This window comes from Notolepis coatsorum, assembly GCF_963971535.1.
Source record: "Notolepis coatsorum genome assembly, chromosome: 5".
Lineage (NCBI taxonomy): Eukaryota > Metazoa > Chordata > Actinopteri > Aulopiformes > Paralepididae > Notolepis > Notolepis coatsorum.
The window spans coordinates 104,528,311-104,600,399 of NC_140169.1; the positions used below are offsets into that span (position 1 = coordinate 104,528,311).

A 72,089-nucleotide genomic window follows, 5' to 3' on the forward strand; every position below is an offset into this window, starting at 1 on the left:
GTCATCTGCTGCCAGTGGTGACCTCAGGAAGCTCCAGGTGGTCCAGAACAGGGCAGCACGGTTGGTACTGGGCTGCTCACTAAGGTCTAATGTGAGCCGTATGCATGCCCGCCTCTCTTGGCTTAACGTTGGAAATAGATTGTCTTTTAATATACTTGTGCTGTTCAAGTTGGTCATGAGCAGTAAAACTCCTGTTTTATACATAATCAGATTGTTTTTAGTAATACTGTGCACAAGCATTACACTAGAGGTTCCAGTAGTGGGCAGCTTGAATTGCCAGGTTCTAGAACCAGCGCTTTGAGGAGATATTTTATTTTTAGAGCATTAACTCTTTGGAATGGCCTGCCTCGGAACCTCTGCTGCATTTACATTCACTTTCAAAAATAATCTTAAATTGTTTTTAACACTGTAAAGTAATTTTTTGTTTTTGTTTTACACTAATGTAATTTTAGCTATCTTAATTGTTACAGTAGGTTCATTATGCATTGTGTGTACTGACTTTTAATAATTTTGTTTTTGCAATAGTGATTGTTTTTGTATGTTTTTTTGTGTGTGGACCCCAGGAAGAAAATGTACAGTAGAATGGACAACCTGAGTCAGAGAAGGAAGATTACATCTAGTTGAGACTTTCTTTATTTAGACATCAAAGATATAATCTGTAATGCTGTCAAACAGCGACCTATAGGCAAATGATCCCAGCTTGGTATTGCACTTTATTCTTTGGTTTTGGTCTGATGTGTAGGTTGGGGTTGAGTGGGGATGGGCCGATGGGGGAACTAAGTGCTATGTCAAATGGGGCTCTTTTGCCTATAGGTCGCTGTTTGATGGGATTACGGATTCTACCTTTAAGCTTTGTATTATGTTTTGTGTATGTCAGATGTTAGCTTGGATAACTAAAATGTGTTCGATTAGTCTAAAAAGTGCCTATAAATGTAGAACATTTTGCATTTGTATTTTCCTCTTAATAAAGTTATTGAATATCTGTCGATATAGCACAGACACAGACACACACACAAAAACACACACAATTCTCATGACCTCAGGGCAACAGCCAGTAGACCAGAAGGTCACCGGTTCAAATCCCAGGACCGGCAAGGAAATCTAGGTGTGGAAAATGAATAATCGATACTCCCTCAACAGATTAGACAAGTGCCTTTAGCATAAATATTCCCCTCTGCATTTAACCCATGCTAACTATTTAGCATATATATATTCCCCTCTGCATTTAACCTATGCTAACTATTTAGCATATATATTCCCCTCTGCATTTAAGCCATGCTAACTATTTAGCATATATATATTCACCTCTGCATTTAACCCATGCTAACTATTTAGCATATATATATTCCCCTCTGCATTTAACCCATGCTACCTATTTAGCATAATATATATTCACCTCTGCATTTAACCCATGCTAACTATTTAGCATATATATATATTCCCCTCTGCATTTAACCCAGCAGTGGGCATCCATAGTTCAACATCTGGGGACCAACTATAATGCCAGTCCCTTAACCCTTTCACTGCCACACTACCAAAGGGTTAACCCTTTCACTGCGACAATAAAGAAGGTTAACCCTTTCACTACAGACGGGTAACCGTCTGTAATGTGGCAGTGAAGGGGTTAACGTTCTGTAGTTTGGTAGTGAAAGGGTTAATGAACTGAACTAGAACCTCTCATTTCTATGCACATTCATCAGCACTGAACTCAAACAGCCACAATGATCTTTTTCAAGTTTTAAATGCATGGATAAAACGGGTTGGGAACAAACCCTTTGCCTTGCAGCCTTCCCTGACGAGGGAGAGTGAGGGGGACGTCTTCAATCTGCGTACCATGAGATAAGATTCCTGCAGGCTCGCCTCCAGGTGCTTCTGTTATACAGATATAGTTCATATATAGTTCATAGATAATATGGCAACACAATGACTTATAAAGTAAATTGGGGAGAATGTGCGCTCCAGATGACTGATCACATTGATATAATTATCTTTCTGTTTATGTTTCCAGATGACCATGCTGCTAGACTCAAGGCAGAGAAGCACAACATTGTGTGTTTACATCGAGACATGTCAGTCTGCATGACTTCATGAACCTCAGACAACGTGTGCCCCTGCCTCTGAATGACATCATACAACAGATAGATACAATAGATGTCTGCTTTTCACTAATATATTACACATATATAGAAACAAATATACAATAATCATTGAAACCAATATGAACGTGTGAACGTTTTGTTATGTTTAGTATTTCTCACTTTCCATTTACAGCTGGCCACAGCATTTCAGGCACTGAAAACCATTGGTCTGATCCATACGGACTTGAAGCCTGATAATATAATTCTGTTTGACCGTGTGCAACAGCCCTTTTCGAGTGTAACTAATCGACTTTGGCCTGGCCACTCTGGCTTCTAAAGCTGAACGTGGCAAGAAACCTCAGCCCTTCTGCTGGATATAGGTTCTATAGAGACCTGGAAAGCTGCTCTCCTGCTGTGTTTTTTTTTGCACTTTACATTTCCAATGTTACCTGCTTGAACAAATATTATATTTCAGGCTTCATACTTGCTTAGTGCTGATGTTATTTGTCAGGGGTTTGGAAACACAAGTGATATTGTTGTCTGAAAACATGTGGTCACTAGGCTGTGTAATGGCTGGCTTGATTCTGGGTCACCGTGTTTACGATGTGGTCACAGTAAGCCTCTACACCTAAACCCTCTGCAACCTAATAACATGCTCCTACATTTCGTTATTACCACATACAAATCTCCAAAACATGAAGACGGCAAGTAAAGGATGGGTCTTGATGCGAGGTTTAGCGTAACGCAATGCCGTGTGTTCTGTCTCCAGATTCGCTACAACTGCCAAAGCACATGCTTAGAGTGGGATTAGACACACAGGCTTCTTCTTCTGGACAGATATGCAGGCATGTGGGACTGTCTGGAAGCTCAAGGGATTCATCACCACAGATCTGCTTTGGTAAAAAAAAAAAAAATCAAAAAAAAAATCAATTGAATGTATTTGTAACATGCTGATTCTACATCAATGGATGGGATGAATAAATAGATCATGCATATTCCTGGGCTACTGCGGTACCAGTAGGTGTAGACTCAGAGAGCTTATGGCAAAGCTATTTTGAAAAAAAAACACGATTTGAATGAATATTCCAGTGGCATTTGGAATACTCAACGTTCTGAGTCTTGTTGCATCGTCCGCACAGGAAAAACATTAGGGTTCCATGGCTGCCATCTTGAGTGTATGGAAGGACACTATACCATGTTACACTAGGAAAGGCCCATTCTTCCCATTCAAGCTCTGTATTCTGGATGTTTTCTTTAATTTTTTATAGACGCAGAAGAAGTATAAGCAGGAGACGGGGATCAGGCCCACAGTGGTTAAGACGAAAACCCATACCTCCCTGGATGTGGATGATCTGGAGATGGTAGGTCACGTAGGTGATCTTATTTAAACTGTTCAACTGAGTTCCTTTTACCCCATGTTCCACATGCTAGGAATCTGAGTTATCTGAGCTGCATTTGGATGTTACCCCCCCCCCCCCCAATACAGAATGGGAGTGATTGATTGATTGATTGAAAACTTTATTAACAGATTGCAGAATGGGTACAATACAGTACGGCTCAATACAAACAACTGCTAAGAGGATGCAGACCAGAAAAATACTTTCGTCTTGTTTACATAAGGGTCCTCCATTTTCAATTCATCAAGACATTTATGACATACAAATATACAGTACTGTTTAAGAAAAAGAGATCATAAAAGAAATATACATCCGAAGGGTGAAAAGGCACAGATGATTGATGCGTGGGACAGTGTAACCTGGTGAAGCACATGCTCACACTGGATCCAACAAGGTGAATTTCCCCCAGTGAAGTTCTAGACCATGCTTTAATCAAAAGGACCCAAGATTGCTTGTGGGTGTGTGTCAGGAATATAAGGGAGAGAGAGAGCGTGAGAGAGGTTACCTGTTCAACGAGTCTGTAGAGCTTTGGTTATATTTCATATCTGACATCGCGTCTCGCTCTGCCATATTGAGATATTATCTCCATGGACATATTGTGCATGTGAAAAAGTTTACACATGCACGTGACCACGCCTACTCCCGTGTGTTCCTACAAAACACAGGAAGTGGTCACGTTTACACCCTTCTTCGTCTTTTTCCAAGCGTGAGACTGTTCATATGCAATTTCAACCAGTGGAACGTTATTATGAAGCAAAGGGAGAAATTAAACAATGTTGGACTTTCGCCGGAGGTTCGGCGCGTCCAGATGGAATGGCGGCCCTATTCTGGTCTGTCCTCGATTCTTGGCAGTGGACCGATGGACTTCGCGCGGCGTTTGGCAGTCGAGCCACGCCGCGCACAGGTAGGGCCAACACCGGCAGGTTTTGGTACTAGCGTTTTCACTACTGCTCATTGTCCCGTGAGACGACCGGGCGGTGTGATGGCGCGGGGGGCTGTGTATTTGGGTGAATGTGGTCAACATGACACGTTGTTAAATGTTTTTCCAATTATCATGGCGCGCGCAGCTACTGCTAATGCTTATGCTTTCGGGACTCTGCTCCCATGCGTTTCGTGGGGACTGTGTCCAGTTTCCCCCCGCTTAACCATTACATTACTGAAGGTCAATCGGTGTCTAATGTTGGGGGTTTGGCTGAGGCTTATTTGCCCTTTACACGGGTGGACGGTCTGACGACGGGGCTCAGGACAGGTGTGCCAGGCTTAGAGAAGCAGGTGGCATCTGTCCTTTGCCCTGACATGGTAGAGCAATGTTCCGCCCGGAAGCCGACACCAAGGGGCGAGTCGGCCCGGCAGGTGGCTTAGTGGGCTGATGAGGCTTATACCGCCGCAGTACAGAATTTAGCAGCCACTAATAACATTGCTCAATTGGCTGCTTTTCTGTTGAAAATGGTGTTGGTGAGGGGGTCAAAACCATTGTGCAGGGTTTTGAGGTTATACAGCTTTTGACCCAGCCACAAGCTATAACCGCAGGGAGGGCTAGGATGCTGTCGACTCTTATTCACAGACATCTGTGGTTGGAGCAGTCTCCCCTGGAGGAGGAGAGGAGAAGTCTCCTCCTCAGGGCCCCTCTCTCCGTGGATGGACTTTTTGGTTTGTCAACAGAAGCGCGGGCAGCTTTTGACCTGGGCCCCATGCCGCCCCACACCGCGCAGCCAGGGATGAGAGCACGGTCCCGCCAGCGGCTGCTGTGAGACCCCCGACCAGCGGCCATGTGTCCCCTGCCTGGGATAACCTGGAAACAAAGAGAACAGGTTATCACGGTGCCGACAGCCTCGGCGGCCGAGGGATCGGCTGTATTAGATGGGCACGCCCTAAAAAAACGTTGCCATCTAGCTGTGTCTAGCACGCTCTCCGTTCACTCCCCCCCGCTACACTACGGGATTCAGGGCTCTGTTGTGTCCCCTCTGGCTGCGGGCCACGTTCTTCCAGTGAAGCGCAAGCGGCCCTACATGTCGCTTCTCATGACTAGGCCTGGGTCTGTCTATGAGAATGTTGTACTGTCAGGAGGCTCCCGCACCACACGTCCTGCGTGTGCGTTTGGTGAGCCTGGTGTTGTATGTGACGACGGAGCAGGGTTCCCTGTATCTAAAAGAATTGTCAGAGTGGGAACCCTAGGCCCAGGAGGTCGCAGCGCGGGTTCCCCCAGCCCCGCCCTCGCCAGGCCGGGTATTACGTTAGTGCCTCCCCCGGCCGGACTTCCGGCGGTGGTCAGTCAGGCACGCGTAATTTGGGTGGTAGTAATATCACTACAGGGCTACAGTGTGTAGGGACACACCCTATCGGGCAGTGTGGGGACCACACACCATGCATGTCCAGCCGCAGAGCAGGCTATCCCCAGCAAGTTACGGGAAGATGCTCAGCGGGGGAACTACCTCATTCACCGGGGGTGATGAGCGCTTCCCCCGTATCAGACCGCCCCCTTTCTGTCGGGGTCCCCCCTTGGGTGCGATTGCCTCGTTGGTAGAGTCAGGGTGCGATATCCCGACTCCGCAAGACACCTTGCTCGCACGGTTGGCAAAACCAGGGTTTGCAATGCACAGCGGGAGGGACCGGGTCACCTATCTACGATTTTTTGCGGACCAGCGCCAGTTGGCGGCGGGGGCGCTTTGGGATTTTTACCACGTATGGCTACAGAAGTGCCATATGTCGGCGTGGATGGAGAGAACGCTGAGGGCGGGGCTTGTGTTACAGTTTGCACACCCCCACCCTCCGTTTTTGGGTTTGGTACAGACTCTATTGTCAGAGTCCACAGCAGTGACAGCTCTGGTCGAAGAGATTGGTTCTCTGGTGGCGAAGCAGGCCATCGTCGTGGTCCCATGGGAGGACGCGATGAGTGGCGTTTACTCCCGATATTTTCTGGTGCCCAAGAAATCGGGAGGTGTCAGACCCATACTGGACCTGTCTGCGTTCAATCGGTTGATTGTGGCGAGAAGGTTCAGAATGTTGACCGTCAAACACCTGTTAAGCGCTGTCAGAGTGGGAGACTGGTTCACCTCCATAGACCTGAAGGATGCGTATTTTCACATCCCGATCTTCCCTCCTCACAGGAAATACCTACGCTTCCTGTTTCAGGGCATGGCGTACGAGTACCAGAGGCTGCCGTTCGGCTACGCTCTGGCTCCTCGCACCTTCACCAAGTGCGTGGAGACCGCGCTGGGGCCTCTGCGTCGTCAGGGGATTCGAATTTTATACTACCTAGACGACATTCTGGTCCTCAGCCGGTCAGAGGAGATCGCCAGGTCTCATACCAGGCAGGTGGTGGAATTCCTCACCAGCCTGGGTTTTGCTGTGAACTGGAAGAAGAGTACCCCTCTTCCCAGTCAACAGGTGGAGTACTTGGGCTTAATTCTAAGCTCAAGGTCTATGAGGGCAACCCTCTCAGAGAAGTGGCGAGAGGATATTCTCGGCACGCTCGGGAGGTTCCGTCCTGGCAGCCTATTCTTTATTCCCAGCGGAAGAGTGCTGCCAGTGGATGCCAGCGACGACATATCTTGTTATTTCATGCCCCCCGGTGAGTGCCGACGACACGATTTGTCATTTTATTTTTTTATTAGGGATCTGAATTCATATTTCATCAACCGAGTCTCCCGTTGGTACAGCAGCCCCTCCAGGAGCTCAGATGGGAAAAAAGCGCCCCCTATCGTTTATCCCTGTGTAACTGCAGGTCAGTCCATTAGACTGGGAGATCCCTGTGGGATCTGTAGAGGTGGAGCCAACTGGCTCCATTGTGCTGGCGATGGATGTGATGATGAGGGATCTGATCGCGAGACGGAAAGCAGCCTGGAATATATATTTACAGCAGCCAATAATCAATCAATAAACGCGATCGATATTTGGAATGGCGATCAGGAATTGGAATAATCTTTTTGGAGAACATCTGATCTAAGGTAAGGAGTCTATGTTACCAGTCTTGGGGTAATCGGAGCTGTATTCACTGAGATAACAGCGTGTCCCTATGTGTGTGTGTGTGCGTGATCTTGAGGAAACGAGAGAATAGATTTTTCAGCTCGCCTCTATAGTGTGCATAAGTACACATATACTATCGATAATCTAGCGTTTATTTGAAACCGATTCATAAATAGGCAGACAAATGACAACGTGTCTAGTGTATTCGAGAATATTCCAATAAATGCCGTTTATGACGGAATCTTTCAATTTTCCGAAAATTTTCGAGAGAACGATAGCTTTTCGAAATGCTATAAAAAGGATATGAACCGATTAAAAAACAATCCGTTTCGACAATGTTGACTGCAAACAAGTCATTGATAAGCGACGGGCAGATTAGACACATAGCCATAATTTAAAACATAGATTAGGCGTTTTTAACGCTAACATTGAAGTGGATGATGGCATTCAACGGGGTAAAAAGGTAAGCAAGGTCGGCACTGATAGTGTTAACACTTTCAGTGCCACCAGGGGGCGCACGACTTAGTGTTTGAATGCCACCATCCACTTCAATGTTAACGTTAATATCGCCTAATCTATGTTTTAAATTATGGCTATGTGTCTAATCTGCCCGTCGCTTATCAAATAATCATTTTCCAGTCAGTGCTGTCAAGGCAGATTGGTTTTTTATCACTTAATTTCCGTTTGAGAGCATTTTGAAAAGCACCCGTTTTGAGGTAAAAAACAGCCCATTCTGGGCCATTCTGTGATAATCGTCTTTTACTGGAATATTCCAGAACGTTGATATTTGTCGGCCTATTTATGAATCGTTTTCAAATAAACGCTAGATGAATATCAATATTATACGTATTCGAGCCGCGCGCTGATAATAGCCGTTTTCATTTCCTCATGGATTTTACAGTGAAACCGATAGAGCACATTTCACAAAACAGCTTATATCTTCATCAAAACGAGTCTGATTATCCTAACACTGATAACATAGATTCTTTACCTGACATCAGATGGTATCCAACTGGTATATTCCAATTCCTGATCACCATTTGAAAAAATCTATAAGTGTATAGATCTAACGTGTATACAGTAGAACTCATGATCCGCGGCGCTCAGAAGATCCATAATGAACTCTGGTAACCCCGGCTGCATCAGTGGACTGGAAAATGTGGAGTACAGGATTTTTTCCCCCATCCATTTTCATTGAGTCCATTCCAAAATCCCTGATGTCATCTGGGAGACGATAGGGGGGCGCTATTTTCCACATCTGATCGCCGGCGGCTCTTGAGTAGGCTAGGGTAGGCTCGCGTGATGCAATATGATTTCAGATCGCTAAATAAAAATAAAAAAATTCCGAGAAATCTCGTGAGTGGCATTCAACGTAACTATTATAAATCCGAGAAAACTCGTGAGTGGCAATCAAAGTGTTAAGCAAGTTAAATGGTATGAAAAAAGGGGGAAGAAGTCATTATTTAGTTTGACTGCATAGGGGGGGTCGCGAACAGGCATCTTTCTGTTTTTAAGGGGCATGAACCAAAATGATTGAGAACCACTGCAGTAGTGCACTGGTCTAGTGTGACATTAGCCCTGATACAGTGTGGTCTTCTCCCAAAGGGTCTGATAGTGTGGTCTTCTCCCAACGGGTCTGATAGTGTGGTCTTCTCCCAAAGGGTCCAGTGTGACATTAGCCCTGATACAGTGTGGTCTTCTCCCAAAGGGTCTAGTGTGACATTAGCCCTGATACAGTGTGGTCTTCTCCCAAAGGGTCCAGTGTGACATTAGCCCTGATACAGTGTGGTCTTCTCCCAAAGGGTCCAGTGTGACATTAGCCCTGATAGTGTGGTCTTCTCCCAAAGGGTCTAGTGTGACATTAGCCCTGATAGTCTGGTCTTCTCCCAAAGGGTCTAGTGCAGGGGTGGGCAATTATTTTTCCCGGGGGGCCGAATGAGCAACTGAAAATATGTTGGAGGGCCGGGCCAAAATTCCAAACTCAATTATGCATAATATACATTTTATTTCTATATAAAAATCAGTAAATGGCATTGTTTTGACCCCTGGTAAGAGTGTATGTTATTATTTGGCAATTAAAAGGTGAGGTTAGCTTTCAAAAATATAATTTATTCAAATAGAATTTATTTCCAAAATGATAAACAAAATGTGAAACATTAATAACAAAGGGCATGTATGAAAAAGTGCTATACAAATAAAGTTATTATTTTGAGTTTCATATACTATTGAAACAAGGATTTTCTTAGCTTTCTAAAGACATCACATCATCTTATAGCCAAAATAAACAAGACATGTCACTGAACTGTGTAAAGAAAAGTGTCCCAGTAGCCTTTTTTACTTTACATGCCTATATTAAACATTTAATGTTTTCAGAACTGTGCAAAAAAAAGAAAAAAAAAGATCAAGTGTCCCATTTCACTTGTTATATTTCCACATTTTAGTGTTCTTCAGCTTTTGCTTTTTTTTTCATTCAGTGTGATAAATCCAGTCTCTGTTGAGCTTTAACAAGTCCATCAAAGTCAGGTTGCATGTCTGAGGTGGAGATGCGAAGCACAGCTGCCAGATGTTCATCAGTGAGAGAGGATCTGTACCTGGACTTGGTAAACGTCATGACTGAGAATGTCTGTTCACATATAGGTGGATCCAAAGAGAACCAACATCTTCTGAGCATGTCTTCTCATGTTTGGAAAGTTCTCCTCCTTGAGAGCAGAGTAGAACTCTAGCAGTGATGCTGACTTAAAGTGCTCTTTCAGTAGTGAATCAGACTGCAGGTCAATGAGTTCAAGCTGAACATCAGTGGGTGAACTATCAACACTGCAGGTAAAGGGAGAGGAAACCAGCTGCATTTCATCCTCAACCTTTTTGAAATCTTGAAAACGCCTTGAAAATTCATCATGCAGTGCTCCCAACATGGATGAGTACCTGTGCCGGTGATCAGCTGATGGTTTGACTTCTTTCAGGGTTTTCATGTGTTTGAGATTGTTGCTGCCTAGTTGCCTTGAAATTAATTGCAACTTTGTCATGAAGGCTTTCACATGGCTATGCATTTCATGAGAAAAAATGCCCTTGCCCTGCGGTTGTGTGTTCAGTAGGGATGGGTACCGTTCACATTTGAACCGATACGGTACCGGTACCTGTGAATCGATACCGGTACCCAACGGTACCTTTTTTCTGTACTTTAGTCTCTAAAAATGTAATCTACCTACCTCAGTTGTGAAAAAAGAAATCCAAACTTCAAATAACCATACTTTCGACCGTTTTCGGCTTGCCCGGACTGCTTTGTTGTTGAATCAAGTCTAGGTAAGCGTATATTGTGCGTGTGAACGTTGACATGAAGAAAAAAAAGTACAAAAATAAAAATAAATATATATTAAAAAAAGAATTTTTTTTGTATTTTTTTTTGTATTATCATCTAATCTTTCGCGGGCCGGTCAGAATCATCCCTGGACCCTGGCCGTACAATGCCCAGGTCTGGTCTAGTGTGACATTAGCCCTGATAGTGTAGTCTTCTCCCCAAGGGTCCAGTGTGACATTAGCCCCGATAGTGTGGTCTTCTCCCCAAGGGTCCAGTGTGACATTAGCCCCGATAGTGTGGTCTTCTCCCAAAGGGTCCAGTGTGACATTAGCCCTGATAGTGTGGTCTTCTCCCAAAGGGTCCAGTGTGACATTAGCCCTGATACAGTGTGGTCTTCTCCCAAAGGGTCCAGTGTGACATTAGCCCTGATAGTGTGGTCTTCTCCCAAAGGGTCTAGTGTGACATTAGCCCTGATAGTCTGGTCTTCTCCCAAAGGGTCTAGTGCAGGGGTGGGCAATTATTTTTCCCGGGGGGCCGAATGAGCAACTGAAAATATGTTGGAGGGCCGGGCCAAAATTCCAAACTCAATTATGCATAATATACATTTTATTTCTATATAAAAATCAGTAAATGGCATTGTTTTGACCCCTGGTAAGAGTGTATGTTATTATTTGGCAATTAAAAGGTGAGGTTAGCTTTCAAAAATATAATTTATTCAAATAGAATTTATTTCCAAAATGATAAACAAAATGTGAAACATTAATAACAAAGGGCATGTATGAAAAAGTGCTATACAAATAAAGTTATTATTTTGAGTTTCATATACTATTGAAACAAGGATTTTCTTAGCTTTCTAAAGACATCACATCATCTTATAGCCAAAATAAACAAGACATGTCACTGAACTGTGTAAAGAAAAGTGTCCCAGTAGCCTTTTTTACTTTACATGCCTATATTAAACATTTAATGTTTTCAGAACTGTGCAAAAAAAAGAAAAAAAAAGATCAAGTGTCCCATTTCACTTGTTATATTTCCACATTTTAGTGTTCTTCAGCTTTTGCTTTTTTTTTCATTCAGTGTGATAAATCCAGTCTCTGTTGAGCTTTAACAAGTCCATCAAAGTCAGGTTGCATGTCTGAGGTGGAGATGCGAAGCACAGCTGCCAGATGTTCATCAGTGAGAGAGGATCTGTACCTGGACTTGGTAAACGTCATGACTGAGAATGTCTGTTCACATATAGGTGGATCCAAAGAGAACCAACATCTTCTGAGCATGTCTTCTCATGTTTGGAAAGTTCTCCTCCTTGAGAGCAGAGTAGAACTCTAGCAGTGATGCTGACTTAAAGTGCTCTTTCAGTAGTGAATCAGACTGCAGGTCAATGAGTTCAAGCTGAACATCAGTGGGTGAACTATCAACACTGCAGGTAAAGGGAGAGGAAACCAGCTGCATTTCATCCTCAACCTTTTTGAAATCTTGAAAACGCCTTGAAAATTCATCATGCAGTGCTCCCAACATGGATGAGTACCTGTGCCGGTGATCAGCTGATGGTTTGACTTCTTTCAGGGTTTTCATGTGTTTGAGATTGTTGCTGCCTAGTTGCCTTGAAATTAATTGCAACTTTGTCATGAAGGCTTTCACATGGCTATGCATTTCATGAGAAAAAATGCCCTTGCCCTGCGGTTGTGTGTTCAGTAGGGATGGGTACCGTTCACATTTGAACCGATACGGTACCGGTACCTGTGAATCGATACCGGTACCCAACGGTACCTTTTTTCTGTACTTTAGTCTCTAAAAATGTAATCTACCTACCTCAGTTGTGAAAAAAGAAATCCAAACTTCAAATAACCATACTTTCGACCGTTTTCGGCTTGCCCCGACTGCTTTGTTGTTGAATCAAGTCTAGGTAAGCGTATATTGTGCGTGTGAACGTTGACATGAAGAAAAAAAAGTACAAAAATAAAAATAAATATATATTAAAAAAAGAATTTTTTTTGTATTTTTTTTTGTATGATCATCTAATCTTTCGCGGGCCGGTCAGAATCATCCCTGGACCCTGGCCGTACAATGCCCAGGTCTGGTCTAGTGTGACATTAGCCCTGATAGTGTAGTCTTCTCCCCAAGGGTCCAGTGTGACATTAGCCCCGATAGTGTGGTCTTCTCCCCAAGGGTCCAGTGTGACATTAGCCCCGATAGTGTGGTCTTCTCCCAAAGGGTCCAGTGTGACATTAGCCCTGATAGTGTGGTCTTCTCCCAAAGGGTCCAGTGTGACATTAGCCCTGATAGTGTGGTCTTCTCCCAAAGGGTCCAGTGTGACATTAGCCCTGATAGTGTGGTCTTCTCCCAAAGGGTCCAGTGTGACATTAGCCCTGATAGTGTGGTCTTCTCCCAAAGGGTCTAGACACTTACATACATTGTGGGACAGGTGGCGAAATGTTAAATTTTATGTCACCTGGATTATTATGCACCAGTATGGTCCTCTGCATCCAAAGGTCAACTAAAGAAATTGCTAACTGCCCAGAACAGAGCTGCAAGGTTAGTCTTACATTGTTCCATGAGAACAAACACTATCAGTATGCACCGTCAACTCTCATGGTTAACACATTCCCTGCCACGCTTCTATCCATCAATGTAGGCTCACTGCCACTAGTCTACGCCTATGGAGATGTTCACCTTCTTTGCAGGGCTATAACTTTTTAAATTGTATTGCTAAATTGACATTACTATGGCCCATTCAACATCGATTATCTATCGTTCAGGATGTAGGAACGTTTTACTTTTTCATTCATAGATTCTTCCAAAAATACCTTCTAGAATATAAGTATGTTTTTATCGTTTTCTGCAGTAATTCATAGAACGTGAGTTATAGGCATAAACGCATATATAGATTATCAACTGCCGTTTATTGCCGATACACGCTATATTAAAAAATGCAACTGTACATGATCATATACGTTATGATTCATCATGCGCGGATGAAAGGGGGGGGGGGGGGGTCGTTTATAATTCCGTGATAGTCAGTAAATGCTTTATGTAGTATGGGTGATATATTGATCAGAGCGGTTTGCAGTGAAAAGAATAAACAATCAAGCTGAAAGTAACGTTACTGTCCTCTTACCGTTCGCCGATGAGACTCGAGGAAAAAGATACCACTTATTTGACGTCGATCTACTAGATCCATTTCCGGTTTGTATGGCGCAATAAACGCCCAAATCATATAGATTATTGAGTTATGGCAGCGATCCATATGCACGCCAGTGTTTGTCTGTAGTCCCGCAACGATATGTGACTGCCGGACGGATTTTCCAGATGCACCGATGGCCACTTCCGGTTGTAACTTGCCCGATCATCCACCAGGCGGCGGTATTGAGGCGTTGCACTATTGTGCAGGGTCCCACTGTATCACCAGAGGCTGGGTGGCGGAATTATGAATGCCATGGCAAAAAAATTAAATATGATCTCAATATCGCTGTACAGCGTGGTTTGGCAGAATTCGCATGGCCGGCAAACACGCTGTACAGCGGGATTGGCGGTGGATGTGTACTTAACGGTAGAGAATAGGCTGGTTTTTAACACAGTTAAATTTTTCAGGAACACTGTCTTTTCCTCTCAACCTGTTTTCTTATACAAACAAATTGTCAGATGCAGTCAGGTTCATTCTTATTTTACTAGGTAAGCTGATGATGGACAGATGATGTTACCATGTCCAAAATCAAATGCTTTAAAGAGGACGGTTTATCGTGCCATCAATCATTGGAATAACTGCCCACTGAACATAAGTAAATTGAATAGCAAAGTGTCTTTCAAATACCACCTGAGAATGCACTACTTAAATATGTGAGCAAAATATTCTGATGTTTATAATGATGTCTACAATGTTTTTAGATTATCATTGTTAATTAAGTGAATTGTGATTGTCATATGTATCTCATGTATTATGTTTTGTGTTGTCTTTCTGTGTGGACCCCAGGAAGACTAGCTCGCCACTTAGGTGGCAGCTAATGGGGATCCTTTTAAACAATAAACAACAACAATAAACTTGTGGGAGGCATCATTGGACTCTGCAGAGCTGTAAAGATGCTCTTACAAGTCTTACAAGTCTGTTAGGCTCAATGCTACTTTGAGAGCACCTACCTGTACATGAATTACGTGCCATTGTTTTTAGCTGCGACCAGCAGCTCTATAGCTCGCTCTGTCGGCTGGTCCACAAATGTGTCCCCACCCTCTAGCAGCCGCGGTTTTCATCTTAGGAGGCTGAATTGTGTGTCCCTTTTCTTGAGAGAAGATAATAAGCTATCCACCATGGCTGCAAATGTTGGCGACCCAAAGATTCCATTATGCCGTGACACAATATGTTTGCCGTTGGCGTCGAATGACACACAATGGGTGTTGCCAAGGAACCAATTTCCGGTTACCTCCTTGAATAAGAAACTCATTCATCTTGCTCGGTACACATTCAGAGCGCCAGACAAGAGGTGAGTGGAGAGCCATTATAAACCTGTCCCTGGAAATTAAATACTCTTCCATGTTTCCACAATGGTCCATGCCAGAATGCAGGCATGATGTTGTGGTGTTGAGTGATATGGGAGAACCTGGCTGCACAGATTGCTGTTGGAAGGATTTGTAAGGACACACCAGTTCTATAAGTTGGCATGCAAAAACAGAACAAGTTGGCATGCTTCTCGCCCCACTCTTCCTCTGCTTTAGTGAAGAAACAAAAGTGAATGCTGTGTCAGAGCGAATATTATTTCTAGTGGAAACTTAGATTTTTGTACACAGCCCAATGCATTATGCTACGTCACACTGGGACTAGTTCCAACATGAATCAAGCATATGAAATGCTTGAGGACTGCAGACCTGTGTTGATTAACACTTTGTCTTGCAACTCCATTTTCTGGCCCGTCGTGACCCTTCCATGTTCGCCTGGAACTGGGAGGCGGGCCAGAACTTGAGGTGGGAGACTCTTCCCAAAGTGTGGACTGAAATAAACACTCCACTGTTCTGCACCCAAACTACCTAGGTTTCAGGGTTTGCTGTACAGACTGGAGCATGGCCCCAGACTAGTAACTCGTAGGCAGGTAATATTCTGATCACATGTTCTAATCATAATACCCTCCCGTGGTCTTCTATGTCCAGGGCGACATTTGACAAGCAATCAAATATATTTAAAAAAGTGCTCATGCAATTTTTTTGTATTAAAAGTTATATGGTTCGTCTGAGGTACTAAATTACCAGGGTAGTGTATTAAAGATGAACTCTCTAGCAAGTGGAATATTGTCTTTGGATCGTTACCGTGATATAGAACAGTAAGAAGTAACCCTAAACATTGACCCATCTCAAACAGACCCTAAACTTTGTTTGTCCGAGGGAAGCAAGTTGTTTAATCGGAAAATCAAGGAAAGATAACAGGTTTGAGATAGGTCAATTGCATAACTAAGCCTGCTGTTAAGTATTCCAGGGCCTGGGACAAGTGTTAAGGGCCCTCTACGTAGGCCTACACATAACAGACCTATTTCAAGCCACACCCTCTTTTCTTGATCCTCCAATCACAACTGTTGCTTCTCACCACGGCTGTCATGATTGCAACCACTCCCCCACCCCGCCGGTAGCAGACCTGTAGGTGATCAATGAACAGACACCACTCCCCCACCCCGCCGGTGGCAGACCTGTAGGTGATCAATGAACAGAGACACCACTCCCCAACGCCCCTGGTGGCAGACCTGTAGGTGATCAATGAACAGAGACACCACTCCCCAACGCCCCTGGTGGCAGAGCTGTAGGTGATCAATGAACAGACACACCACTCAACGCCCCTGGTGGCAGACCTGTAGGTGATCAATGAACAGACACACCACTCCCCAACACCCCTGGTGGCAGACCTGTAGGTGATCAATGAACAGAGACACATTGGTTGTGCTCAATGGGCAGTGTCCATGGAGGTTTGGTCAATAAAGTAAGCACTCAAGCTCTAGTTCTACAGGCCACGTGTAGCTCAGACTCTAGGTCCATAAGAGTTCTGCCAATTCTGGTACATTTTGTGAGATCGCCGTGTGTCCCGTTTTAAAAATAGCGATACAATTAAAAAGTGTGAAGGACCTAAAACTCTATGGGTCTAGCAGTCTCTGGCTCAACATGCTCCTTCCATTAAAACTCTATGGGTCTCACACTCAATATGCTCGTTCCATCTTTTCACCCCAGCTTCTCCTGGCTTTGGTAAAAGAGCGCCAGTAAAACACTGGCCGACATGTTTCGATTGGCACACTAATGTGGAAAGCCATAATACAAAATCATTCCTATTGAACCAAACATAAATCATGGGAATAAAGTAAACCGCCTAGGCATGAGAGAGATGGTATTATACTTATTTTTTATTTAATAGTGCTGGGATGTGTTATGTTGTGTTTGATTGGTTTATGAGGAGGATGAGGGAAAATAAAACTGTCACCCTGCATAAATCATCGTTAATTGTAATTATGGAACCGGTTTTTGTTCTAATCAACACATAAATCTCCAAGAGCGTATTTCTGGCAGGAAAATGTCACTCCTCGTGCTTCGTAATTGATGGCTTCTCTGAATACATGTTGGGCATTTAATCATTATGTAAATAGAAGACATTATTCAGGATGTGATTAAAAAGGGGGGGGGGGGGTTGGGGAGGGGACTGATGTGTAAAATATAACAATTACACAACTAATAGACTCCCCGCAATGCGTTCTAGAAAGTTGAGAGGCACCAAAGCGCTCTCTGAAGGAGCTAATCAGTAGCAAATCTGCTTGGTTTTCTCAAGGCATAAATATCACATCCATTTGTTTACTGTGAGAAACACTGAGAGGCAGCTCAATTCCACTGTATATGAAATTTATTCCATTTGTCACTACTGTACAAGAAATATAGAGCTGGTTTACTGTGTATCCCCCACCGGTTACAAAGGTGGTATCATTTCAATAGGCTGTAAGTCACATAGGAGCTGGGAGTCGGGAATCAACTGTAGGAATGCTACACATTACATATGAAATTATCAAATATGGACCACAATATCGCTCACTCACACACACACACTAGTGGACTTAAATAAAACCGCAGGCTCTATATGACAAATGGGAGGTTGTGTGTGTGGGGAAAAAGGGAGTTATGGTAAATAAATCCCTGATAAGTTTTCTGTGGAGTTGGCTTGGAAATTAAATACACAATCAGTATATTTTCAGGGTGATTTCCCCCCCCCCCATATTTGCCATTACCGCATTCTACAGACCAAACCGGAAAAACATCACATTACAGGCAGGTCTTTCTGTGGCATAAGAAGCCATTTAATCAACATTCACAACATTTCTATCCGTTTAAAAATGTCCCTAACAAGCCCTGACTGGTGCTCAATAGAGACTACAATACAGAGAAGAAAAAGACTGAATAATAACAAAGTCCTGATAGGGGAAGGTCCGGTGTGTTTGTGTGTGAATGGTGTCGCTCCTTCACCGCGGGTCCTACAGAGCACCTCCCTGACCTCCCGGCCCTCCGGTTGCCCGCAGCGCTCACTCCTTTCTGCGCTTCTTGTCGTGGTAGTCGTCCTTGGAGCGGCCGCCGCCGGTGGCGGAGGGCCTCTTGGCGCCGCCGTGCTGCTTGGCCTCCTCCAAGAACTTGTCCAGACCGAAGGGGTCCTCCTCAAACTGCACCGGGGCCTCAGGCCTCTGCCCTCGGTCGCCGCCCGAGAACTCCTTGTCCGGAACAAACCTGGTGGGGGGAGGGGAGATTGGCTCTGTGAAACTTTCCTATGAGCGGCTGATGTCGTTTCATGTTGGTTTATTTTTCTTATTTGAATCAATCATGCCGGGTGAGGTAATTTCTTAAAGAATAAGCAGATTGCCGCCATCACAATGATAATCACAAATATGCTTTGGTCTTTAATAATAAACACTAGATCTGCAGGGTTGTACCAATTTGCAACAATAGCGCAGAAAACGCAATATTTATAGAACCCTCGTTAAAATCAGCGACTCCCAATTAGTTGACAAAAATCCTAGGACCATTAGTCATAGCAAGAATTCCTTCAGTTGAGGACAGCGCTCCATTCCTAGAGGACAATGCTGATTAAGTTAACATATGGGGCCGGCTATGCTCGGCTGGCACTGTGGTGCCAAGGGCTCCTGCTGTAACAACATGTGCCACGTGCCTGGTGTCTAGAGAAAGAGCTGTGACCTCAAAACAAATGGTCCTTTTCTGCGGAGTACCACGCTGTCAAACCAGCAGCTCAGGGGGTGCTACTAAATGCAAGATCAAGAAACACCGGGGGGCAGAGCTAGCAGTGCCCTCTCCGTTGTGACTGTCAAGAAATGTGTAGCTAAATCTGTAAACAGGGAAGCTAACTGGGGGTGAAAGTTCATCATGCCATTTTTTTTTAAACCCAAACGCAAACAAATATCTCAGATTCACAAAAGAATGAAAAATAACAAAGAACACGATTATAGGTAGAACCCGGGCCTCTTTCATGTTTGCTCACTGCCTCGTGTGCCAAACAAAGTAGGCGGCGTAACTGTGGCTTTATGCCAACGCTTCCACCAACTTGCACGGTTCTTGAATTAACAAAGGAAAAAGAAACGAGAACCCATCTCAGAACTTCCAGAAGTTCTCAAAAGGTCCCATTATTAGATAGTTCAAGTTTGGCAATGGAAAGGCAGCAAAAGTTTCACATCTTTAACCGATCTCGCGGCCAACCACGTATATATACGTTGTAAACTCGGTTTTTCTTTTATTCCATTTTAATATCCTACTCAATGTCACAGAGCTGTATTTTGGCTGGAAACGGCATATCGGGACTCCAAAAGTGCAGTACCGGCCAGATCCTGGCATTGGCGCTGTCTCGATAATGCAATAATAGCATCAGCCAATGGACATATCGATCTACCAGATGGCGATCAAATAACTGGGAAATTCTTTTTGGAATCCAACCGGCCACAGGTAAGAGCGATTTGACGTCAATTACAGTCTGATCGGGCCTTGTTCTCATAGCCATCCACCCGGTCAGCGTATGATGTTGCAATAACGAATGCCGTTATTGGTAATCAATAATCAGAAACAACCCCCCCCCCCCCCCCCCCACTTTCATGCATTCATGGTGGAACATGATACGGATCATATGCATTTAGATTTTTAACTCTAGCTTGTGTAGGGCCGAAACGCCAATCGATTTAACGTTATTAGCTTAGCACCCTATAACTAGCTTTGCAGGAATTACCCCAGACCATTGCGGTATATAGTTCATATTCACGACGCTATAAAACTGGAACGTATTGATGAACAATTTATTTCTTTATGGCATATTGAAGGGAAGGTTTATACTGTCAATTGACACATAGCAATAATATAAAATATAGATTTAGCTCTACAAACAACCTCACGCACAGTGAAAACTTGTAATGAAAAACTGGCCTCAGAGTGGGATTAGACGGGCCCCAATGGCCCCGAATGTGTTAAGAGTCTGCCTTTATTTGCCAGTCTCAAGCCCTGTCCCTTTTCTTGATCCTCCAATCACAACTGTTTAATCAGAAACATGTTGTTCTAAATGATCAGCCTGAGGGTATTAAAGTTTATAGCCTTCCTTAGGGGAGACTTACGGAGCATGCATGCTCTCTCCCCACCCTGCTTTACACACACAGTGCACCGGCCCATTGCAACCACATTATTCTACAGTTGGCCACTGAACAGCTCCACTGGAACTGTAAGGGTTCAGTGCCTTGCTCAAGGGAATTTTCCTGCTGGGTCGGTGATCGAACCTGCAATTCCGATCACAAGCCCATTTCTCTTAACTTTTAGGCTACTACTTCTTGACTAATCATGTATTTTTTACAGCAGTTGCAAATCCTAGGGTCTGCTGATATCCAGGAATAGTTTGATTGTACCCAGGAGGACTTCCAGAAACACAGCAAGCGTACTGAACAACATTTTTATAAATACAATTAGTAAAAAGTATATATATATTTATATAAATAATATTTATAAATGTGATAAAGAACTAAAAATAAATTACCCATTCATCTCATCTTACCTGTTGGTACCACCTGCCATGAGCGTGTCGAAGTCGTCTCCATACGTGTCCTTGTCCGTGCTCTTGCCGGGCCGGTAGATGTTCTGGGCCATGTCCCGGTTGCCGCGGAATGGCTGGTCATACACATTGTACATCTCATCCTCGCCACCCGCAAAGCCGCTGTCCATGCCCTGCAGAGAGACGGACAGAGAATGAGAGGAGTCAGCAACCGCTACGGCTGTCAATATGTTGAGTTTTAGCGTATATCGTCAGTCCTTTTGCAGGAGGGTTTCCATATAATAAAATCTTAATGCGCAATGCTTAATTCATCACTAATAAAAAACAAAGTAAAATTTCTGACAAAACTACGGTATTTCTAAAATGAGTCATACAATATTAAGAGCGTCAACTGAAAATTACAGTTTGATATCGCACTTGCCATTACAATACAACAGATATCAAATCGGATTAAAGTCTGGTATGCATCGGTATAATGCTCAGCCCTTCACAGGACCCTTCACTCAACTTTAAGAGGAACTGGTTGCTAGGAATCTACACAGAACTAAGATTATGGAGCGTGTTTCCACATGGGAATATGAGTATGATAAGTGGCAGCATGATAAGTGGCAGAGTAATAAAAATAAAGAGAAAGAAAAAACCATTAGGAGAGATTTATTGAAGTGTTTTTCAGAACCGCAACGGTTTGAAAATAGCACAACAACCTCGGCTGTCACAGAGTTGTTTGACGCCCACTGAGCAACAAAGTCTGCTGCCACAGGAGACAGGCCCCTCGCTTCAAACTGTGACGCAGCCTGCAAAGCAACAGTCACAGGAGACAGGCGCCTCGCTTCAAACTGTGACGCAGCCTGCAAAGCAACCACTTCACACCAGGGCTGAACTGTCTAGCGAGTTCATATTTATATCGCAATTACGAGAGAACGCAATATCCATTATGACTACAATATGACAAGTGTCAATTATTAGTAGCCTATACATACCTATATGCCAGCCTATATACACTTTAATTTCCCCCCACAATTCACAATTAAACAAGAGAAAGTGTGAGCTTCATTCACACAGAAATACCAGGTCCGTATAATACAAGGGAAATCCAGTAGCAGACAGATGAATGCCATACAGTTACACATATATAGCAGGTAAATGTTTCCCTCAATTGCCTGCATTGCATTTACAAATGATCCACAGGTAACTTTCAGGAACCATGATTCTTTTCTCCATCACACTGTTCCGATTTAAAATGAATCCAGCAAACTCTGGTTCACACAATTATTCATTACAGCGGTGCTTCTTACAGGACAAAGGATAGGATTTGCTGGAGATATTAGGATATTTGATGTTTTTCCACCAGGTATCGGAATAGAGATAACGTCAGGCGGTCAGGTGGCGTAGTGGAGATTGTGCTCGTCACCAATGCAAGAGGCCGCGGTCTCGACTCCCGGAGTCAGCATTGCCCTGCGGCTTGGGCCGGTCGTCATACTAACTCGTTTGGCTGAGTTAGGGGGAGGGAAGTCGTGGGTGGTAATATGGCGTCGTGGACAGCGACGCCTACAGGTCAGGTCTGGGCGCATGCTCAGCGAAAGGCAGAATGGTGAAGGCAGCGTGACCTCCCACGCGTTACGCTTCACCAATGAGAGTCCTCACTGCCAGGTGAAAAAGGAGCCACTGGCTGTCTCCACATGTGTCGGAGGAATCTTGTGGTGGACTTCAGGGTTCCCTTGTACCGACCAGTAGGAGGAACATGCGCACAACAACCAGGTAGGGGAGGGGGGGGGGAATTGGCATAACAACAAAAATTGGGATGGGGAGAAAAAATAGAAAAATCAGGCGGAGAAAAAGAGGATAAAAAAAATAAAGGAATTGAGATAACAATGGTCTTTTGACATGAAATCAAACTGAAGCTCAAGCAGGAGGTGAAATAATTTACAACATTGTGGGTAGGTGTCGTATGTAGTGTGTGTATGACGTTACCGTGCTCTGGTTGAAGAGTCTTTGGTCGTACTGGGCCTCGTTGGAGGGCCGGGGGTTGGGCATACCCAGAGCGATCAGCTCACTGATGTCTCTGTCCTGGTCCTTAAGCAGCTTGGACCTGGTGATACACGCAGTTTTGATTGATTGAGAACTTTATTAACAGATTTCAGAATGGGTACAGTACAGTACAGCTCAATACACACAATTGTTAAGGGGATGCAGACCAGAGAAAGACTTTCGTCTTGTTTACATCAGGGTCCCCCATTTTCAATTCATCATAACATATATGACATACAGATACAGTACTGCTACATCTATACATTTATGACATACCAGATTTGCAAATACAGTACTGTTTGTGATCACAAAGAGTCTAAAAAAGAGTATATACATTTGACGTAGAAACTGTACATTGGAGGAGGTTGGGTAGGTGGGGTGGGGGGGGGGGGAACTGTACATTGGAGGTGGTTGGGTGGGTGGGGGTTGGGTAGGCGGGGTGGGGGAAACTGTACAAGCAAAACTGTACATTGGAATATCGAGAAAACCATACTTGGTTCCAAGAGGAGGGTCTTGTGTATTCTTGGGTTAGGTCATTTACTGTACATTGGAGGGGGTTGGGTTAGGACATTTACAGGGGCCAGTTTCGAATTGCAGTCTCCCGTAGGGGTTCTTTGAGAGTAGTTTTGAAAGTGAGTACTGATTCAATTCCTTTACAGCTTTGGGTAGGGCGTTCCACATTGATGTGGCATAATTGCGAAAACGTGTTTAGTCCCTTGATTGAGCCGAATCTGGGTTTAACATGATTTGTAGAGCTAGGAGTTAGGGAAGGAGGGAAGAAAGACAGGCCACTGCTAAATCCACAGACAGGGTGACCATCAGTGTTGGGCAAGTTACTTTAAAAAGTAACTAGTTACAGTTACTAGTTACTTCTTCCCAAAAGTAACTAAATTACTTACTCAGTTACAAATTATAAAAGTAACTAGTTACTTCAGAAAGTAACTATTGCGTTACTTTCAAGTACATTTTCAACAAACAACGTACACAAATCTAAACTATTTTAATGTTGCTGTGGGACAAAGTGAGACTAGCCTCTAATCGAATGCCATGTATGTAGATATTATAATTATTATGTTTATATAGTGGATCATACAAATACAAACACAATAGATGTTTTGGAACTTTTTATATGTATTGCCCCGCAACAGGCTACAACTGGGCAACATTAAATTATGGTGGTTAAGCACTATACCAAAAATAAATAACAAATATATACTGATTGATTGACTAATTTTTATTAAGATTGCAGAATGGGTACAGTACAGTTCAATACACACAATTGTTAAGGGGAAGCAGACCAGAGAAAGACTTTCGTCTTGTTTACATCAGGGTCCCCCATTTTCAATTCATAATGACATCTAAACTAATCTAATCATGACAATTAAGACATACAGATATACACTCTTTGTAGTGCAAATAAAACAAAAAAACAGATGTGTTGCGTGTGTCTCTCACTCTCTTTCTGTATCTCTCTCTCCCTCTCTGAGCACCTGAAGACTGTGCTATTAAACCAGGAAGTGCAGCACTATGTTGATAAGGCTGTCAGCAGTAGAGCCTCCACTACTGTAGTGCCCTGAGCTGCAATACAACAAACACAAGACTAAGAGCGAACAAAAAACTCTCATGGACCCGTCTCTCATTGACTGACTCGCTTGTGTTGTTCGTTGGATTTGTTTTGGATTATTTAGGCTCGCCAAACAAACTATCAAAACGCTCATGGACCCGCGGTCTCTCATTGACTGACTCGCTTGTGTTTTCGTTGTGTGTCCGACTATGCGTGCTTTCGAACACCCGCCCAACTCTACCTCTGATTGGCTTACCATGAAATTGTACTCAACCTCAGCCAATCGTCAGCATGTATGCGCTTGTCTCGCGCACTGCCCACTAACCAAGGAAGAACAGTTAAAAAAAAGTATTGCCTCTTGGCACAGAGATCTAGTTGGTCTGATGAAAAAAACTGCTTCAATCATAGTAACGCGCCGCATTTTTTGGCAGTAACGGTAACAGCGTTATCAAGATTGGAAGAGTAGTCCGTTAGATTACTCGTTACTGAAAAAAGTAACGCCGTTAGTAACGCTGTTATTTATAACGCCGTTATTCCCATCACTGGTGACCATACACCAATTCTCAGGTCTCTACAGCATTGACATCCATCATAATAGGGTGTCTATAAACTCACAGAATTGCTATTAGTCTCATTTTCATTGAAAAACATTAACATGATCATGGTGCGATGTTTCTTTTTTGGTGGTGGGGGGTCTGTACCAAGAAAATATATTTTATTAAAAAGGAACACGCCATTATGGGAATTCTGTCTTAACACATCCCACGCCGGAAACGGCTTACGACGTGTTTCAAGTTCATGCGAATTCTGCTAATCCACGGCGTACGACGTTATTGAGATCATATTTAATTTTTTCGCCATGTTATTCATAATTCCCTCACAGAGCCTGGTATGATGCAGTGGGAGCATGCACAACTCTGCAACGCTTCAATACTGCCACCTGGTGGATGAATCGGCGAGTTGCCAAACCGGAAGTGGATCTCTTGTGATCCCGGTGCATCTGACAAATGCGTCCGGCACTCGCATATTGTTGCGGGACTGTATACACACGTCTGTGTGTAGCGATCGCTGCCATAACGCAATAATCTATACGATTTGGCCGTTTATTATGATTACACAAACCGGAAATGGATTTAGGGGATCGCCGTCAAATAAGTGGGATCTTTTTCCTCCAGTCTCATCGTCGAACGGTAAGAGGACGCCGACGTTACTTTCAGCCCGTTTGTTTATTATTATCCATGCAAACCGCTCTGATCAATATATCACCCATACTACATAAAGCATTTATCGACGATCACGGAATTATAAACGACCCCCCCCCCGTGCATGATCAGTCATAACGTTTAGGATCATGTACAGTTGAACATTTTAATATAGCGTGCATCGCCAACAAACGGCATTTGATAATCTATATATGCGTTTATGCCTATATCTCACGTTCTAGGAATTACTGCAGAAAACGATAAAAACATATTTATATTCTAGACGGTATTTTCGTATGAATATATGAATGAAAAAGTAAAACGTTCCTACATCCTGAACGATAATCGATGCTGAATGGGCCATAGTAATGTCAATTTAGCAATACAATTTAAAAAGGTATAGCCCTGCAAAGAAGGTGAACATCTCCATAGGCTTACAGTGCTGGCAGAGAGTGGTATAAGATGCTCAAATTGCGTGGCAGGGAATGTGTTAATATAGCTATGATAACGTTAACGAAGTGAGCGTAGGGAATTAGGGAAACGTTACTGTAGTGTAGCGGGGACGGTAGAGAGCGGCAGCACTTAATTTGCGTGTAACGTTAGTCAATAACATTAAGAATAGAGAGCTGCAAACGGAAATTAATGTCCAGTCCTTGAGAGAACAGTTTTCTGGTCTACTGTCACCACCTTACAGAGGGAATTACCCTGAAGTCCGGCTAGTTATAACAAGCAAGTTACATGACCGGCACTTCGGCCCGGCAGTGTTAGGAGAACGCTCCCCTGTACTCTACTTCAAGTTTCAAGTTACTACGGTTCAGATTAATACAGGAAAAGGTATACATTGGGGGCTCAAGTCCGAGATATGAAAATAAATCCTGATTTCATCTGTGAGTTGTAAACTGTATGGAAACGTGAAGTTAGCTCATGCTACTGGAAAACGGACACACGAGGCAATGTTCTCCATCCGCGGGTGCCTTGACACACCGCGGGATTGTGGTGATGCGGTTACCGCGACAGCCCTATGTTAAGTTGTTGCTCCATCCGCTTGTCATCAGAGCCTTTACAAGCATCAACGTTTTGTTTATCTGAATTTGGCAATACAAGCTTAATCCTTTCTCTGCCACGCTTATATCCATCCTTATACCATCCTCTGCCAGCTCTATTTGTCTATGGAGATGTTCCCCTTCTTTGCAGGGCTATAACTTTTTAAATTGTATTGCTAAATTGACATTACTATGGCCCATTCAACGTCAAGTATCTATCGTTTAGGATGTAGCAACGTTCTACTTTTTCATTCACATATTCATACTAAAATACGGTCTAAAGTATAAATATGTTTTTATCGTTTTCTGCAGCATTCTGCAGAACGTGAGTTATAGCCCTAAATACATATATTAGATCATCAAATGTAGTTTGATACCGATTGAAGTCAGATAAAAATTTTCAATTGTACAAGGTCCTACACGTCATGCCTCATCATCTGCTGGTGACCGGAGGGGGGGGGGGGGGTTATAAGTCCATGGCCGACGTTAAATCATTTATTTAGTATGGGTTATATATTGATCAGAGAAGTTTGTATCGAAAATATTAATCAAACACGCCGAAACTCACCGCAGCTTCCTCTGACCGTTGGGTGATCAGTGTGGAGCAGAAAGATCGCTATTATGGGATGTTGCTATATGCGATCCATTTCCAGGTTGTATAATACTATATACGTCCAAATCATGTTGTTTATCGAGTTATTGGCAACGGATCGCTATCCAGTGTATCAAGCTGGAGTCCCGCTAGCGATAGCGAGTGGCCGGACGAAATATGGGTGAGCACCACTTCCGGCGCGTCACTTCCGGTTTTGGCGATTCGCCGATCGGCCACCAGATGGCAGTCTTGAACCGTTGGAGAGTTGAGGAGATCAACAGCAAGTCTCAAGTCTCCGTGGGTGAAATATGATTGCCATGACAGATTTTTGAAATATTGATCTCAAAGACGCTGTACGTCGTCATTGGCAGATTAAGCATGGCGAGCAATGACGTCTAAAGTCGTCCTTGGCGATTAAAGGGTTAATATTCAATGTTAACACATTGGCCGCCAACAACGATTATATACGTGTTTGTCCGACAACCGTTGAACACCAACCACGTATATATACGTTATTTGATCGTTATTTCTATTCATTACAGGCCCACTGACTCTGGGTTAACATTGGGAATCGCATTGAGAATGCCTAGGTGTAATACCGGCCGCATCATGCTAGACGGCGGTATCGAGCACCCTTTCTAACATTGTATCCTGGGCTGTGGGATGGCCAAGGCTTTCGAGTAAAATGTTTCGTTGTCGGGCAAGATGAACGGTTCTGCCGGTTACATTGAAGCCCGTCAAATATGCCCGATCCATATGTTATGGTGGATTATGCCGTCGAGCAAATCGACATTGGATCTACCAGATGGTGATCAAGAAATTGGAATATTGTTTTTGGAATACTCCCGGTCGCAGGTAAGGACGATTTGACGTCAATTTTAGCTTGATCCTGCAAGGCTTTTGTACCGATCGGGCTGATAAGCGCTTTTAGTGTTGAATACGAATGCCGTTTCCAACAATCAAATAGTCAGAAACCTATAATGTGGATTTGATTCCGGAACAATAGCGGGTTCGGACAAGAAACGACAACGTCTACAATGGAATCGACGTATACTGCCATAACTAAGCATTTCATGAATTACCCTAGACCGCTCAAAAACTTATATTGACCACGGTATAACACAGGAATGTATGGATGGAAAAATTATCTCTTTTTTGCATCTTGACCGGAAGAAACTCAATGTCAAATGACTATAGTATTGTATCCATGGCGGCTATAATATAGATTTAGCTCTACAAACAAGGTGACTAACTCCCATCGTTTACAGCGTGGCAGTAGCTACCACAGGATAAGGCTAATCCCCGGCGGCCAATGAGTTAAAGATCAAAGTAAGCATACAGATATTGAGAATCTTTTTGTAAAATGTGCAACCCTAGTTCCACCTATTGTAGTCCCCTGAGACGTATTTAACCCTAGTTCCGCCTAGTGTCTATCACATTTAACCCTAGTTCCGCCTAGTGTCATATGGTCGTCGTCACTATATATTTATAGTATTTAAGTATGGGCGGTGCGTTTAAAAACCTCTTATCGGGAGCGGCTCTGGAGATGTTCCTGTCGTGCTGTCGCTCTTTCCTTCTGTCGTGGCGGATCTCGTCACGTTCCCTGACATCACCGTCCTCGCCAGCTGCTGTGAGGGGAGAGAGGGAGGTGCGCCAAATATAAAGAGTGAAGGAGGAAGTGAGAGGGAAAGATTAAGAGCGATAACGAGAAAGTGAATAAGGATGGACAAGCGAGAAAGAGAGGAGTGAGAAAGGATAGAACAGGTGAAATAACAGGAGAGAAAGGTGAGATGCTGAAAGCTGGGGCGGTTGGTATTATTAGAAATATATATATATTTTTAAATAAAAAATAACCTCTAAAGCCCGGTACCGGAATTAACCTCTTAAGCCATAGCCATATTGTCTGAAAATTCACCTAAAAATACATACCTTAGTAAATGGAAGATTCTACAATGGAAGATTCTACAAGGTCAATTAGCATGTTCCCGGTATCTAGGGTCATCTATGGATCTCAGGGAATGTATTCCAAGTCAGGAATATTGTGTCCGTTACTAGGCTTGAGTAAATTGTAATGAAGACGAGAATATAAATATTTTTCTTCTCATCTTTGACGGTTAATAACACCATGCTAACAATGACCAGATGTGAAGAATTGCCACTGAGCTCATTCAGCACCTTCTTGAGATCAAGTGTAAAAGAATTCGAAGCAAATGAATAAAAGGCAGATGATTTAGAGTTTTTTTTGTAGTGTATGATTAAATATGAATATAGAATATCAGGCCTATAAATTACCTTATTATGACCAAGTCACACATCTATAGATCAGGCCAAATCTCCTCTTTCCAATGGCAGAGTTCAATCTGGATTTAGTACCACCAGGCGCCCCTGACAGGGCAGCAAAGAAAACATGAATGAAATCTACTGCAAGTACAATTACCTTTTTGTAATGTAAATAGCGCCGCCATTTTTCATCCGATTGAGCAGTTTTTTTTTGTTGCTACATTTTAAAAAGAAACGCAACATTAATTAATACGGCCTGTATTAATCTATTTATGACGTGAAATGAATCTAGACCAGATACCGGGCTGGTTGGGCTTAACGTATAATAATCATAATAAGTCTAGGTAATGGTTGTGTTATTATCATCATCATCATTAGGACTGACCTTTATCCCCGTGACCTTTGATGCCGGCTCTGCGGTCTCGGGCCATCTGGGCCAGCTCCCTCAGCTTCTCTTCCTTCTTCTCCTTCTCCTTCTGGGCCATCTTCTTCTCCACCTGGGCACGCATCTCCACCGCCTCCCTGGCCTGCAGTCACAATCACCAAGCACGGAGACAAAGGGTCAGGGGTCAGCATCGTTACCAAGGCCCCATGTTCCACTTAATTCCTTTGCTTTAAATCTTTGAAACTTGATTGAACGATGTGAATCTGATGTGAAATTTTACTTATTTGAACCAACAATGAGGTGTTATCCGTCAACCCAAATTAAGCATAGTATTTACTTTACCCATTAAGCCTGGATAAACAGTGTTTTTCATAGAGTTACACTTTGTCACTAATTATACCAGTGAATACCAATATGTGTGGGTATGATGACAAGAGGGCAAACATAGCCGTTCTGAAAAACTAAAATGAGCCAAACAAATGTACCAAATTTGAGAAAGAAAAGGTAGAGAGATGTGTAAAATCTGGTGGAATCATTTCAATATCAACAACACAGTACAAAATAAAGATGCACAGAGCTAGCAACACAGCACCTTTCTGTCAGCGATGTAGAGGGCCTCGGCCAGCTTGGCAAAGTTTTCGTTGATGTGGACTGTCTGCAGACCCCTACCGTCGGCGGCCAAGCGCTTGTCGAGAGGAATGGTGTAGCCCTGGGAGTCAGAACAGAGAGAGAGAGGTTGTTTTTCAACGTTACTTGTTCCAATTCAACATCTGCTCAATTTTTAAACATGAAAACAGCTAAGGATCAGCTCATGTAATGCTAAATTACTGTACATTGTTAACTGTTTCAGGAGGGGGGGGGGGCTGAGGAAGAGCTTTAGCTTGAAAAGCAGCCATTTTGCTCTCATGTCATGCTCAGGTTGTTCCCAACAGGATGGAAAGGAACCCAACCTGAGCATGACATAGCCAGATGCCCACCATGTGAGTAAGGTAAAACTGTATTCTTGTGTACTTTCGCATTCGATTGGCTTCCCAGCTTTCATTTTTTGAGACAGTAACATCACCTTAATAAACAGGGAGTGCTTTTTCTATATCAATATCACGGCACACAATATGGACTTGCAAACAGTATGGAAAAATCACATTAAATAGGCGAATCCATTTGATGTTCATCACACTGAACTACATGGTAACGTAGAGTGTGATATCATACCAAAACATAAACATGTTCAAATTGAAATTAGATTTCAGATATCATTGTGTGTCCGGCAGCATGGCTACATGAGCAGAGCTCCGGCAGCGTGGCTACATGAGCAGAGCTCCGGCAGCGTGGCTACATGAGCAGAGCTCCAGCAGCGTGGCTACATGAGTAGAGCTCCGGCAGCGTGGCTACATGAGCAGAGCTCCAGCAGCGTGGCTACATGAGTAGAGCTCCGGCAGCGTGGCTACATGAGTAGAGCTCCGGCAGCGTGGCTACATGAGCAGAGCTCCAGCAGCGTGGCGACATGAGCAGAGCTCCAGCAGCGTGGCTACATGAGTAGAGCTCCGGCAGCGTGGCTACATGAGCAGAGCTCCGGCAGCGTGGCTACATGAGCAGAGCTCCGGCAGCGTGGCTACATGAGCAGAGCTCCAGCAGCGTGGCTACATGAGTAGAGCTCCGGCAGCGTGGCTACATGAGTAGAGCTCCGGCAGCGTGGCTACATGAGTAGAGCTCCGGCAGCGTGGCTACATGAGTAGAGCTCCGGCAGCGTGGCTACATGAGTAGAGCTCCGGCAGCATGGCTACATGAGCAGAGCTCCAGCAGCGTGGCTACATGAGTAGAGCTCCAGCAGCGTGGCTACATGAGTAGAGCTCCGGCAGCGTGGCTACATGAGCAGAGCTCCGGCAGCGTGGCTACATGAGCAGAGCTCCGGCAGCGTGGCTACATGAGCAGAGCTCCGGCAGCGTGGCTACATGAGTAGAGCTCCAGCAGCGTGGCTACATGAGTAGAGCTCCGGCAGCGTGGCTACATGAGCAGAGCTCCAGCAGCGTGGCTACATGAGCAGAGCTCCGGCAGCGTGGCTACATGAGTAGAGCTCCAGCAGCATGGCTACATGAGTAGAGCTCCGGCAGCGTGGCTACATGAGTAGAGCTCCGGCAGCATGGCTACATGAGTAGAGCTCCGGCAGCGTGGCTACATGAGTAGAGCTCCGGCAGCATGGCTACATGAGTAGAGCTCCAGCAGCGTGGCTACATGAGTAGAGCTCCAGCAGCGTGGCTACATGAGTAGAGCTCCGGCAGCGTGGCTACATGAGCAGAGCTCCGGCAGCGTGGCTACATGAGCAGAGCTCCAGCAGCGTGGCTACATGAGTAGAGCTCCGGCAGCGTGGCTACATGAGTAGAGCTCCAGCAGCGTGGCTACATGAGTAGAGCTCCGGCAGCGTGGCTACATGAGTAGAGCTCCGGCAGCGTGGCTACATGAGTAGAGCTCCGGCAGCGTGGCTACATGAGTAGAGCTCCGGCAGCATGGCTACATGAGTAGAGCTCCAGCAGCGTGGCTACATGAGTAGAGCTCCAGCAGCGTGGCTACATGAGTAGAGCTCCGGCAGCGTGGCTACATGAGCAGAGCTCCGGCAGCGTGGCTACATGAGCAGAGCAATTCATCCAGGAAGCCTCCGGGAGCCAGCTGGACCCTGTCTGATATTGCAACGCCTCAATACCGCCGCCTGGTGGATTTCGGGCGAGCTACACTCCACTCTAAACCAGAAGTGGCGCTCGGTGCTTGTTCAATCCGACATTACAAAAAACTAAAAAATCCATCAAACTGTGTTGTTGCTAATCATTGACACATGCCTAGCCTGTAATAATCCCCCCCAGAAAAATGTACTTTGCATTTGATATTGAAAATATTTTACCTTGTGTTTTTTTAACAATAATTTGTGATGCCATCACACAAACTGGCATTTAAAGGGTAAATCTTCAAAAATTCCTGCACCAGAATGCAAGAAATTAAGTCTTTGTAACAAAATAATCCCATGCCCTTAATTGGCTGATATCAAATCCCTGTATCCTGAGCCGTTCAGCCATTGTGTAGTGCAGGGGTGTCAAACTCATTTTCACAGAGGGCCACATCAGCATTATGGTTGCCCTCAAAGGGCCAAAGACCGTATAAATGTTAATGTAATGTAAAATAAATGTAGCTACACATTTACATATTGTTAAACATGGTGTTTCTGTATTTATTACTTATTAAAGTTATACATATTGCATATTCATTTGCATAAATGTAAAAATATATGTTAGCTTATGTTATTTTAACAAATAATTTTAGTTTATCAGAACCCCATATTACTTCACCAATCAATGATCAAACCATTCAAGTAAATAACAAAGAAGAATATCATCAAATACAAGCTATGACGTTAAGTTTGTTCAAAACCTTTTTGTCACAGTCAAGAGGGGCAGAACTAACAACTGTGCGCTGCAAAGAACACGTGGGACAGATGTAGCAGATGTTACAAAAACAAATGGCTGCACACAACCTTGCAGAGGCCATACATCCAACTAATGGAAGATAGTTTAATTAACTTTAATTAACAGATTGCAGAATGGGTACAGTACAGTACAGCTCAATACACACAATTGTTAAGGGGATGCAGACCAGAGAAAGACTTTCGACTTTTTACATCAGGGTCCCCCATTTTCAATTCGTAATGAAATTGCTATTATGTGTCTGCATGAACACACAACTGTAACTGTACTCAAAAATAACAAAATAAGGGTTGTCTCAGTTCACAACTATATTGGTCAAGTTTTGGGTGGGACTTGTTTGCGTCCCTACAGCTTCTTATTCAATTGAGCGAGATGCTCGGTTATGTCACACAGCCAGTTTGCATCCGACAGTTCAGACAATATTTCTTCAACCCTTTGTTACCTATTCCGCCTGGATCTTTTTTGTATTTTGGGCTGTAAAATTGTCAAAGAATGTCTGAGGAGTAGGTGCTTTTGGCTTTTTTCCTTTGTTACCTCAGATGTTCAACATACATGTATGTGTAAGAATGTGTAATAACTAAGGCTGTCAAAGTTAAAGCTTTATTAACGCATTAACCCACAATTATTTTAACACTGCTATTTTTTAACCCAATATTAATGTAAAAAAAAAGAAAAAAGAAAAAAAATCTTTTTTTACCTGAGCTCTTGGGGGGCCACATCAAATGACGTGGCGGGCCGGGTTTGGCCCGCGGGCCGTGAGTTTGACACCTATGGTGTAGTGTGATATGTGCCTGGTGCCAGTGTATGGCAGCCATTGAGCCTGTGTAGCCCAAGGTTGGGTGCTACCAGTGGTGGTGAAGGAGGCAATTTCCCTAACCCTACGTTGTGAAGCGTTTTGAGTCTGAGAAAAGCGCTATATAAATGTAATGAATTATTATTATCAATTTAAGGTTTATTTTTATCCACTCTCTTTTTTCAGTTTTCTCCCATCCCAATTTAGTCGTGCCAATTCCCCCCTCCCCTGTCTTGATCGTTGCTCGCATGTGCCCCCCACTGGTCGGTCGTAGGGAGGGTTGAAGAATCTATCGATGTCCCCTCCGATACATGCAGAGTCAGCCAGCCACTTCTTTTCACCTGCCAGCGCGGACTCTCATTGGCGAGGTGTAACATGTGGGAGGCTCACACTACCCTCGACATCTCCTGTCCTTGCTGTGCAGGCGCCCTGACCGACCTGTAGGAGTCACTGTTTACAACAACCAGATTACCACCCATCGACTCCCCTCCCGCTGACTGCCAATTGAGTCAGTATGACGGCCGGCCCAAGCCGGAGGCAACGCTGACAGCCGGATTCGATACCGATGTCTCACATGTTGGTGATGAGCGCTTAGACCGCTGCGCCACACAGGCGCACCAATTTAAGGTTTCTAATGATAATGTTGAATGAATTATGGCCCAGCCATAATCTCGTATAATATAAGATATATTTCTTAACACTAGCACAGCCGACAAGGGGTCACATGACCCCTAGGCATTTTCAATAAACGTATCCTCGTCACTCGGTCGAGCTCCAGCTCTTTCACGCAATGACTTTTCCTAAAAGCACCCGTTTTATCTGCCACGGCTTCTGCAATTTCAAAATGACTTCAGGAAAATGTAATTGGAACGCTATTCCACATATGGGCCGTTGGAACAGACGGAAGTCACAGCACTTTGCGAGTGTCTAGCGCAGGGGTGGCAAACCCGTGGCTCACGAGCCGCATGTGGCTCTTTGCCCATCAATGTGTGGCTCTTCCATCCAAAAAATAAATATATATATTTTTTATGTCACTCAAACCTACATTTCATTGTGGTAAACCTCATTTTTATATGCAGAGGTAATTATCTAGTTTACACTGTTTATTTTTCTCATACTGTCGGGTCGTCTGACCCGTTCCTGGCAAGAATTAGTGGCATTTTATAAAAAATAAAAAAAGGAACATTTTATAAATACAAGTAATAAGTCCCGGCCCCCCGTTAGTTACTGGCAAGATCAGTAGGCTTAGTGCCTTTAAAAAAATGACAGAAGAGAGAGTGTCACAGTACCTTAGCGTTCTTCCAGTTTGAGATGCAGGGAGGAATCTTCCACTCCTGTTGCTCTTTGACAGTCATCTGAAGGAAGGAACAAGGGGGGGGGGGGGTAGATATCCATTAACTTTTGTGTCAGGACCCGCAGGGCATTACCAGCCATTTACATCACCTGTCCATTTTAAACTACCGATAACAAATGGTGCTTAAAACTTGAAATGAAATAACATGCTTTGGTTCAGTTTAGAAAAGCAAAATATGATAAAACACATTTTAATTAATTTAGTCTTATTCACTTCACCACCATGGTTATTTACTTGGATCACTATGAGCGCATGTCAGTGAGCACTAGGTGCCTAATTAACTTCCATACATTTCAAAAACATGAACTACAGTGGTGAAAAACATTCTGAGTCAGGTAATCATGAATGTTACTTTAAGGAATTTAATCTGAATATTTACTATGAGTAATAGTAAAGGTGCAGGTGAGGGCCTGTTCTTGAAGTAACATTTTTATAGCAACCTTTTAACACTGGAGTGAGTGGACATTTCTGCAGCCGTACCCCACATTTCATCAAAGTCAACCAATATGGCAGCGAAGCGACTATCTGAGGCTACCAACCAAAAAAACAATACCTTTCTGCTAGGAGAGTGCATGACAGGTGCAGGAGGAGAGGGAGGACCACGGGGGATCTTCTTGTTGATCCTGAAATAACATTCAGACGTTCCATTTTAGTCTCATCATCGTCAAATGCAAATTAGGAAGAGGGGAGAAAAATAAAAAAGAAGCTGCGTCATGCTGTGAGAATCCATCTCATGAATAGTCAACAGACACCGGGGGAGAATTCAGTAGGTATAACAGTCATATTCACAAGTGATGTTGAACGTTAATTACAGGCGTCTCTAGCAGAGCAACGCATTGCTGTATGAAACATCCAACCGGACGAAAAGGGGATTACTTCCACAGAGGTATGGGTTGATATTGTCAACGGAACCCCAGTACCACCTTGTAACTACGGTTGGGCACAACGGAAGTCTATGGAGAAATGGGGGACAAGAAAAAGTAGCTGAAATTGCATGCAATTCAGTGTATCCCACTGTATTGTTATTTTTATCCTAACTAGTCTGTATATACATGACCACATCTTGCACAACCCTGGCCTATTTACATTTAATAGTGCTATTTAATTTAGTTTATATCCCATTTTATTCCACCTTTTTATTTTACAGTTGTACAGCCCAATTTTTGTTCCATCCAATGTGCTGGAGTACAGAGCCAAAACAACAAAAATGCTTCACTTGGCGTCTGGGTGGCGCAGTGGGCAAGGCACTCGCCACTAACGCAGGAGATGCTGGTATCGAGCCCAGCTCTCGGCGTTGCTACCGGCTTGGCCGGCCGTCATACTAACACAATTGGCAGTGTTAGAGGGTGGGAAAGCCGGTGGGTGGGGATTGGACGTTGTGCACAGCGACTCCTACAGGTCGGTTGGGTGACGCCGGTACAGCGGAAACAGGAAGTATCGGGGGCAGCGTGAGCCTCCCACGCGTTACTCCTCGCCACTGAGAGTTTGAGCTGTTGCGGTGAAAAGATGCAACAGGCTGCCTCCTCGTGTACCGGAGGGGACACGTGATGCAAGGCTTCTATCCTCACTACAACCGACCAGTGGGAGGCATAGTCTAGCAACGTTCAAGACAGGGGAGGGAAGAATTGGAAATACGAAATTGGGATGAGAGAAAAATAGAAAATAAGGAGAAAAAGTGGATCAAAAAAGAAATGCTTCACTTGACTCGGATTTAGATTAGATTAGATACATAGTTATTAGGGGTGGGGGGGAAAAGTCGATACAGCGATAATATTGCAATATGTTGCATGCAGATATATCAACACTGTCAAAATTAATGCTTTAACTCTGGAGTCATTTAAATTCTTTAAAGCGTTAACAAAAATGTATCTAGATTAATCTATGGAGTGAAAAATGTTCAATATAATATAAGAAAGTGGTCTAGCTGAGTCAATGTTGATAGTTTTGTTGAACATTTGTATTTCACAGGAGAGAAACTGTATTAAAAGAAACCTATTAAAATAGTATTTGAATCTAAATATACTTTCTTTGCGTTGATTTTACATTAATTCCATGATTTTACTCAAGTAAATATCTGTTACAAGCTTCGGTCTTAAGTAGAAAAATGCGATTTTTAATCTAGATTAATTACAGAAAATTGTGAGATTAATTAGATAATTTTTTTGAATCTATTGACAGCACTAAAAAAACGTTTTTCTTGACAAATATCGCATTTTGCTGCAATAAATGGAACAGACTAAAAGCGTTATCTTATTAGATAAAAACAGATGTGTGTCATTTACATTTTCTAATTCTTAAAAAGATAGGGTTTGGGTAACAACAGTTACTACAAGGAGAATGTTCAACACAATACACCATTGTCAGATTGGTTGCGATACCTTAGTGCAGTGGTTCTCAAACTGTGGTACGCGTACCACTAGTGGTACTTGGTGGTACTTGAAAACATTTACAAAAAAGCTAAAATTATTTTTATTTTTTTTGCAGTCAGGTTACTGGACTTAGAAGCAGGCCAGGCCAGTGTTTCTGGTTGCGGCGGCGCAATAGTTAGATAACCTAAGTGGGGAACAACCAGGAGATCACTGTGACAGAGAGTAATGCAGTCTAAACAGTCATAAATCTTTAATTCAACTTCAGCCCTGATCATAACCATTTCTCTTTTTTGATTTTTTTTGTAATGTCGGATAAAGAATGAAATACTCCCACTTTTCTGAAAAGAGTTGGTGTTAAATCTGACATTACAAAAAAAATTCATCAAAATCTGTGTTGATGCTAATCATTGACACATGCCTAGCCTGTAATAATCCCCCCCAGAAAAATGTACTTTGCATTTGATATTTTGAAAATATTTTACTTTGTGTGTTTTTTTTAACAATAATTTGTGATGCCATCACACAAACTGGCATTTAAAGGGTAAACATTCAAAAATGTATTGAATATGCGTTTTCTTTTCTTTTTTACAATAATTTGTGATGCCCATCACAAACACTGGCATTTAAAGGGTAAAAATTCAAAAATTCCTGCACCAGAATGCAGGAAATTAAGTTTTTGTAACAAAATAAGTGTGTGTGTGTGAGTGAGAGAGAGAATGACGGACAATTGCTTGCTGTGTGAGAGAGAGAGAGAGAGAGAGAGTGAGAGAATTAAGTACATTTGCTGAAATACAGTTGTTCTTAATTTTCTCACTTGCTATGTGAGAATGTTAGTTATTATGTTCTCAATGCCCTTTGCATTGTATGAGTTGTGTGGAAGCGTTTGCTAGTTCTAGTGCTATCCCTTTGTACATTGTGGCTGTGTCTGACAAAAGTTAACAATAAATAATGGTATTAGGAATACATTTGCCTCCTGCGTGAACTGTGCATAGCTGAATAGACTGTATTTTAACGCCGGTCATATGGTGGTACTTGGAGAGCCAGCTACCCTCTCAGGTGGTACTTGGTGTAAAAAGTTTGAGAACCACTGCCTTATGGCGCTTTTCCACTGCATGGTACCTACTCTACTCTACTCTACTCGCTTTAGGTACCTGGTACTTCGTTCCTTTTCCACTGCAGGTACTAAAATAAAGTACTCGGTTTGTCTCCGTGTGGGGAGGCGGGGCTGCTGGTGTACAGCTGAGAGCTCCATAGCTCTGTGAGAGCTCCACCAGCATAGCTATGTCCGTGTCATGAGCTAGTAGGCGCAAGCCAGAGTAAAACACAGTTTTCAATCAATCAATCAATAACAACATTAACGAGACTCTCGTTGTGTCTATTCTGATAACGCTAACGTTACCTCTCATTGTGTCTATTCTACAAGCGTTAACGTTAGCTAGGCTGTCTATGCTAACGTTAGCATTAGGCTAACAAGCTGTAACGTTACCAGTCGCGTCTATTTGCTAACGTTAGCATTAGGTAATAACCGGTTTAAAATGGATGGTGATTACCTCGCGTTGTGTCTATTCTATTAGCATTAACGTTACTCATACAAACAATCAATAGCGAGTTATATTGATCGCGCTATGTACGATAGCCATGCTAAAACGCTAGCACAACATCAGCACAACATAAGCTTAAGCCTTAACAAGTCAGCGATCTTTTTGCGAGACTAAACTCTCCGCTCTGTGGCAAATTGTGTTGACGTCGGTTTTGTTTAATCAATAAATGAGGCAGAATACACAGTGACTGTATTGTTTGTTTATTGAACTTGTGCCTGCTGCAACCATAATGAAATCCTATGCGAGACATTCAAGATAGCGGCGTTCTGTTTTCGTTCAGACTCTCCAAACAGTGACGCGTCTCTCTTCTGACCAATCAGTGGTCTGCAGTTTTTCACGTGACATTTATGGTACCAGTTCTACCCGCTTGGCTCGCGCTTGGAACCAGAGTCGAGCAGGGACTAAAAAAGTACCAGGTACTTTGGTAATGGAAAACCGAAAATACAGAGTAGAGTAGAGTAGAGTAGAGTAGGTACCATGCAGTGGAAAAGCGCCATTAGTGTAAGAAATAAGACTGTTGCTAATTCTCATGATAGGACCACATTTACCATAAACCTTTCACTTCTTGTTTTGCCGTTAGCTACCCCCCACATTACGAAATATTTTGGTGACGCGAGAAGCTGAGAAGCTTTGTTTTTTTGATGAAGCAAGTTGTTTGGAAAGGCTTCCTTTGAACTGTGCAGAAAACCAGGAAATAAAGTTTGCTATGCTATATTATTGAACTAGCATTAGCAGAAAACAAGCCTGCTTCCATTAGCTTGCTAGTAAACAATACCATCACCATGGCAACGTGCCACCCTGCCTTCTCCTTTCCGGCAGCGTCCTAAATTTGCTGTTACTGCCAAACCGTGTCTGAATCCAGCAGCATTAGGCCTATATATTATTTTAGATTAGAATGATCCATATAAAAACAACATTATCAACGACAATTGACAGCACAACAGAAATGCACAATACGATGTGGCACCGATAAAACGTTAAAGGATGAAAATGCTTTTGAACTAGCACTGTGTGGGAGTTATTCATACGTACTTGAAGCGAGGAGGCTCCATGGGGTCCTTCTGCATCTCAACCATGCGGATGACCCTCTGTTTGGCTCCCGAGTTGAAGGCCACGCCCTGCTGGGATGGAGTATACCTGGGGAGGAGAAAAACAGGATATGTCAACACGCACACAAGACTATGTACATCAGAAACATCCCATACTAGAAATATGTTTCTGGTGTTATCTTCTGGCCCAGTCAGTGGACATATTTTCCATCTTTTAAAAACAATTCCAATCTGTGACACTCTAGAAAGCGGCGGTCAGGGATTACGCTTTTATATGCACCATATAGCATGAATTTGTCAATCGATTGAACTTTCCTGGGCCGTGGAAATAACCCATTTGAATTCTTAATTTGGGCGATGTTCCCCTTAAAGCTACCAAGTGGTAACCAGGAAGCTAGATAACCCATCATTGTACCCTTCTTCTGCTTTGATTCTTATATAAAGTCAGACAATAAACACATGCAGGGAATACATTCGACTGTGACTCATACCTGATGTACTGTGCAGGAGCCTGTTTGTCTGCTGCCCTCACAGGCATGGCAGCCGCAATCTTCTGAGACACCGCCTTGTCCAGGGCAGCCCGCGTCTTCTCCGTCAGCTAAAACACAGGAGGAGAAACACGTCTGAGGATGGGAGGACGATGTGCGGAAAAGGCCGTGAAGCAGATTCAAACCAATGGTGTTGGAAATAGACGCCATAGTCCCACTAAGACACCACTCGTATTGAGAAGCAGTTAAAGTTAGGGATGTCACTGTGCACTGCTTTCAAGGTAAAACTCTACAAAATTGTTTCACACCATGCTAAAAATGACCAGACATGAAGAATTGCCACTGAGCTCATTCAGCACCTTCTTGAGATCACGTGTACAAAAAAATCAAAGCAAATTATTTAATAAAGGGAAGATGATTAACAGGAGACTTTGTAGAGACAGTACTGAATTCTGCCATCCGGACACACATGCTATTTGAAATATGATTATAGAATATCAGGCCTATAAATGACCTTATTATGGCCAAGTCGCACATCTATGGATCGGGCCAAATCTCCACTTTCCAATGGCAGAGTTCAATCTGGATTTAGTATCACCAGGCGTGATTCACAAACAGTGAATGAAATATATCGTACTTTTTTATAATGTAAATTTCTCCGCCATTTTTCATCAGATTGCAATGCCGTTTTTCGCTAGACGTTCACAGAAGAGAGAAACTAACTGCGTTCTGTTTTATGGCAATAACATTCAGGTTTATGCTTTAAAAACGATAAACTAGTCTATAAATGCTTAATATTTCATTGTAGGATATGTGTACTTATACCTGTGGCTAGAGCTGCCGCGATAACCGCGGTATCGCTGTTGCATCACGCTCACCGCAGAGTTAGGCTGAATACCGCGTCACTGCTGTTTTTTTATTATAATAATAAAGTTGGCTTGCGGCTCTGCAGATATACCCTACTCGGTTCCAAGCGACCCTATTGGGTAGAAGTGGTACCAGAAAAGTCATGTGAAACATTGCAGACCACTGACTGGTCAGAAGAGACGCGTCACACTTTGTAGCCTCTAGTCTGAACAAAAACAGAACGCCGCGCCGCCATCTTTACTGCCTCGCTAAGGATGCATTTCATTCAAGATTTGTTTGCGACAGAACCAAGTGCAATAAACAAAAAAGAATGGATTCACTGTGTATTCTGCCTTATTTATTGATGAAACAAAACCGACATCAACCCAATTTACCACCGAGCGGAGAGTTTAGTGTCACAACAAGATCGCTGATGTGTTAAGTTTGTTGTTGTTATTAGCCTAATAGTACTACCGTCAGCCGATATACACGAGAGGTAACGTTAAACCCGGGTTTGCTTGGTAGAATACACAATGAGAGGTAACGTTAGCTTTGGCAGAATAGACGCAACGAGAGTCTGGTTAATGTTGTTATTGATTGATTGATTGATTGAAACTGTGTTAAACTCCGGCTTGCTGCAAGCCCTCGGACATCTATGCCCACGGAGCTTTCAGTGTACACAAGCGAGCGGCCCCGCCTGCATCCCCACACGGAGACAAACGGAGTAGTACCTGGCTGCAGTGGAAAAGGAACGAAGTACCAGGTGCCTAAAGCGGGTCGAGTCGAGTAGGTACTATGCAGTGGAAAAGCGCCATTAGACTAGAGGCAGGCTATAAGAGTAGACTACTAAAAAAAAAAAATTCATTCAAACTTTTTTTTTTTTTTTGTGCGCACTGTGCGGTAATAACCGCGGCGGTAGGAAATATTTCGCAAATTCGTGCGGTAAGGAAAATATCAATACCGCGGCAGCTCTACCTGTGGCTGTGCAGAAAATCAAAAGTTATTGCATTATAATGGATTCTTTTCTTTAGAAGAATTAGGTCTAAATCGCATGTGCGTTATACCGTGATAACCGTAAAGTTTTAGTTGAAGATTATCATACAGCCAGAAACTCATTATAGTGACATCTCTAATTACAGTAACTGCTATGCTGTTCAATTATAAGTTTAACTACATTTTACTTTTGTTAGGTGGTACTATAACTCAATCTTTGCAGTTTTCAGAACTTTTAGAGAAGTTATTCAACCTATTTCATCGCGAGGTATAGGAGTTTGGTAAACTAGTCCTTAATTTTGATGTATAGGAGTTTGGTCAACTAGTCCTTAAAGGGGAACTATTTTACTATTTCTTTCACTATTTGGGCACTTTTACACAATTCCTGTGAGTCTATGGAACACCTCTATAATATATATTTTTTTTTTATTCATTGTTTTGTATTTCTAATCAAGTCCTCAAAAACAGCATTTTTCTACCTCAAGATCTTAAGCCGTTTTGAGCTGATGTGGCCTGGGGTGCAGGGGCCTGATGCTACACAGCCACATTATCATGCAGCGGTGTCTTTCTGACATCACATATCGCGCACATTTTCAAATGACTCAGTTCAGTGAGGGTGAATATTGTGAGAGGAGAATTGGAAGAATGCACCAATATGAGAATTTTGAGACATAGATCATATTAATATAAGTCCACATAGCTAGGAAACAATGCTAAACACTCAAAAAGGCCATTTATAAGATAGTTCCCCTTTAACACTTTGGGTGCCGGCCAGAAATCCGGAAAATTACTGTGGATTGCCAGCTATATTTAACATGGATAAGTTCCCCTTCTTTGCAGGGCTATAACTTTCTTAATCATATTGCTAGATTGCCATTATTAGGGCCCATTCAAAGTCCTATATGTATTGTTCAGGGTGAAGCAACGTTAAACTTTTTCATTCACATATTCATACTAAAGTATGGTCTAATGTATAAGTATGTTTTCATCTCTTTCTGCAGCTTTCTCCAGAACGTGATATATAGCCCCAAATGCATTATATTGATGATGCAATACAGTTTTATGGCAATCGGCGCGATATAAAAAATTCCAACTAGACGTACTTCTAGAAGTTACTACACGTCATCTGATGTTGACCGGATGGGCTAGGGGGCGTTTATAATTCCGTGGGCAGCGGTATACCAATCATTTAATGTGGGTCAAATGTTGATCATAGCAGTTAGTATCGAAGACGGTAATTTTACACGCTAAAACTCACCCCAGTCTCCTCGCGCCGTTGGGCGATCAGCGTAGAGTGGAAATGTTACCATTATGGGATGTCGATTTACCCGGTCCATTTCCAGGTTGTATAATGGTATATACGTCCAAATCATGTTGTTTATCGAGTAATTGGCAATGGATCGCTATGTATTGTGACGAGCCAGAGTGCCGGGAGCCAAACAGAGTGCCCGGAAGTAATATGGTTAAACAGCACATCGCCCAGAGCACTTCCTGTTTGGCGATTGCGCCGATCGGCCACCAGATGGCGCTCCTGAACCGCCAGAGAGCTCAGTGGGTCCTCCTGGTGGATCTCAGGCCAGCGGAGGGGAAATATGAATCCGAACACAGATTTTTGAAATATTGATATTAAAGACGCTGTAAAGCGTCTTTCGGCAACTTGAGCATGGCCGGGAAGGACGCTGTAACACGTCTTCTGGCAGTTAAAGTGTTAATTTTGATGTATAGTAGTTTGGTCAACTAGTCCTTAATTTTGATGAATAGGAGTTTGGTCAACTAGTCCTTAATTTTGATGTATAGGAGTTTGGTCAACTAGTCCTTAATTTTGATGAATAGGAGTTTGGTAAACTAGTCCTTAATTTTGATGTATAGGAGTTTGGTAAACTAGTCCTTAATTTTGATGTATAGGAGTTTGGAAAACTAGTCCTTCATTTTGATGAATAGGAGTTTGGTAAAGTCCTTTGGCCCAGCCTCACCTCTTTGACAGCCTCCTCGTCAGGCCTGTGTAGTTCTGGGGCGTCGTCATTCAGCACTTCCTTGGGAAGCAGGTCTGTGTACTTACTGAAGATAACCTGCATAGGAAAAAGGCAGATTTAAAACAAGCGTGTGTGATGTAAATCACAATGTGATATTAATGATCATAAAGACAGATGACATGCTTTGTTTGCATGAGTGTTTGCATGTACTGTATATAGGCATGTTTGCGCAGCAACTGACAGGTGATTATAACATGTCAGGGCTTTCCCTGAACTATTAGGGGCGCAGTGACACCATGTTTCTTTTTGCAATGGAAGCTTGGGGCCAGCTTAGAAACAGATGCATCATTGTCCAATACATGGGGAAAGCCCTGTGTGTCTTCAGTGTTTTTGTCTAGGGAGTCCTTTTGTGTATAATTGTGTCGACTATCATATATGCATATCGGCAGTATTCCCATTTGACACAGGCAACTGTACCTTCTCCTTGCCCTGTCCTTGTCTGGCGATGGAGTCATACTTGATCTTCCCCTCAGCGTCCACCTGGACTGCCAGGGCATTGGAGGTCTTCTTCTTCCTGCCCATCTCCAGGGGGAACTGGGCCACTTGGATCTCCGGGAAAGCTCCTCCATCTCCAAAGTCCTACACAAAACACAGGACAGAAAAACAAGAGGCTACGATGTAAAGGGGCAGGACTTTATATATAAATAAAAAAAGGACACCACCATACTGTATTATTCCTGGTCGTTTTAATAACCGTGTTGTCAGAGTGGAGCTATGTACTGCATGGGTTCATGAACTTATTTTTGAACAAGTTATTAAAACATGACAAACCAAAGTAGAACCAGCCACAAAAAGGACACAAGCTATCCAGTACCCGAACACAGTATGAGAAACCAAAGACATGTTGGTAGCTTTTATTAGGGGTAAATATTAATAACTCAACTCACCTCCAGTGCACGGGGCACCCAGCTCTTTCTGTGTCCATAGGGAGGGGGCTCTTTGCGGGATGAGACCAGGGCGGTGGAGTGGGACTTCTGGGCCCTCAGCCTCTCCTCCGCCTCCAGTTGGTCCTGCGACAACTGAGTCGGCGCCGGCAAAAAGCTTTGAACAAACAAGACAAGGGGCTTCAATTTCAAGTGAGGTTGTTTACCTCGTCTCCCATGATAACAGTGTGCAGTGATGTTATCCAACACCAATTCCTGATGAATTGATGAATGGGGGACCCTGATGTAAACAAGACGAACGTCTTTCTCTGGTCTGCATCCCCTTAACAATTGTGTGTATTGAGCCGTACTGTGTACCCGTTCTGCAATCATGGTGCGATAAAAACCACCTGCAGCTAAATGTGGCGAAGACCAAGGAACTGGTTGTGGAGCTGAGGAGGAGGAGTGCACCTGTGACCCCCGTTTCCATCAGGGGAGTTGATGTGGACATGGTTGAGGTGTACAAATACCTCGGTGTGCACATCGACAACAAACTGAACGGGTCAAAACATGCAGAAGCACTATACAAGAAGGGCCAGAGCCGACTCTACTTCCTCAGAAGGCTGAGATCCTTCAATGTCTGTACAAGGATGTTGAGGATGTTCTATGAGTCGGTGGTGGCGGGCGCCTTCTTGTACGCTGTGACCTGCTGGGGCAGCGGACTGAGAGCAGTGGACACAACCAGGCTGGATAAGCTGGTCAGGAAGGCCAGCAGCGTGGTTGGGGTGGAGCTGGACTCTCTAGCGAGGGTGGCGGAGAGGAGGAGCCTCGCTAAGCTCCAGGCCATCAGGGAAAACCCCACCCACCCACTATACACAGACTTGGCTGACAGGAGGAGCATGTTCAGTGCTAGGCTCACACTACCCAAATGCAGCACTGAACGGTAGGGATGCACGATAATTATCGGGTCGATATCAGCAATTATGACGTCATCCCGATAACGTTATTAACACTTTGGTTGCCTAAGGTTAAATTAATGATATACCATACCATCTATTGCTACATTGCCATTATTAGGGCCCATTCAAAGTCCTATATGTATTGTTCATTGTGTAGCAACGTTAAACTTTTTCATTCACATATTCATAGTAAATATGGTCTAATGTATAAGTATGTTTTCATCTCTTTCTGCAGCTTTCTCCAGAACGTGATATATAGCCCCAAATGCATTATATTGATGATGAAATACAGTTTGATGGCAATCAGCGCGATATAAAAAATTCCAACTAGACGTACTTCTAGAAGTTACTACACGTCATCTGATGTTGACCGGATGGGCGAGGGGGCGTTTATAATTCCGTGGGCAGCGTTATACCAATCATCTAATGTGGGTCAAATGTTGATAATATCAGTTATTATCGAAGACGGTAACGTTACACGCTGAAACTCACCCCAGTCTCCGCGCGCCGTTGGGCGATCATCGTCGAGTAGAAATTTTATCATTATGGGATATATTATTACCCGGTCCATCTCCAGCTTGTATAATGGTATATACGTCCAAATCATGTTGTTTATCGAGTTATTGGCAATCGATCGCTATGTAGTGTGACGAGCTAGAGTGCCGGAACCTATCCCGAGTGGCCGGAAGCAATACGGACATCTAGCACAACCTCTACTGCGCTTCCTGTTAAGCGGTTGCGCGATCGGCCACCAGATGGCGCTCCTGAACCGCCAGAGAGCTCAGTGGGTCCTGCTGGTGTATCTCAGGCCAGCGGAGGGACATTATGAATCCGATCGCAGATTTTTGAAATATTGATATAAAGACGACGTACAGCGTCCCCCGGCAACTTTAGCATGGCCAGCAAAGACGTCTAAAGACGGCTCCCGGCAGTCAAAGTGTTAATAGCTCCGATAATATAATATATTTTTTGGTAAAAAAAAAATGCGGTGTGGGTGAATTGGAATGAAGTGCGTTTGTTTTGACTGTAGGCTCCTCCCGTTGTGTCAGTACTGTGGTACGACTGACAGCGTGTGGTTTAGGAACAGGGCGTTTTACACAAATCCAGCGCCCCCTTTCTTGGCTGTGAGTCGTAACCACGCAAGTTTCTGGAAGCAGCGCGGACGTTTTAACAACAAAGATGGCCGCGTCGGTACTCGGATTTTCAGAGGAAAAAGTTTGCTTGCTATTTGTAATAAATGCAATGCAGAAGTTCCACAAGGAGGGAAAAGGGCAACAACTTGCAATACATCCAGCCCGACGGGTCATCTGCGGCATCACCACCGCCACGACAGTGTGTTATTGTGTTAACTTAGAAGCCCACGACGATGCGAGGAGCTAAGCAAAGCTAGCCCCTTTCGTGGCTGTGATGCAACCCTTGGTTGAATACGCAGTCACTTATTGCTCCGTAGTAGCCAGGTTAATTTGCACCACCAAGGACTGCTTAAAAGCTAGCGGCTTTCAAACTTCTTTAATTTAGCAAACGACTCGTCAATAGGTACAAGCGTGCTCGCGCCGTCGTCGCGGGCCCCCAACACCGTGGCGGTGGTGATGCCGCAGGTGACCCGTTGTTGTGGTGGTGATGTGTCCACTCAAAGCCTCTTTTTCAAGGCTCCGCTTTGAAAAAAGAAGAACAAAAAGCTTCGAGCGTCTTAGGTTGGATGCACCACAAGCTGTTGACGGATTGTGAATTTTCATTTGGAAAAATAAATATGGTCACTTTATCAGTGAAAACTGTTGTCTTGGCTTTTGTTTCTGTTGTCTGGTTAGGTCACATTTAAGTTGGTGTTAAGTTATTGTCCTGGGAAGTCTTTTTATGTATTATTATTGTATTGTGATACGTTTTGTTTCATGTTGAAAAAAAAATTACAATACAATAAATATCGGTTATCGATATCGGTTATCGGCTTGAGGAGCATAAAGTTATCGGTATCGGTGTCAAAAAAGCAATATCGTGCATCCCTACTGAACGGCACAGGAAGTCCTTCATTCCAACAGCCATCAGACTATATAATGAATCACTGTGCCTCACTGCATCACTGAGCACAGAGCGGCAGCTCAATAGTGGCAGGAGGCCGCGACTAGCGGCCTCCAGGCTCCACAACAGGGGGCAGCGACGGCTGCCAGACATTGATCTAGGACTTATAGGAATTAGGAACCCAAGGAGGACAATACACTACCTGAAGCATACTGCACCTTGTGACACTGTGAATACTGGAATATATATTTCATATTTCATTTAGTTAGATTTAAATTATAATTATATTGACCAAATTGTTTACCCCATGCTCAGTATGCTCAGTATATTCTTACTGTATTTATTTCTGTATATTTTATTTAATTTCATTTTATCCTATTTTACTCTACTCTTATCCTAGGCAACTTGATTTGATTTGCGTTATTATTCTAATTGTGACCCATCCTGTCTAAATGTTGAGCGATTTGCAGTGTCAAATTTCCCACAGGATAATAAAAGTATTTCTATTCTAAAGTTTTCAATCAATCAAACAGACGTGTTTCATACATAAACCATAGATTGATTGAAAACTTTATTAACAGATTGCAGAATGGGTACAATACAGTACAGCTCAATACACACAATTGTTAAGGGGATGCAGACCAGAGAAAGACTTTTGTCTTGTTTACATCAGGGTCCCCCATTTTCAATTAATCAGGATATGACACACATGACCTACAGCGACAGTACTGCTACATTGTTTCCGGTTGCCGACCGACCCTGCCGATTTAGGTGCGACCCATTATTTTATGAGTTCAAAAAAGAAAAAGAAAAAGAAAAAAAATCATAAAGTTTCATAGAAATCTTAGTCAAACCTTTAGTTGCTGGCAGAGTACATGCATCCATGTTGTTGTGAACATTTTAATTAAATAAAGAAATTCCCCATCCAGTCGCCATGGGAAAGAAGAAAAAAAAGAAAAAGAACGAAAAAATTCCCTACCTACCCATGCCTTAAAGGATAACTCCACTATTTTGGGAAATTAGCTTATTTAACATCTTCCCTGGAGTTAGACAAGAAGATGCATACCTTTTTTGTCTCTGTGCGTGCATTTTAGCTTTGGGAATAGATGCTCCGTTAGCATAGCTTAGCTTCATCACTGGAAGTGAGGCAGGACAGTAGCCTTACAGTGCCTTACAGTGTATTGCAAGGTCTGACATTGACCAAACTTGATATGCATGACCTTGGTGGGCTCTAGGTCAACTCCTGAAAAGGGGGTCAATGTCAGACTTTGCAATCAAAAGTTAGGGGGCTAATAACCCTTGCCATAATTTCAGTGTGCCCCTAACTTTTGATTGCAAGGTCTGACATTGACCCCCTTTTCAGGAGTTGACCTAGAGCCCACCAAGGTCATGCATATCAAGTTTGGTCAATGTCAGACCTTGCAATACACTGTAAGGCACTGTAAGGCTACTGTCCTGCCTCACTTCCAGTGATGAAGCTAAGCTATGCTAACGGAGCATCTATTCCCAAAGCTAAAATGCACGCACAGAGACAAAAAAGGTATGCATCTTCTTGTCTAACTCCAGGGAAGATGTTAAATAAGCGAATTTCCCAAAATAGTGGAGTTATCCTTTAACTGACAACCAACAGGAAACAAACAATATTTTTTTTTAATGCCTTGGGATATTGACGATCATACTAGGTAATTTACATTGGAGGGGGTTGGGGGGACACTGTACAAACAAGCAAAACTGTACATTGGGGGGGGGGGGCACTGTACAAACAGGCAAAACTGTACATTGGAATATTGACAACCATACTAGGTAAATTACTGTACATTGGAGATGGTTGGGTGGGTGGGGACACTGTACAAGCAAAACTGTACATTGGAATATTGACAACCATACTTCGGAGCCACGACCATCCACACAGTACTTACTGCAAATCCGGAACGAAAGAAATTACCCCCGGCAGGCAAGTGTAATAAGAGATCAATGTTTTTATTATACCTGCTCATGTCGGGTGACATTCATCAGAACCCTGGTCCCGTAATGACACGGAACCAGAGACTACAGTCAAATCTGCTGATCCAAGAAGCAGCAGCCAGCAAAACAGATCAACGGCTACCCACACATACTGCGGCTAACGACATGATCAACGGCAACATTCCTCCTCTGCCACCCCTGCAAAAGAACCCACGAGAGGCCACAGCGAGAGGGAAGGAACCGGGGTTCACAACCGAGGCGCCCAGCACGTCGCGGGGACAAAACAGCGAGGCATCGCTCCTCACACCGACGCCGGAGATCAACAGCATCCACGCAATTGACGCTTCAGCCAGCAGTTGCACCAGCCGACCAGCAAGCGGCGACATACCCTCACAGAAGCCCCAGCGGACTCGGCGAGTGGGTAAAGGGAGAGCGGCGCGGGACATCGAGACCACCAAGGACCCGACGGTTAGCTTGGCTAGCCCCGCCAAGGCCGCCATGCCAGAAAGTCTACCCGGGCCGAGGCCAGGACAAAAGGCACCCCCCCTCCCCCACAATGGAGTACAATCAGACATATCTGTAATCAACCAGCCCCCCCCCCCACATGGCGGGCTTTCACACAAAGGAATACAGACACCAGCAAAGGACAAAGCATCACCCCTCCCCCCCCCTCCCCACCCACGGCACAAACAGCAACAACGCCCCCCCTCCCCCCACCACAGGACAGGACACAATTGAACAGAGTTACCTCAACTGTGACGACATCAAACTTATTACAAGCAAAAATGGACTTCACATATTTCACTTAAACATAAACAGCTTGAAACCGAAATTGGCTGAAATCAGACATTTGTTTCTAAACGGTAAGGCAAATATATTATGTTTCACAGAAACAAAACTTGACTCATCTGTTCAGGATCCAGAGATAGAAATCGAGGACTATTCAATCATCAGGAGGGATAGGAACCAGTATGGAGGTGGTGTCTGTGTGTATATACACAAAGATACCAAATTCAGCAACCGTACTGACCTTAACCATGACGAGATTGAAACTGTATGGATTGAAATCTTATTTGAAAGGGCAAAATCAGTACTAATAGGCACAATCTATAGACCACCAGAACAGACTGGTTTTTATGATACTCTGGATGTGTGCTTAGCTGGAGCTGAGGATGCGGAAAAAATTCTTATTGGGGATTGGAACACGGATATGCAACAAAAAAATGCACCCGTCTTCAAATCCTTCAATAGGTTTTGTGATCTGCACGGCCTCAGCCAACTAATCACCCAACCCACAAGGATATGTGAATCAACTCAGACTACCATTGACCTCATACTGACCTCTGACAAGTCCAAGATCTCCAGTAAAGGGGTTATAGCATGCGGGTTAAGTGATCATTACATGATATTCTGTACCCGCAAAAAGCTAAAACTAAAGGCTGGCTGTCACAAAACAGTCACATCTAGAGACCTCAAAACCTACTCTAGCGAGGCCTTTAACCTTGAACTGGAGAGTCAGGACTGGTCAGATGAACTCAATGGTACACTGGTTGAAGAAACTTGGCTTGGCTTCAAAACCAAATTTTCATCAATACTAAACAAAATGGCCCCCCTAAGAACCACCAGGGTAAAAAATCGCGCTGAGCCATGGATGCACACTGAAATACTGACCGCTATGAAAGCCAGAGACAAAAAATGCTCTGAGTTTCGTAAAAGTCAGTCAAAGCTTACCAAAAGCACGAGCAGTGAACTCCAAGACCACGTGACTGAACTCAAACTAGAAAGAAACAGACTAAGAAATGACGTAAACTCCATGATCAAAACTGCAAAAAAAAATTTCATCAATGACAAAACCGAGGAAAACAAAAATAAACCACGTGAACTTTGGAAATTACTCAACAATCAACTAGGCTGCAGTAAAAAACTCAAAACCAGGTTCTCAAACATAAACATAAAGACGGACAACACGCTCATCACAGACAAGCTGGATGTAGCCAATTACTTAAACACTTTCTTCACAAACATAGCCACAACACTGGTAAACAAACTACCCTCCCACTCAGGGCAGTATGGGGTAGAACACATAGTAGCATACTACATGAACCTAGGCGTCCACAAAGACGACTTCAAACTGGAAATAGTAACTACAGATGAGGTACTCAAAAAACTGAGCGCCCTCCAACCAAACAAGGCCACTGGCCATGACAACATCCCCTCCAAATTCCTCAGAGACTCAGCAGCAGCCATCACCCCAGTCATCACACACATAATAAACCTCTCCATAAAACAGGGACACGTCCCCAAGGACTTCAAAATTGCGAGAGTAACACCCCTGCACAAAAAGGGCAGCAAATTAGACCCGGGTAACTACCGCCCTGTTTCTATCCTTACATCCATCTCGAAAGTCATGGAAAAAATAGTATACGAACAGATCGAAAAATACCTCGCGGAAAAAAATCTAATCTACGAATTCCAATCTGGCTTCAGAACATCCCACTCCACTGACACATGCCTTCTCTACTTGAACGACCACATCAAACAAGAGGTGGACGCGGGCAAATACTGCGGCATGGTCATGCTGGACCTACAAAAGGCCTTCGACACTGTCAATCACACCATTCTGATTGACAAGCTAAAAGCAATTGGTTTTGATAGTTTATCAGTGAGCTGGATACAATCCTACCTGGAGGGGAGGGAACAGATGGTGGAAGTAAACGGTACCCTATCCCCCCCCCTCACAGTGAGCTGTGGTGTTCCACAAGGAAGCATACTAGGACCGCTACTATTCCTAATTTATGCAAATGACATGTCGTCAGCTTGTGACTGCAACTTGTTCCTGTTTGCGGACGACTCAGCCCTGCTGGTCTCTGACAAGAACAAGTTACAGGTTGAAAAAGCCCTCAGCTCGGAACTAGGCAAAATCTGCATATGGCTCGCCGACAACAAACTATCATTACACATGGGCAAAACAGAGTCCATTCTCTTCGGTTCAAATAACAAACTCAGCAAGACTGACGGCTTCTCGGTTACAGTGGGTGACAATATTGTCACAAGGAAAGATGAAATTACCTACCTGGGTTCCATCCTAGAGGCTAATCTTTCCTGTGACAAAATGGCATCCAATGTAATAAAAAAAGTCAACCAACGAACGCGATTCTTGTACCGGATCTCCTCTCTGGTAAACAAGAATACCCTGAAGACTCTAGCAGGAGCACTCATTCAAGGGTACTACGACTATGCTTGCACCTCATGGTACCAAAGCACCTCAAAGGCACTAAAAAACAAATTACAAACATCTCAAAACAAGCTGGTCAGACTACTACTTGACCTGACTCCTATAACCCACCTCACCCCTGCCCACTTTGACAACCTAGGATGGCTTAGAGTAGACGACAGAGTACAGCAACTTGCAATGGGCCTGGTCTACAAGATACACTACGCGACCAAGGTACCCATGTACATGTCAAAATACTTCCCAAAGGTCAGTGAATACCACGATCACAACACCAGAGGGAGCTCCACAAATCATGTAAAACCCAGATTCGGCTCAAACAAGGGACTAAACACGTTTCGCAATTATGCCACATCAATGTGGAACGCCCTGCCTAAAGCTGTAAAGGAATGTGAATCACTACCCACCTTCAAAAACACTCTCAAAAAACACCTACGTGAGACTGCAATTCGAAACTGGCCCCTACAAATGTCCTAACCTAGTTGTACAGTAAATGACCAAGTAAGGCTTTGTCAACATTCCAATGTACAGTGTAAAATGTGTGTGTGTCCCCTACCCAACCCCCCCCCCCCCCCCCCCACCTCCAATGTACAGCCCTCACCCAACCCACCCAACCCCACCCCACCAACCTCCAATGTACAGTCTCTACGCCAAATGTATATACACTCCTTTTCTGGACACTTTTGTATCACAAACAGTACTGTATTTGCAAATCTGATATGTCATAAATGTATAGATGTAGCAGTACTGTCTATCTGTATGTCATGTATGTCATATATGTTATGATGAATTGAAAATGGGGGACCCTGGTGGAAACAAGACGAAAGTCTTTCTCTGGTCTGCATCCCCTTAACAATTGTATGTATTGAGATGTACTGTACTGTACCCATTCTGCAATCTGTTAATAAACTTTTCAATCAATCAATCAATCAATCGTCATTTACTGTACATTGGAGGGGGTTGGGTTGGGACATTTACAGGGGCCAGTTTCGAATTGCAGTCTCCCGTAGGTGTTCTTTGAGAGTGGTTTTGAAAGTGGGTAGTGATTCACATTCCTTTACAGCTTTGGGTAGGGCGTTCCTCATTGATGTGGCATAATTGCGAAACGTGTTTAGTCCCTTGTTTGAGCCGAATCTGGTTTTAACATGATTTGTGGAGCTCCCTCTGGTGTTGTGATCGTGGTATTCACTGACCTTTGGGAAGTATTTTGACATGTACATGGGTACCTTGGTCGTGTAGTGTATCTTGTAGACCAGGCCCATTGCAAGTTGCTGTACTCTGTCCGCACTTACGCTAACCTAAACAAACAAGCCAACTAGCGGCTAACCTAGCGAACGAAGTAGGTTTAACACTATTTATATAATTGCAGATAGGAAATAAATGTGGCTACATAACACATCTCCTCTTAGCGATGATGTCGGATGTTAGAAACTTAGTACGTGGCTAACGAAAATATGGCTAATGTGTTTAAGTTTATTTGGATCCCCACATTAGCCACAGCAGTGTTAGCCTTGGCTAAAGCTAACCGTTAGCTAGCATAGCAAAACACCACCAGAAAGCGAACAGTTAACGGCCGGCTAGTTCGTAGAATACGGAATACGCCCCCCCCCTATACCGTATCATGCGGCTTTATCAAAACAAACATGCGAGCACACCTATATATAACGTTACTTCTAAAGTAGAAAAAAGGCCTCGTCGCACGACTCACCTCGCAAGCGACATCTTTTCCCCTTTCTTCCCTAGCGAGGAACTGAATACGCATGCGCGTTAGCTGCTACAGGAAGACACATGGCGCTGTTATTATTTATTTATTTCCATGAAAGGAGAATATTGATTGAAAACTTTATTAACAGATTGCAGAATGGGTACAGTACAGTACAGCTCAATACATACAATTGTTAAGGGGATGCAGACCAGAGAAAGACTTTCGTCTTGTTTACATCAGGGTCCCCTATTTTCAATTCATGAATGAATGAATGAATGAAAACTTTATTTAACAGATTGCAGAATGGGTACAATACAGTACGGCTCAATACACACAATTGTTAAGGGGCTGCAGACCTGAGAAAGACGTTTGTCTTGTTTCCATCAGGGTCCCCCATTTTCAATTCATAGTGACATTTATGACATACACAACATACATGACATTTATGGCATAGGGACATATAGGTATTTAGTACTGATACATTTGTGACATAAACGGTATTCAAATATACAGTACTGTTACCCCTAGATCCTGACAGAGTATATACATATGATGGGGAGGGGACTGTACATTAGGAGGGGGTGGGTGGGTGGGAGAGAGATGTATACAGCGGGGAAGGAATATATACATGCGGTGGGGAGGAGAATGTCTATTAGGAGGTGGTGGGGGTTTTGGGCATTTACGGTGGCCAGTTTCGAATTGCAGCCTCCCGTAGGTGCTCTTTAAGAGCGGTTTTGAATGTGGGTAGGGATTCACATTCCTTTACAGCTTTGGGTAGGGCGTTCCACATTGATGTGGCATAATTGCGAAACGTATTTAGTCCCTTGTTTGAGCCGAATCTGGGTTCATCATAACATATATGACATACACGACATGAATGAATGAATGAATTAATGAATGAATGAATGAATGAATGAATGAATGAATGAATGAATGAATGAATGAATGAATGAATGAAAACTTTATTTAACAGATTGCAGAATGGGTACAATACAGTACGGCTCAATACACACAATTGTTAAGGGGATGCAGACCTGAGAAAGACGTTTGTCTTGTTTCCATCAGGGTCCCCCATTTTCAATTCATAGACATTTATGACATACACAACATACATGACATATAGGTATTTAGTACTGATACATGATACATTTGTGACATAAACGGTATTCAAATATACAGTACTGTTACCCCTAGATCCTGACAGAGTATATACATATGATGGGGATGGGACTGTACACAGTAGTGGTGGGCCTGATCTCTGCCAACGACGAGAGGGCCTACCTGGAAGAGGTAGAGAATCTGTCACAGTGGTGTCAGGAGAATTGCCTCTCCCTGAACGTCAGCAAAACAAAAGAGATGATTGTGGACTTCAGGAGGTCGGGGGTCAGGGTCAGCATCGACGGGGCACCGGTTGAGAGAGTGAACAGTTTTAAGTACCTTGGAGCCCACATATCCGAGGACTTGACATGGACCACACACATTGACAGTGTTGTGAAGAAGGCACGACAGGCGCCTAAGGAAGTTCCAAGTCAGTCAGAAGATCCTTAAGAACTTTTTTTTTTTTTTTTTTTTTTTTATACTTTATTTTGTCAATGAAAAACATTTTACATTTAGGTATAGTAAGTGTACCCACATACACATACACAACTGCACCTGTCCATACTTACATACGTACATACCCACACAAATGTACATACGCATATTCCAAATCTTGACACTTTTTTTAAGAACTTCTACTCATGTACAATAGAGAGCATCCTGACTGGCAATATCACCTCCTGGTTTGGGAATAGCACCGCACAAGACCGAAGCAGACTACAGAGAGTGGCACGTTCAGCCGAACGCACAATTGGAGGGGGGCTTCCCACTCTCCAAGACATTTACAACAAGCGGTGCAGGGGTAAGGCTAAGAGAATTATTAAGGACTCCAGCCACCCAAACAACTGCCTCTTTGAACTGCTGCGGACAGGCAAGCGATACCGGAGTTTCATGGCAAGCACAGAAAGACTCAGAAGAAGCTTCTATCCCCAGGCCATCAGGTTGCTCAAAGAACAATAACACTATGCAACAACCATCAAATGCACTCACAACACACACATCCATACGCACACACTCACTTTAAACAAACAACACACTGCAGCACCCACTCTCCACACTTTAGAACACCTAGACACACTTTATATTTATTGGTAAAGGATTTGCACTACAACCCATACCTCAGTACACCTTATTGTAAATTGTACCTAAATTGTACCTTATCCCATTTCTGCTTTGCACTATATAGTATTGTATATTAGTATATTGCATAGTATATTGTATATTGTACGGTAACTCAGTTACTCTATTCTGCATCGAACATTGTACATATGTATATACTGAACACTGTGTCTATGTACGTGACTTCTATTTTTACTTCTATTTTTACATGCTATACTATTTTATTTTATTTTATACTTATCTTTTGTCTAGCACAGTCTCTGGAGCGTAACAGAAAGAAGCATTTTGTATAAAAGTATTCTGTACTTCTGTATGACAACTATTAAAGAAACTTGAGAAACTTGAAACTTGAACTACATTAGGAGGGGGTGGGTGGGTGGGAGAGAAATATACATACGGCGGGGAGGGAATATATACATGCGGTGGGGAGGAGACTGTCTATTAGGAGGTGGTGGGGGTTTTGGGCATTTACGGTGGCCAGTTTCGAATTGCAAGGAGAATTGCATCCCACTCCACTGACACATGCCTTCTCTATTTAAACGACCACATCAAACAAGAGGTGGACGCGGGCAAATACTGCGGCATGGTCATGCTGGACCTACAAAAGGCCTTCGACACCGTCAATCACACCATTCTGATTGACAAGCTAAAAGCAATTGGTTTTGATAGTCTATCAGTGAGCTGGATGCAATCCTACCTGGAGGGGAGAGAACAGATGGTGGAGGTAATCGGTACCCCCCCCCCCCCTCACAGTGAGCTGTGGTGTTCCACAAGGAAGCATACTAGGACCGCTACTGTTCCTAATTTATGCAAATGACATGTCGTCAGCTTGTGACTGCAACTTGTTCCTGTTTGCGGACGACTCAGCCCTGCTGGTCTCTGACAGGAACAAGTTACATGTTGAAAAAACCCTCAGCTCGGAACTAGGCAAAATCTGCATATGGCTCGCTGATAACAAACTATCATTACACATGGGCAAAACAGAGTCCATTCTCTTCGGTTCAAATAACAAACTCAACAAGACCGACGGCTTCTCAGTTACAGTAGGGTGACAATATTGTCACAAGGAAAGATGAAATTACCTACCTGGGCTCCATCCTAGAGGCAAATCTTTCCTGTGACAAAATGGCATCCAATGTAATAAAAAAAGTCAACCAACGAACTCGATTCTTGTACCGGATCTCCTCTCTGGTAAACAAGAATACCCTGAAGACTCTGGCAGGAGCACTCATTCAAGGGTACTACGACTATGATTGCACCTCATGGTACCAAAGCACCTCAAAGGCGCTAAAAACTAAATTACAAACATCTCAAAACAAACTGGTCAGACTACTGCTTGACCATACTCCTAGAACCCACCTCACCCCTGCCCACTTTGACAACCTAGGATGGCTTAGAGTAGACGACAGAGTACAGCTACTTGCAATGGGCCTGGTCTACAAGATACACTACACGACCAAGGTACCCATGTACATGTCAAAACACTTCCCAAAGGTCAGTGAATACCACGATCACAACACCAGAGGGAGCTCCACAAATCATGTTAAACCCAGATTCGGCTCAAACAAGGGACTAAACACGTTTCGCAATTATGCCACATCAATGTGGAACGCCCTACCCAAAGCTGTAAAGGAATGTGAATCACGACCCACTTTCAAAACCACTCTCAAAGAACACCTACGGGAGACTGCAATTCGAAACTGGCCCCTGTAAATGTCCCAACCCAACCCCCTCCAATGTACAGTAAATGACGAAGTATGGTTGTCAATATTCCAATGTACAGTTTTGCTTGTACAGTTGTACAGTGTCCCCACCCCACCCACCCAACCATCTCCAATGTACAGAACCCCCCCCCCCACCCCACCTACCCAACCTCCTCCAATGTACAGTTTCTACGTCAAATGTATATACTCTCTTTTCTGGACTCTTTTTGTATCACAAACAGTACTGTATTTGCAAATCTGGTATGTCATAAATGTATAGATGTAGCAGTACTGTCTATCTGTATGTCATGTATGTCATATATGTTATGATGAATTGAAAATGGGGGACCCTGTTGAGCTTATAGGACTAGATATTACAATCCCTTAGATAATCAGCACTTTTTTGAATGGGGTAGTGGTAAAAGCTTCACTGGGGTCTTCAGGTGGGCACCCTCCTTCATTGGTGTTTCGTTGACAGGCCCACGACACCTCCGAAGGGCTCAATGGCAACACCTGGCGTCCCAGGTGTGCCTCCCTCTGCTTTTATCCCTTGATGGTCATTTTGCAGCCCAATTGGGGTCCTTTCTCTTAATCCATAGCCATCTGCTGCTTCGTTCGGCAGCCTCTGACAGTGTTTTGACAGCTTGTCGGAATGCCTGTCCTCGCACTCCCATCCCCTTAAGAAGCTTGGTTGTGGACATGGCAACAAATCCTCTAGAACCAACCTCCACCGGAAGCACCTGGGCACGCCAGCCGCGTTGTTCTGCCTCGGCTGCTATGTCGGAGTACTTCAGTCGTTTACGTTCATATGCTTCACCAACTGCAGCCTCCCATGGTACAGTTAGTTCCACAATGAATACAGACTTCTGGGAGGTTGACCACAAGACCAGGTCCGGCCTGAGGTTAGTTGTAATTATCTCAGGCGGAAAGATTAGTTTCTGGTCCAAGTCAACCTGCATTCTCCAATCCCGGGCAGTGTCCAGGAGGGTTGCCTCCACTCTTGCAGATGGCTTTGCTGGGAGCTGTCCTGCTCTTACAAAAGAAGTGGTGTTTGAGTGTCCAGGCATTGGGGGAGGGAGGGCATTGTTGGTAGTTCTCCTTCCTTCCAGGGTGATTGCCAGTTGTCTTAGGACCTGGTTGTGTCTCCAGGTGTAGCGCCCTTGGGACAAACTGGTTTTGCAGCCGGTGAGGATGTGCCTCAGTGTTGCGGGGGTTTTGCAAAGCACACAAGAAGGATCTTCTCCAAACCACTGGTTTAGGTTCTTGGGCGTGGGGAGAACATCATAGGTGGCTCTGATGATGAAGCTGATTTGGCTTCCTTCCATCTCCCAAAGATCCTTCCATGTGAGCTTACGATGCTCCAGGTTTTCCCAGCTAGTCCATTGGCCCTGTTTGGACTGTGAGACTGCCTTTGCGCATCTGTCTGCCTCCTCTTGTTGCCGAACCTGAGCCACCACCAGCTTTCTCCTCTGGGTTGATGTTGCCTTGTGCCATGTGGGTCGACTTGTCCCAAGTCCAAACCCACCTCTTCCATGCTGCACCTATCCTACAATGTCTCCATGCCTGAGAGCAGATTTTGCTTGCTGTACGGCCTCAGATGGGATCCATTTCCTCCCAGTTGCCAGTCTGGGAGCAGCCGCTCGGATCACTTCATCTTGAGACTCGGTCAGGGTCATGTTCAGCCTCACTTTGGTGCATTTAAACTCCTCTATGAGGCTAGAGACAGGCAATTCCAGGGCCCCGTGCCCATACAAGCCGATGTTGCTGAGGCAACGCGGGAGGCCAAGCCACTTCTTGATGTATGAACTGACTGTCCTCTCCAGCTTCTCGACTTTGGTCATGGGGATCTCGTAGACCGTTAGAGGCCACATCAGGCAGGGGAGCAATCCAAACTGCAGGCACCAGAGTTTCAGCTTTCCAGGGAGCAAGGTCTTGTCTATGCTGACAAGGCCTTTGATGGTTTCTTCCCTCAGCTGATCACTCTGGTCTGAGTCTTTGAGGCTCGCATTGTACCATCGCCCTAGGCTCTTGACTGGCAGTTCTGACACCAAAGGAATGGGTGTATCCTTGCTGTGGAACCTCTGGTCCACGAGTTTTCCCTTGACGATGGATATGCTCCTGGATTTGCTGGGTTTGAACTTCATCCGTGCCCATGTAATGTTGGCATGAAGCTTTCCCAGCAGACCTTTGGTGCATGCTATTGTTGAGGTCAAGGTGGTCATGTCATCCATGTAGGCACGAATAGGAGGTAGACGCTGTCCAGATTGCAGACGTTCTCCTCCCACAACCCACTTGGAAGCTCGAATGACCACTTCCATTGCCATGGTGAAGGCTAGTGGGGAGATGGTACATCCAGCCATTATTCCCACTTCCAAAGATTGCCATGATGTTGTGTATTCTGTTGTTTTGATACAGAATTGCAGATCTTGGAAGTAATTTCTCACCAGGTTTGTGATGGTATTTGAGATGTGGAAGAAGTTGAAGGCTGTCCAGATGAGAGAATGGGGGACGGATCCAAAAGCGTTGGCTAGGTCCAGGAATAAGACGTGCAGGTCTCTTCCTTCCCATTTGGCAGATTGGATTTGGTGCCATATCATGCTTGTATGTTCCAAGCATCCTGAGAAACCAGGAATGCCGGCCTTCTGCACAGATGTGTCAATCAAGTTGTTTTGCTTCAGGTATGTTGTCATCCTTTTAGCAACAATGCTAAAGAAGACCTTCCCTTCAACATTCAGCAGGTTGATCTGCCGGAATTGATCAATGTTTGAGGCATCCTTCTCCTTGGGGATTACTACTCCCCCTGCTCTTCGCCACGCTTTTGGGATGGTTTGCTTTGTCCACATCACCTTCATTTTCCTCCACAGATAGCATAAAGATAGAGTAATACCCTGGTTTTCTCAGGAATTGTCAACCCTAATTAAAGACAGAAATGCTGCATGGTCTCGGGCAAGGCGTTCTGGAGACCCTCAACATTGGCTTTCTTTTAGGCAAATTAGGAACAAATGTACTGCAGTAGTAAGAAAATCTACTATCTGGAGTTGCGAGTTGGTTACAAACTCATACTCTAATCCGGCAAAATTTTGGAGTGCAGTGAAGGTGAACAAAATAAAATCATCTAATTCTTTACCCTCTCATATTAAAGTTGAAAACTGTGTGATCTCTGAGCAGAGTGAAATTTGTGTTGCCTTCAATAGGCATTTTGCGGAGGCTGGTAATTTATTTAATAGGAACTATAATGGACCTTGTCCTGTTGATTCTGATTGTTTGTACCCTGTGGGCGTCACTTCCCATTTCTCCTTTCAACCTTTTACACAGTCAGCTGTATTTGATGCTTTGCAATCAATTGATGCAAAGTGTTCTACAGGTGAGGATAACTTAGAGTCTTTTTTTATTAAGTTGGCTGCACCAGTTATCGCTGAACAGATTACTTATATTTTGAATCTCTCTATCTCATCAGGTAGATTTCCTCTAGTTTGGAAATCTGCACGGGTGATTCCTTTACATAAGGGAGGTGATAGGGATAACTTAGATAATTATCGTCCTATCTCCAGGCTACCTTGCTTAGCTAAAGTCCTGGAAACACTAGTAAGTAAACAACTCAAATATTACCTTTCAACTAACTCCATACTTAGCTCTCAACAATCTGGTTTTAGAGCCAAACATAGTACAACATCAGCCATCACTTTGGTTACAAATGACATTATTTCAGCATTAGATAAGAAGAAACATTGTGCTGCCCTCTTTGTTGACTTATCAAAAGCATTTGACACAGTTGATCACTACTTACTTCTAAAGAAACTATTGTTGTGGCTGATGGTTGTTTAACACAGCAGGAGACGATATTTCCAATTGTAACAAGCAGGTAATTTATTTAGGAAAAGAAGTTCTTAACAGCAAAAGCTATGGATCGAGCAGAGGATCACCACAGCTTGAACAAAAAACACTCTAACTCTCAATCCCTCTGCTTGTCCCCTAAATCCCCTCTCAGTCCTGCCCCCCCATGACAGATATGATGACGTATCATATCATGTCAGATCTGACATGACGTACATTAAGATGATACGTAGATTTAACATCGGAGAGAGATAAGAACATTAAGAACATGAAGAGAGATAAACAAGATATGATGTACACACACGATATGATGTAAAACATTAAGAACATTGAAGAGAGAGTGAGATGTGTGTGTGTGTGTGTGTGTGTGTATGTGTGTGTGTGTCTGTGTGTGTGTGCGTCTGCGTACAGACGTATGTGTATTGTATGTGTGTATTGTGTCACAGGGAATGTGTGTGTGTGTGTGTGTGTCGGTGTGTATGTCTGTGCGACTGTGTGTGTCTGTGTGTGTGTGTGTGTGTGTCTGTGTGACTGTGTGTGTCTGTGTGTCTGTGTGTGTGTGCTGTGTCTGTGTGTGTGTGCTGTGTATGTGTGTGTCCGTGTGTCTGTGTGTGTGTGCTGTGTCTGTGTGTGTGTGCTGTGTATGTGTGTGTCCGTGTGTCTGTGTGTGTGTGCTGTGTCTGTGTGTGTGTGCTGTGTATGTATGAAAGAGAGAAAAGAACAAGATATGAAAGCGATACGATGTACGAGATTACAAGCACACAACGTGCCGTACTGAAATGTCCATCTGTCCAAGTTGTTTTAAGAACGTCAGCCAGACCGTCTTTCAGCACTGCTAGTTGACCTATATTAAACTAGTCCACCCCATACACATTTTCCACAACATTCCCCCATTTGGGGCTATCCCTAGTCCCACCCAAATCATATAACCAAGAAAATGTGAACGTCTAACTAAACGAGAAACCATATTTATATAATAAAAGTTTAAATGGCTGATCTAAACAAGAAACCTAGCCATATAATACATTTTAAATGTCTAACTAAACAAGAAACCTTACTTCATTCACTGGACCCCTAACGGACCAACAAAGGCTGACTACCGTTCTCACAATAAACACAAAACCGCTCAAAACAAGAGTAATAATAAAACATCAAAAAAAAATACCCCAATTTATAATCCTAACCTGACAGACAAATCCCCCCAACCTCCACCGCTTACCAAATGAGCCACAGTTCCGGCCGGAAACCGCGACTCTCATCAGGGAAAGGAGAAGTTGACCATCAGAACTAAACATAGAACATCCCTCCCAAAAAAAAATGACATTGTCTCTTCCATAACATTGAGTCCCAGTGTCCATCGCTCAGCCCCCCTTCCATGCCCACACCATAGTCTCCTCACCGTATTGCCAAAAGTCACATTTTGCCAATACAGCAACCACCACGCCACACCTCCAGTCCTCGTAGAAGCATGTCCCCATGCCTGGACGGGAGGCGCTGGTACCGACCTCACCACGTGTCCCCCCATCTTCGACGGGAGGTGCCCATCTTGCCCACTGCGTTAGCCCCCCCCTTTGTCCCTCCAGTCCCCAGAACCGATCCCCAGACCACTTCTTCTCAATGCTTCCTCAGGCTCAGAACCGACACTCTGCCGATGCCCCTTCCCATTCCGGTTTGACCAGGACCACAAGTAAAATAAACAAAAAATAATAAAAAAATAAAAAACAATGCAATGATTTTCAATGGTTGCAATCTCCATGCCGAAGGATCATTAGAAAATCAGACTAAAATTCCTAGTTAAAGGAATAAACCAACAAAACTGCACTCAGACCATCCCCCGTCACTCTTAAAGGAAAGAACCAACAAAAAGAAAATGTCCCTACCTCACCATACCCCTAATCCTCTATCCCCTCGTCTCCCTCTAAGGCAGCATAAAGCTGAGGATATGGCCCGATTTGTGGCTCAATCTCTTTCTGTCCCACCATCAGCATTTGGCTCGTTACGTGTGAAGTTACCAGCCTACCCAAGAGAGGCATACCACAACAGAAAAGGAGAACCAATATCAACCCTGCCACCCCAATGGATATCCCCGTCTGCATCACTATGCTTCCCCACTGTCCCAATCTTTCCAACACCCCACTCCCCCACCATTCTTCATTCCGGCCAGAATTCCCCCTCAACTCCTCCCTCAAATCCTTCAGCTTAGCCATGGCCTCGGAGAACTTTCCCCCTGGCCCCACATTCGTCGGAATGAATGTGCAGCAGTACTGTCCAAACATGGAACAGACTCCACCCTTCTCCGCCATTAACCAGTTCAGAGCCTGTCTATTCTGCCACGCCACCGTACTGGTCGCGTGCATCTGGTCCCCCATTGCATCCAACGCCTCCTCGGTGTAGTTGAGATACCGCTGCTGATTGTAAAACAAATAGTTGATCCACCCGGTGTTCTTATTGACCGATATCCATGGCAGAATAGACTCAAACCCTGCCGCAATCTCATTCTTAGCCATGAACTCGGCTGGAATGCCCCTTGGCTGTCCTATGCTGTCCAGATACACCCTTGGGTCTGCCTTGTAGCTACGCTTCGTTCGAGAGATAGGAGACTCAGAAGGTCCTTCCGTCACTGATAATGGTAGGACCACCATTGGCATGATCGCCTGAACCCGGGCACATCTACCTGACCAATCTAAAGGAAGTGTATTCCTCAACCTCCTACCGCCGCAGAGCCAGTATTGGTCCGCCAGTGCCATATCCTGGACATGAAAAGGGCAAGCTACAGGCCGTGGGTTGGTATCCACTCCCTTTAACACGACCCCGTGTCCACACTTTCCTTCTTTCGTGCAGTTAGTCGTGATGCTCCAAATAGTAGTGCACCGCCCCTCTGCCACCTCCCCTACATCCCGGGTCCCCTCCTTTTGCAAGCACTCGAAATCCTTGGTCAGCCATAGTTTGACACCTCTGGGTATTGGCAACCCCGTCGCTACCCCCTGCACACGTACATCCAATTTCCTACAACGTTCCCGCATAGTGACATCCTTGAAATCCGTGACGTTTCCTGCCGCCTTAAAACGACTAGAGCCGAGAAACCCCAAACACTCTGCCTCGCACCAAGGGCGACTATTATGGGGCCCCTCCCATGCCTCTGCGTCCCTGTCACACTGAGCCCAACTGAACTTCGTGCCCTTCACCAGCAGCCTATCCGGACGTGCCTTGGAGCAGACATAACAATCCTCTATCTGATTCTGCGCGCTCGTGTACTGGACCCACTTAAACCACTCATTCCCTAAAGCCGCCCTATACATCGGGTCAGCCTCCGGGTCTTCCTCGTCATAGTCATAGTCGCCCCCATCTTGTTCCCCGGAAGGAAGCAAACCCCTCAACCTGGCCCAGAGTGAGCCCACTGAGTCCCTCAACGTTCCGGCTGTCCTCTGGAACATATCCTGTCCCCCCACCTCTTCCGACTCAGTGTCCTTGACCTCCCTTTTTCCCCTCACCCCTGTCCCCTGTGATTGGTTCGGGACAGGCTCAACCCTCCTATCTACCCCCACAACCCGATCCTCGTTAGTATAATGGTAAGTATCCCCGCCTGTAACGGGGGAATGGTCAAAATCAAAAACATGCCCTTGCGGTCCTACGGGAAACACCCCTTTTGGTTGTAGTCTTATCTTCTCCCCCCCTTCCTCGATGGAGGGAAGAGGGGGCGCCTGATTCTGAGCCTGGTCATGAAAGCCTGCCGGTACTTGAGCCTGAGCGGGACCCCGTGGGACTCCTACCCACTCAAACCCGTCATCCTCAAGGACGGGTCGACCGTGACGGTTCTCAATGACGTCGTTGTGCCCGGCCGACCGTCCGCACACTGCTGCCAACATCTGCGGGAGCATCAGCAGGCACTGCACCTTCCAGTTGCCGTCTCGGACCCTCCATGTCGGGTTCTGCATAACTGCGATCGATTGTATCCCCCAAGAGATCGCCGCTGGCCTTTATGCAGTGATTGAAGTGGAACCAGGTCGCTGATCCTTTGACTTGGACTGCCGTTCCAGTCGATCGGATCACCTCGTACGGGCCCTCTCTCCGGGGTGATGACCACTTTCTCTTGTGGACCTTTACGAAGACCAAGTCCCCAGGGATCAGTCTCGGTTTGGTGGCTTCCTTCTCCGCCTCCTTCACCCCCTTTCTCTCCTTTCTCTGCTCCTGTCGAAACACAGCTTCATGTATTTTAGTCACTTGCTGAAGATATTTTTTCAGATCTTGCTCAAAAATATCTAATGCCGGGCCCCTAGCCAGGTGTCTAAATGGCGGTGCTGGCATGCTGCGGCCTGTAAGCATTTCATGCGGTGTTAGCTGTGTTTGGCGGTTTACGCTGCTTCTAATAGCCATCAGAGCAAGTGGCAAAGCATCAATCCAGTTAAGCTTAGTTTGCATACAGATTTTCAACAGTTTGTTTTTAATGACCAGATTGGCCCTTTCCACCTTCCCCTGCGACCCGGGACTATAGACACAGGAAAGGCGCTGTCTTATACCTAATTTCTGCATCAGCCCTTTAACCACCTTGTCGATGAACTCGCGGCCATTATCGCTTTGTAATATCGTGGGAATTCCAAATCTCGGAATGACCTCGCGACACAGGAACTTGATCACTGTGTCCGCGTTCTTGTGTTTAGATGGAATGGCCTCAATCCAGCGACTAAAGCAGTCCTCTACTACCAGGAGGTATCGTTTGCCCTGCACTGGCGTTATCATGTCTGTATAGTCCATAATCAGATGTCTGAATGGTCCCTCAGGGAGGGGTGTGTAAGCCGCCACTGTCGGTACTCCTTTGCGCACATTGCCCTGTAAGCATGTTAAACACCTGGCTAGTGTAACGTCAATTTGTGCCTGAAGCTTTGGGGACCAAAATCCCATTTTCGTGATTCGTTTCAGGGTCTCTGCTCTTCCACAGTGATCAACACCATGAGCCTCAGGTATCACTAAGGACAGAAGATCGATGGAGGCGACTATCAAACCGTTATGACTCCTCCACAGACCATCTGCCCCCCTTACAGCCCCCCTCTCCGTCCACGACTGTTTCTCGGCCTGCGTGGCTGAGTCCTGAAGATCACTCAAATTATCCTCAGTTACCTCAGTCGTCAGTTCGGCCGCAAACATCAGAACAGCCGTGGACGGCACCGCAGCCGCCGCCTTCGCGGCCTCGTCCGCCGCGTTGTTTCCCGTCGTCACAAAGGACAGGTCTTTTCTGTGTGCCTGGCACTTTACGATAGCAATGCTTTTGGGCAACTTTACAGCCTGAATAAGCGCCACAACCTGCTTGTGGTGAAGGATCGGTGAGCCGTCCGATTTCTTAAAGCCTCTTGCCTTCCAAATGGCCGCGAATAGGTGGCATACGCCATGCGCATACGCAGAGTCTGTAAAGATGTTAACCGTGCGATCTTTAGCTATTATGCATGCTTCTGTTAGTGCTATTAGTTCTGCAAGCTGGGCCGAACATGGTTGCATGCATTGTTCGGCCTTTCTTGTTAGTGTTTCTCCGTTAGGTTTGCACTGTACGACGGCGTATCCTGACCTTAAATTTTCCCCCTCCCGATAGCAGGACCCATCCACAAAAAGTGAGAGTTCTGCTATCGCGAGCGGGTCGACTCCCAAATCAGGACGGAGTTTCACGAAAGCCTGTACCTCCACCTCACACTCATGCGGTTGACCCTCGCTCGGGAGTGGTACCAGATCCGCCGGGTTACTGCCGTGGCATGTTTTTATCGTAACGTCCGAGTACTGCAGGAGCCTCATGTAAGCCTGTTGCCGTTGGCTGGTCAGAACAAATTTGCCTCTTTCAATCAAGTTTGCCAATTTGTGATGTGTCCAAATGCAAATGTCATATCCCATTGTCACGGCCGTTGCCTTCTCATACATCAAATGTGCTGCGGCCAGGGCCTGATAACAAGGTGGCAGACCCTGCTCCACCGGCGAAAGAGCTCTAGAGTAATATGCTATCGGTTGTTTTTTCCCACTCCCCCCCTGTGTTTGAGTCAGGACAGCTGTCGCATGCTGCGCTCTATGTGAGACGAATAGGTGGAAACACTTCTCATAATCCGGCAGCGCCAGGGCAGGGGCCTGTAACAACAGACGCTTAATGTTTATGAACGCGTCCTCCCCCTCCTCGGTCCATGTCAAGGGAGCGCGAAGCTTGTCTGTACCCGCCTCTTTTATCATCATCCTCAACGGCGCTGTCGCTATCGTATAGTCCTCCACCCACTCAGAGCTGTACCCAGTCATCCCTAAAAACGTCATCATCTGTCGGACCGTCAATGGCCTAGGTGCCTTGGATACAGCTTCGAGTTGCGTGGGTGAGATGTTTTTTATGCCCTTTTGAATGACGCGAGACAAGTACTCAACTTTTGGCTGGCAGTACTGCAGTTTTGAACGGGATGCCTTGTGGCCTCCCACGGCTAATCCACTCAAAACTTTGATGGAGTCCTCATGGCACTGCTGACGTGTATCCGAGCAGATTAGAATGTCATCTGCATACAGTAAAACCGTGCTGAGTAGTGTGTCGCACACTCCTTGCAAGTCTTCCTTGAGCGCCTTCGAGAAGTAATGCGGCGAGTGCGCGAACCCTTGTGGCAACCGGGTGTAAGAGTATTGTTTCCCCCTGTGGGTAAAAGCAAACAGATACTGAGACTCTTTTTCCAATGGAACACTGAAGAATGCCTGCGTGAGATCAATGACCGTATAGTACTGCGAGCTACTCGGGATGTTTGTCAGGAGGGTGTGTGGATTAGCGACTTCCGCCTCTGGTCCAGACACCACGTCGTTCACCGCCCTCAAATCGTGTACCAGTCTGTACCTAGCCCTGTCCGCCTTTAGCACTGGGTGGATAGGTGTATTACATCTGGATTTGAAAGGGACGAGCACTCCCCCCTTTAACAGTCCCTCAATCTGATGTGATATAGCTTCCTCCGACTCTGGCTTCATTGTATACTGTCTGATAAAGGGTGGTCTACAACCCTTCTTTAACCTGACCTTCACTGGCTGTGCCGACAATATTAGACCCACATCTGTGTCGTGTTTTGACCACAACCGTTCCGGGGTGCGCGCCAACATGTCCTGTTCCAGCAAAGCATCCGCCTCTGGAATAACGCAAGGGTCTCCTGGTAATCTGATTACTTGCGGTTTTGCCAAAACTGAAAAGGAAATCATTATTTTTATGAAACTCCCATCTGCGCTGTTCCAAATTAGCGGAGATTCCGTGGAGACCCACCTTTGAGTCTCGGATTCCTGTATCATTGAACCTAGATGTTCGGATTCGTAACCAGGATTTATTCTCAGAGTGATGTGTGGGGCGGCGTCTCTTAGTCTATGTTGTTCCCGTAGATACTTACCCGTGTTAACCCTCAACGCCGCGCCCTGTCTCCCTACAATTATCGTAGATGAGTCAATCTGCACCTGCTCGGGCTGTCCCTGCAACCATGCCTTGTTCCTAACTAGGTCACTATTCGTCAAATATTGTAGTGTGCAATGTGCCTCCATGTTTGTTTGTCTAGACTGAGGCAGTTGGGTTTTCAGAAATGGCTCCCAGGGGTCACAGACCCTTTGCAGCTCTGCATCTATGTTGCCCAGCCAGAACACAGTGGCCTCTTTCTCCCCCGTCCCTTGTAGCATCATTTGGTACACGTCTTGTTCAATTTGAATCCCCTCAGGCGTACATAGGATTTTACAGCCTAGTTTACACATTGCATCTCGTCCCAAGAGATTGCGCGGGGTGCTGTCCGAAATTAATACAGGTATTGTTATGGTCTTGTTGTTATACGTCATAGAGATTGGATCTGATGTGGGTATTAATTGTGTTTTTCCCGAGAATCCGACCGTCCGAACATACTGTCCAGACTGGGGTAAGTGAGCGGCGTATTTTTGCTTTATGCAGGAAAAACCTACTCCAGTGTCTGCCATCATCTCTGTTAATTTGCCCTCCACTAGGACCTGCAGAATAGGTTCTTGCTCAGCTCCCTTGGAAACCACAATCATTTGATTTCCCCCCGTCGCATTCTCTGGGCACCCCTAGTGATTACCCCCCTGGTTTTGGGGCCCTCCTGTCTCCCCCTGGTCGTGGGGCCCTTGTGACTCCCCCTGGCGCACGGGTCTTCCATACTCCGAGCCGGGACGGTATGGTTGCCTACATCTCATTTCCCTGTGTCCCTGCATGCCGCAGTTCCAACAGTGGAAACGGGGAAACTGTTGTTCGTTCCCCGGTCCCTGTGTAAACCGTGGGCCTGATTGCCCATTCCCTGCCTGCCGCCTGGACGCCTGGTTCTGTGAACTATAGCCATAGCTTCTCACTACCTGAGGTGCAGGCGGGGGTCCCTGGTCCTGCATGGGTGGAGAGGTAGCAGATGACACCATTACTGCCTGCAACCTCCTTTGGGGCTGCAGTTGTTGCTGAGTTAACTTCCTTGAGTCATTTCTATCCTGATCCCTGACTTTCTGCTCCTGAGCCCTTTGCTTCTCCACACTATGTGTTACATGTGCACAGAACAAAGGATAAGTCATGTCCATTAACCCCACCACGTCTTCCAGTCTATTCTTAACCACCTCTGGAAGCCCTCTCATCACACTTTCTCTAAACATCGCCCTCTGCAACGGGTCTATTTCTGGGTTGTGTCCTAGCTCACCTCTCCACTCCTTCAGTATTTTGTTCACATAGGTGCCAGGCCCTTCCGTCTCCATTATGGGGTTGCCCGCCAGTTTTGC

The 72,089-nt window shown here is 44.5% G+C and overlaps 1 protein-coding gene across 2 annotated transcripts; it reads right to left on the reverse strand.

Annotated features, from left to right (window-relative positions):
- Positions 1-17,178: 17,178 nt before the first annotated feature.
- On the reverse strand, positions 17,179-55,633 carry snw1 (SNW domain containing 1). 2 transcript variants are annotated; one of them, XM_084314672.1, is made up of 14 exons: positions 55,603-55,633; positions 45,747-45,900; positions 45,277-45,438; positions 44,800-44,895; positions 40,991-41,097; positions 40,483-40,587; positions 36,034-36,103; positions 35,416-35,481; positions 30,456-30,572; positions 29,864-30,005; positions 28,721-28,823; positions 22,741-22,858; positions 20,773-20,942; positions 17,179-18,461 (listed from the first exon to the last, which is right to left on the reverse strand). In XM_084314672.1, exons 1-14 carry the CDS (start codon positions 55,614-55,616, stop codon positions 18,263-18,265), a joined length of 1,623 nt encoding a protein of 540 aa, XP_084170798.1. In that variant the 5' UTR covers positions 55,617-55,633; the 3' UTR covers positions 17,179-18,262. The 2 variants fall into 2 exon arrangements, with proteins under 2 accessions (XP_084170798.1, XP_084170797.1); XM_084314671.1 differs by having other exon boundaries at positions 17,184-18,461; positions 28,721-28,826.
- Between the last annotated feature and the right edge of the window lie 16,456 nt (positions 55,634-72,089).

Excerpts from the sequence above, each read along its gene's own strand:
- snw1 (XM_084314671.1), bottom strand. Across the intron at positions 28,827-29,863 it reads CAAAGGTCACGGGGATAAAG|CAGCTGGCGAGGACGGTGAT; the intron begins GTCAGTCCTAAT and ends CTCCCCTCACAG. Across the intron at positions 18,462-20,772 it reads ATGGCAGGTGGTACCAACAG|GTTTGTTCCGGACAAGGAGT; the intron begins GTAAGATGAGAT and ends TCCCCCCACCAG.